The 59767-nt window shown below is 28.2% G+C and overlaps 2 protein-coding genes across 5 annotated transcripts in view; both read left to right on the forward strand.

Annotated features, from left to right (window-relative positions):
- Positions 1 to 10478: 10478 nt before the first annotated feature.
- LOC107441524 (cell division cycle 7-related protein kinase) lies at positions 10479 to 39321 on the forward strand. Of its 4 annotated transcripts, none has more exons than XM_043040856.2 (12): positions 10479 to 10633; positions 13122 to 13186; positions 15635 to 15683; positions 17880 to 17960; positions 19265 to 19400; positions 20324 to 20417; positions 23598 to 23740; positions 27332 to 27524; positions 30144 to 30268; positions 30357 to 30439; positions 32366 to 32515; positions 34776 to 39321. In XM_043040856.2, exons 3-12 carry the CDS (start codon positions 15671 to 15673, stop codon positions 35072 to 35074), a joined length of 1317 nt encoding a protein of 438 aa, XP_042896790.1. In that variant the 5' UTR covers positions 10479 to 10633; positions 13122 to 13186; positions 15635 to 15670; the 3' UTR covers positions 35075 to 39321. The 4 variants fall into 4 exon arrangements, with proteins under 4 accessions (XP_042896790.1, XP_042896791.1, XP_042896789.1 ...); XM_043040857.2 differs by lacking the exon at positions 32366 to 32515 and adding an exon at positions 31648 to 31797 and having other exon boundaries at positions 10491 to 10609; XM_043040855.2 differs by having other exon boundaries at positions 10491 to 10609.
- Positions 39322 to 45076: 5755 nt separating this feature from the next.
- Positions 45077 to 59767, forward strand: part of LOC107441523 (E3 ubiquitin-protein ligase rnf8) — a 21426-nt gene continuing 6735 nt past the window's right edge. Inside the window, exons 1-7 of the mRNA XM_016054811.3 lie at positions 45077 to 45559; positions 49212 to 49325; positions 49415 to 49546; positions 50735 to 51142; positions 54820 to 55092; positions 57624 to 57728; positions 58685 to 58898. Of these exons, the coding sequence (XP_015910297.1) occupies positions 45458 to 45559; positions 49212 to 49325; positions 49415 to 49546; positions 50735 to 51142; positions 54820 to 55092; positions 57624 to 57728; positions 58685 to 58898 (1348 nt within the window). The 5' untranslated portion in view covers positions 45077 to 45457. The remainder of the gene's footprint in view (positions 45560 to 49211; positions 49326 to 49414; positions 49547 to 50734; positions 51143 to 54819; positions 55093 to 57623; positions 57729 to 58684; positions 58899 to 59767) is intronic.

Genomic DNA, 59767 nt, shown 5'->3' on the forward strand with positions numbered 1-59767 from the left:
AAAAAAATTGAAAATAAAAAATAATATTTTTAAAAACCACGTTTTTGTAGTGTAGAATAATAATTGAAAAACGAGAAACGTGGGGCGCATGAAATACATAACAGTACATATACGCATACATATAAACATTTTCTTACTCATACACATGCACAGCCACATATACATCCACATACATATGCATATACACAAACATATTCCACATCCACATTCAGATAGAATTACAATTACAGATATACATACACATATTCTCAAGAACACACATACACACACTAATATAACATTACTGTTATGTATTTCATGCGCCCCACGTTTCTCGTTTTTCAATTATTATTCTACACTATAAAAACGTGGTTTTTAAAAATATTATTTTTTATTTTAAATTTTTTTAAACTGAAATCATGAGGTTATATTTTTAAGAATAAAGTAAAAGCTAACAACTTGCGTATGTTGATGTTGTTAAAAAAATGTTGACTGCGTCATTTTTGCTATTAAAGCAAACATAGTCATTCATAAGCATATCCTTCATTTAAACAATTTTGAGTCTAAAAGCTAACGCAACTATGCATTAATTTAGAAGTATAAGAACGTAGTAAGATAAGTTGGCCTCAAGAAATTTTGCTCTTGTCCGAAATAAAAACAAAATTTTCGTCGGTTTGACCTAAATTTTATAAATGAATGTATTAATTTAGATAAAATAGTTTTCCGTGCAACTTAAATCAACAGAAAGTCAACATTACTGGTACGTTAAAATTAGTTTCTCTTTTTTAGAAGTAACTTACTTCATTCAAGGTTGTTTTTGATTCAGAATTAGTTTTTTTCTCGACTATTAAATGTATTTTTTTTTATCTTGCCATGAACTCCCCCGTTCCCGCCACCGTTATACAAGGAAACGAGTTAGTCATTTCGTAAAAAGCCGGAAATATTGCGCTTTTGTTTCGTCGTCTGTTATTGAGCAGGTGCATTAATCGGAGAAGCTTATTATTGGATATTAAACATAAAAGGTCATGGATAGTAGCCTTGTTTGACGAATAAAAAGAAAGTGTTTAGAACTTTACAGAAGATTCCAAAATTGAATTTATTACTAGTGATAGCATTATAGTCATATCTGTAAACACTTTTATTTTATTTATTATTTATCTTCTTTCTCTTTTGTAAAGTTCATTGAAAATTTAAATGATTATGAGCAACGTGTCAAGGGATCTTCCAATTTAGAGATTGGATGCGACCTTGCAAAATATAAAATAATTATCTTTTGCAAGTAAGCTTGATGCTTAGCCAGAATATTAATCGTATTTTTTAATCACAAAATAGTTTTGTTTTAAAATAATTGAAATGTGAACATCCTTAATTTTTAAACAATTCGTTTTAAAAGATATTAATATAATACCCCATACTGTTAGGTTAAAAATAAATTTTAAAAAAATTCATATGTTTTTCCATCTAATAATCGGGGTTTCAGACACTAAACTTGGGAATTTAAATAATCTAACTATTTATGGCTACCAATTAATTATGTTAAGAAAAGGCACAAAAACATATTTGAAGAAACATTGATTTTTTTTTTATTTTTTAGTGGACTTAGTTTTCGGAATCTTTAAAATTTCGAAATACAGGAGAAGGCTAGCCATAGTTTAGATACAATTTGAAAAACATCGTTCGAGTAGCATGTAGCTGGAAATAATTGCATCAATTAGAAAATTCTGTTTTTTTTCTCTTTTTTTTTTCTTTTTTTACAAAAAGTAATACGTGTTTATTTTTAGGATATTATTTATTTAATATTATTGATTAGTAATATTTATATATTTTCATGATATTTTGTTTTAATTAATGATGAAAAAAGGTTCGAAATGTAAAGCTTACAAATGTTTACATCTTCTTAAACAAATTTTTAAAAAAAGTATTATTTATGAAATTTTATTTCTCGATAACTATTCAACCGATTTATAACACGTTTTAGGTTTCGTCATAAAAAATTACATTGTTTTATAAAAGGATGATAGATAAATTTTTAAACCTTACAATTTAATTTTTTTATTATTTGTAGGATTACTGTAATTAACAACACTTGGAACTTTTTTTTCTTTTTTGTTTTCTGTTGCTTGAGATTTTTGAGTGGATCTTTGATGTTTTCGCTTCACTGATTTAATATCTGCTTAGTTTATTAGTGAATACTAAGTGTCTTTACTCCTCTACTACTTAGGGAGTGGTAGGAAGAAGGTGATAATACATAATAATAATAATAAAATAATAATAATAAAATAGTAATAATAGTGAAATAATAATAAAATAATAATAATAACAAAGTAGTAATAATTGTGAAATAATAATAAAATAATAATAATAATGAAATAGTAATAATAGTGAAATAATAATAATAATAAAATAATAATAATTAAAATAATTAAATAATAATAATAATTAAAAATTATTGTTTTTATTAAATTGTGTTTGTGAAAATGAGTTTAATTAATAGGTGGAAAAAAACTTTTATTTCATAAAATTGATTCTAGATGTAATCCAAACACTGAAAAGAAATAACTTTATGAGGTCGACCGCTCTGCTACCTAAAAATAAAATTATTATGACCATATTTCCCAGACTGTGTGGCTGCACTTGCTATAGTTTGCTTAAAATTACAAATCTGTCGAAAAAAAGAAAGAAAGAAGAGATAGAAATTTCATTGACTGTATAATTTCCTCGAAATTTTATTGACTGTATAATTTCCGACTCACAGCCATCAAATATTTTTTAACAGTTGAGTTGCATCCAATCTGCTCTCAACCATCACAATAAGGAACAATACTCGTACTTATCATATTCAAGTATGAGTCGATAAGCTTCGGAGATATATAAATTTTGAAATGATATTTTACAAATTGTGTTTGAGTGTTTTCATTGAAAATATATATATATTATCTTACATATTATTTTCGTTTATTGGCAAATCTAGGATAAGGCAAATATGGCGAATGTCATAGGCGCATTGGAAGAAAAAGGCTTAAAATCAATCAATATCAACGCTTTTTTTTCTCTGAAGAATTTTAAAATAATTTGTTTATTTTAAGTTAGGGCAAAATAAAGAAAAAGGCATGCAACATTTAAAAGAATTTGAAGAGAAAAAACTTCAGCCACAAGATAAACAATTAGTACCTCGATCCTCTTCATATGACATTACAAGAATGTAAAGTGGCAATTATACTGGAACAAAATAACTGGAGCAAAATTGTATTTCATATGAACTTTCGAATTATATATACGTAGTTGTAGATAAAAGAAATTTTTATATCAAATTTACATAAACCAAGAATCGAACATTCAAACAGAAATTTTACTCTCCAGAAAAAAAATATCTATTAAGCAGAGCAAATTGGCTTGTCTGTAGGATATAGATCGAGAGGGACATTTGCTCTCCCCCCTTATAAGGTTACAAATTAGAATTTATACATTTTTTTTTATATTACTATTATTACTGCTTTTATTACAAAATATTTAATATGCACATTGATTTTTCAAAAACAAAAAAGGAATATTGTTTAATTAAGAGTTCGTCAATGTATTATTATTAAAATTAATCTGTTTCTTAAAAAAAAGAGCGTTAAAATTTCAAATGTTATTTGGAACATAATTTTTTATATTTCCTGAAAAATAATTCCCATTAATAAATACTTTTGTGTAATTACTTAGCATTGGTTCAGACGAATACTTTTTATCTGAAAATTTATATTTTTAAATATTTTTAATTCGAATATATTTTTCTTTCTATTCATCAAAAGTAGACTTCGAGTTTCACCGCTCATAAAAGTTCGATTTTTTTTTCTTTTCCTTTGATTTGTTAGATTAAGAAACCTGTCGTCAATTGCTGACATTGATTTTCTTATACTAATTCACAGAAATGTTATTCACTCACAATTTTTATTATATTTTAATGCTTTAAGAATAAGTTTCAATAATCTTTCTACTAACAAAATGTAAAAAATTTTTAATTCAGAAAGACATGTTTGCTTGGTATTTTTAAATTTACATTATTTCAATATTTATCAAACTTCATTCGAGTTATGGTGCACCCTTCCATGCCATCATCTCGGGAATAGAATTTTGAAATATTTCCTCTGTATCTTTTCTTTTATTGTCATTTTCTTTTTTACATTTAATTATTTTACTTTTTTAATCAGATTAAATAATATTTTTTTTTAAATTTTATTTTGTGAATATTGTTTTAAAATATATAACTTACATTGCAGTTATATCACTTACATTACAGTTATATCACTTGTATTTATATCCCTGCTATAAACCTATTTATGTAGTTATAAATTATTCATGACAAAAAATACTGTTTTTAAAAAGATCGATAATGTGTCCTTAACCGACTCTTTGATTATAAAAAGCAAATACAATATTCATATTGTATTTGTTTTTAGAATCAAAGTAAAAATGGCAACAAAATAAGATTAAGGCTATAATATGTATTTAATAACCAACAATTAAAACAGTTTAGTTTCTCAATCATTAAAATAACAATAATTTTATTTTTTTATTGAATAATTATCTTCATTTTAAGAATATGAAAAGACCGGGATAGCCTGGTTGGTAGGGCCCATGTCTGAGAGTTCGTGGGTTCGAACCCAGTTGGTCGAAGACTCCCCGTGTAGTAAAGTGACTGATGCACATTAAATCTGCCGAGACGCAAAAGTCCTCCATGTTCCCATAACAAAATCATTACCTCTGGGGGTACTGGATTGGAGATCAATCGTTCTCTGATTCAGGTCAAAATTACGATCTGTGGATGAATGAATGGACGTATGAATAGGTTCACCCTATAAACGGGTGCGACGTATGGTGTGGAAGAAGTTGAATTCTTGGCCATAGATGGCGCCACTGAAAAACAAGAACAATCGCACCCCTTCTGCCTAAACAGGCATACGTCAACAAGAATATGAAAAAAAACCTAAAAGATTCTTAAGTATAAAGAAATTAGAGATTGTTTATTTCTTATACATTCTTATAATGTATTTTCATAAAGATACAAAAAACTCTCTTTTCCCCAAATATTCAAATGATTTGTGTTTCTCTTTTTCCTTAAAAACAACTTTTAAAACAAATAAAATTTAATTAGTTTTAAAAAGTTTTTTTTCTTTAGAAAATTGCTTTGCAGTCTCCCAATTTCTACCGTTCGAAAAAGGTTCGGATTCCTGTGAAATCGAATTTTAAAATTTGATGTCGTATATTTAAAATTTGATTTCTCAGGAACTTTGATCAATTTTACTCAAATTTATTATTTTGCCTTGTTAAATTACCTTCTTTTAAAATGATGTAAAAGATTGTATGCTATTAAATACGGTGATATGATCTCTGATCTCGGGGTTTTCAATCATAACAAACGCCTTTTAACATAAAATATATTTAATAACAAGAAGGATGATGATAATGGTACAGTGTCATGGAGGAAACTGATTAGAAACTAATGATTTTACATTGCTGCGCAGAGCGCCATCTATTGAGTATTAGAAATTATAATAAANATAATATATATTTATTAACCAACCATTAAAACAGTTTAGTTTCTCAATCATTAAAATAACAATGATATTATGTTTTATTGAATAATTATATTCATTTTAAGAATATGAAAAGACCGGGAAAAGATTCCCCGTGTAGTAAAGTGACTGATGGACGTTAAATCTGCCGAAACGCGGAAAGTCCTCCTTGTTCCCATAACAAAATAATAACCTCTGGGGGTACTGGATTGGAGATCAATCGTTCTCTGATTCAGGTCAAAATTACGATCTGTGGATGAATGAATGGACGTATGAATGGGTTCGCCCTATAAACGGCTGCGACGTATGGTGTGGCAGAAGTTGAATTCTTGGCCATAGATGGCGCCACTGAAAAACAAGAACAATCGCACCCCTTCTACCTAAACAGGCATAAGTCAACAAGAATATGAAAAAAACCCAAAAAAATTCTTAAGTGTAAAGAAATTAGAGATTGTTTAGTTCTTATACATTCTTATAATGTATTTTCATAAAGATACAAAAAACTTTCTTTTCCCCAAACGTTCAAATGATTTATGTTTCTCTTTTTCCTTAAAATCAACTTTTAAAACAAATTAAATTTAATTAGTTTTAAAAAGTTTTTTTTCTTTAAAAAATTGCTGTGCAGTCTCCCAATTTATACCGTTCGAAAAAGGTTCGGATTCCTGAGAAATCGAATTTTAAAATTTGATGTCGTACATTTAAAATTTGATTTCTCAGGAACTGTGATCAATTTTACTCAAATTTTGTATTTTGCCTTGTTAAATTACCTTCTTTAAAAATGATGTAAAAGATTATGTGCCTTGCAATTCAAATTTTTTTCCCGACTATTAATAAATATAATAATAACAAATAATAAATATTTAATAAAAATCGATCATTTTTAGTGTGGAATAATTTTCGGGTAAATAACTTTTATGATTGTAAGCAAAAGTTCTTCAATTCGCTTAAAAAGTTCTCGAGATATAAGAAATATGCAAAGAGTAAAATTAGCATTAAGAGGTTCAAACTTTGGACAGTTCTCCTATCAATATTCCCAGATTGCGGAAAATAATGTTAAAAAAAAAATGATGTATAAAATATGTTTGTTATTGCATAATATAATTACGCAACTTAAAAAAATCTTGAGAAACTATCTTCGTCAAAAATAATAATCAAATTAAAAAATATATAGAAAAAAAATGAAAAATATATAAAAAAAAAAAAAAACATAAATAAAATAAAATTTTCGCTTTGCTTTTGTATCATAGTTCACCAGCAAATTGAAAATTTCACACATTCCTCTCAACTTATCTCGGTTTATAAAATTTCATTAATGGGAGAATATGTTTGCAAGTACGTAATATGATTATGCTATATGTGAAGAAATCTTGCGAAATCTTCTTCGAAAAAGTATCTACCGCATCACTTCCTTTGAAAAGGAAATTTGAGAACAGCTTCGGTTTTATAGAAATGCTGGATTTATCCTCGTTTGCAGGCAATTGAACAATTTACACATTCTCACTTTAGTTTTCAGAAAAACTCCCAGACATGCATCATCGCTATTAGCTATAATTATATTAGGTATTCGTTAAACTGTTAGATTCAGAATATTATCCAATGATAATCTGTATTTTTAAACTTACCTTTCAGAAACTCTGAAATTTTTTTAATTAAATGCTTTTCTGTTACTATGAAAACAAATCAATAAATAAATATATTTTATTATTTTTCATTTTTTAAAGTCTACGAAATTTTAAAATTAGATAAATAAAAGATGGTTAATTACAATAACCCCATTACCATAATAGCCCTTTTTTTTTTTTTTTTTAAAAAATCTTTTATCGAAATATTTTTCAAACGAAGTGCTGACGTCCAATTTTTGAAGTTTCGTACTTTTGCTAACATGCTAAACTAACATTAGAAATGAAAATTCCAAGTAAGATGGTACTACTCGAGTTATAACTCGATATGTCGAAAACTTATGTGTTTTTCTAATTAAAAAAAGAGGCATTTCAACCTTTTTTGAAAATTTCTCTATCTTTTTTCTTGTCTTCTATTTTCCTTTTAATACTTTTTTTAAACATATTGGTTTAAAAAACTTAATCAAACTTTCAGCTGTTGGGTGTCTCAGACCCATTTTTATAAGAAACTTCCTGATTGCAATTGGATAGCAAGTCGTTCAGTATGCCCCATAAAAAAATTGCCAAGTCCCAGAGGTCTATTTTATAAGCTCGTAATGAAATAAAGGTGAAAATTTCCTTAGTGAATATGAAATTCATAAAATTCGTAATTTCACTAATTCGGCGAACTGATCGCTAAGACACGGTTCTCAGCAGATCACCGAGGTCAAGCATCACTGGCTGCGGTCAGTGTGCTGGTGGGTGACCCACTTGGATCAGTCTGCGTAGAAACCGAGGGTGTGCGGTATTGGTCCTCGTTAAACTGTTCTACCGTAAAGTGCTTGACTTCCAGTGCAGGTCGTCGGGCTACCGAAGCGGGGGTGCCATCCCCTCTGCAGAGGATCAAAATTGTGATGGCATGTCTTCGGATCATCTTCAGGAATGTTTCCCAGACCGCCGCCAAAAGCCCAATATGCGGCTCTAGTGCAACTTAAATGAACTACTACAACAACAACTACACGTTGGTTTTTTGACGTTTGATTTCTTTGTAAAGACCATTCTCGCTGCATGCTATTCAAGCTCCTTTGATCTTCGTCGACAGAACCGGANTTTCAATCATAACAAACGCCTTTTAACATAAAATATATTTAATAACAAGAAGGATGATGATGATGTTACAGTGTTATGGAGGAAACTGATTAGAAACTAACTTATTTTTACATTGCTGCGCAGAGCGCCATCTATTGAGTTATAGAAATTACAATTAGTATGCAGAAATAATATTAACATATGCCTTGCAATTCAAATTTTTTCCCGACTATTAATAAATATAATAATAAAAAATAATAAATATTTAATAAAAAATATTTTTAGAGTGGAATAATTTTCGGATATATAACTTTTATAATTGTACGCAAAAGTTTTTCAATTCGCTTAAAAAGTTCTAGAGATATAAGAAATATGCAAAGAGTAAAATTAGCATTAAGAGGTTCAAACTTTGGAACTCCTATCAATATTCCCAGATTGCGGAAAAGAAATGTTTAAAAAATAAAAAAATTTTTTGTATAAAATATGTTTGTTGGTGCATAATATAATTACGCAATTTGAAAAATCTTGAGAAACTCTCTTCGCCAAAAATAATAATGATCAAATAAAAAAATATATAAAAAAATAAGAAATATATATAAAAAAAAAATTTTTTTCACATTGCTTCTATATCATAGTTCACCAGCAAATTGAGCATTTCACACATTCCTCTCAACTTATCTCGGTTTATAAAATTTCATTAAATTACTATAAACAAAATTAATGAAGCAAAAGAGAGGGAGAATATGTTTGCAAGTACGTAATATGATTATGCTATATGTGAAGAAATCTTGGGAAATCTTCTCCGAAAAAGTATCTGCCGCATCACTTCCTTTGAAAAGGAAATTTGAAAACAGCTTCGGTTTTATACAAATGCTGGATTTATCCTCGTTTCCAGGCAATTTAACAATTTACACATTCATTGCTTCTCACTTTAGTTCTCAGAAAAACTAATAGACATACATCATTTCTATTAACTATAATTATATTAGGTATTCGTTAAATTGTTAGATGCAGAACATTATCCAATGATAATCTGTATTTTTAAGCTTACCTTTCCGAAACTCTGAAAATTTTTTAATTAAATGTTCTTCTGTTACTATGAAAACAAATCAATAAATAAATATATTTCATTATTTTTCGTTTTTTAAAGTCTACGAAATTTTAGAATTCGATAAATAAAAGATGGTTAATTACAATAACGCCATTACCATAATAGCCTTTTTTAAATTTTTTTTTTAATCTTTCATCGAAATATTTTTCAAACGAAGTGCTGACGTCCAATTTTTGAAGTTTCGTACTTTTGGATATGTCGAAAACTTATATGTTTTTCTAATTAAAAAAAGAGGCATTTGTACCTTTTTCGAAAATTTCTCGAACTTTTTTCTTGTCTTCTATTTTTTTTAAATATTTTATCATATTTCCTTTCACACATATTTTTTTTAAACATATTGGTTTAAAAAACTTAATCAAATTTTCAGCTGTTGGGTGTCTCAGGCCCATATTTATACGAAACTTCCTGATTGCAGTTGGATAGAAAGTCGTTCAGTATTGTCCATAAAAAAAATTGCCAAGTCCCAGAGGTCTATTTTATAAGCTTATAACGAAATAACGGTGAAAATTTCCTTCGAATATGAAGTTCATCATTCGGTGAACTGATCGTTAAGACATGGTTATCAGCAGATCACCGAGGTCAAGCATCACTGACTGCGGTCAGTGTGCGGGTGGATAAGCTCTTGAATTAGTCTGCGTAGGGACCGAGAGTGTGCGGTATTGGTCCTCTAAACTGTTCTACCGTAAAGTGCTTGACTTCCAGTGCAGGTCGTCGGGCTACCGAAGCGGGGGTACCATCCCCTTTGCAGAGGATCAAAATTGTGAGTCATGTCGTCGAATCATCTTCAGGGATGTTTCCCAGACCGTCACCAATAGCCCATTGTGCAGCTCTAGTGCGACTTAAATGAACTACTACAACAACTACACGTTGGTTTTTTGACGTTTGATTTCTTTGCCAAGACCATTCTCGCTGCATGCTATTCAAGCTCCTTTGATCTTCGTCGACAGAACCGGAGAATGAAATTGTTGTCAGAATTGTTTGGAATGAATGAATTGTTGTTGAATGAATTGTTTGGAGGTGCGTTAATCAACTGCAGTGAGAAAAGCTCTCGGAAAAAATAAGGGGACCGCTTTTGGTGAGAATGCTCCTTTAAGAAAGATTGACAGGTTGTGGAAATTATTTAAACAAAATGCTCATAACCGTGATTTCTTTTTTAACCGCGATTTGTTTCTGCTTTTTTAGTGTTGTTAAAAACTTTTTGTTTTCATCTAATTTATTACTAGTCATTAAAAAATAACGATTTTTTTTTTAAAATTTCCCAACTTTCTTCGAACGTTAGTATTTATTGATATTCCATAGTAAGAAAAGTAGCTATTTAAAGTTATCCTTTTAAATTGAGCAATAATCATAGCTTGTTAAACAAATTGTTTTAATATTTTCCTTCATAACTTTTCCAATTTTTCGTTTGTAAAAAATCCTTTGCTTTCTAAAACAAATCTCATCTTCCAGTACTATAAAACGTACTAATTAAGATTTAAGAGAATATGAGGCTATTTATCTGTTTTATATTATGTGCAGCTTCTTTTATCACTTAATTGCTTTTTTTATCTGATAAATGATATCTGATAATTTTACATTTATAATAGATATAAAACTGATAATTAATGAAAATAATGCCATGTCGATGCTTTGTAAAATGCAATTTTTAAAGGTCAGCCGTATTCGTCCAAGTTTTTTTCCTCAGAAAGTTTTTTTATGAAATTCAAATATTTTATCTCTTGATTTATCTTACCTGAAAAATTTAAGTGCTTTCTAAACATTCAGTGGTTTCAATTTAAAAATATAATTTAAATTACAGTGGAATAAAAAATGTCCTTTTGAACCTGTGGAAGATTTATTTGTGCCAAATAAATACCAAAGGTTTGGTGATTTCCAGGTAGTGGCACCTAAGAAATTGAAAAAAAAAAAAACTATCGAAAGTAACCAACTTGAAGAGTATAACTTGTACTCCTCTGGGCGAACTTTTTTATTATTTTTTTATTTTATAAGTTTGAATTTGACTATTCTGGTTAACAAGAACAAGTACCGAAAAGAAAATATTTCATGGACCTGATAGTGTTTAAATAATTATTTTACTCTTATTATAATGCCTCTTTAGTACTTTATTATTAAAGTGTTACTAAATGTTGTAGGTTGCCAAAAAATTTAGTGGGTAGATTTTTATCTTGATACTTGTTTCAAGAAAGACATCTTTACATTTTGACAGCAACCAGGCATTGGCTTGCAAGAAAGTTAAAAAAAAATCACTAATGGGGGCCAAATGAAGGTCTATATCTTGTCCTCAACTCTGGGAAAACTAATAAAAATTTTGTGAGTACATAAACCCATTAGCACGGCAAAGGTTATTTGCATTTTAACAGGTACCACAATGGAAATAACTCCGATTGTACTTAAAATTGTAAATTTTAATTTGATTGAGTTTTATAAAAGGTGAATGTATAATATATGGGCATTATTTGTGGGTAGTGGGTGAGTATATGTCACCCTGAATAATTAGAAATCTTTAAAAGTGTTTTCGACAAAGAAATTTTTCTTAAATTTTTAGAGTTAGTAAGCAAGAAAGCTATAAAATAAAACTGGGTAACTTATTATTTGTTACATTTATACTAATGCTGAATTCATGTGTGGAGATTTCAGTCCTGTAATTAGTTTTGCTCTTAAAGCTACAGATTTTTTTTAAAATGACATTTTTAGTTTATTTTTTGCAAGTTAAACACAGGATATCCTGAAAATGCCGTGCAATCTTCTAAGAGATTTTGGGTACATCATGAGGATTAAAATATCGTAATAAACTGATGTCCAAAAATTTCATACATGGCTAAGGGCGTTTACCTACTCTGGCCCGTTCAGTACCTCATGAAGAAACAGTTCATAGTAGGGAAGTGTCCCTATGACATGTCAGGATATATTGTCAGTGGCGCATGACAACATATCAGGGTATGGGTTCCTATACAATTATAGTCCTGATGATATGCCATAACTGTCCTAGAAGTTTGTCATAATATTTTATGTGACCCGTTTTTATATATGACACTTTTAAACTGGAACATTTTGATAAATGTCAGTTTTAAAAAAAAAGCTTCAAGAGAGAAGCTCTCTTTATCTTTATGCTGGTATTTAGCACATTTTAGAATTTTTTTTAAAATTCTTATGTGAGATATTTAGTGTATTATGACTACGTAATTTTATTTTGACCTTCTCAAAAATTATATCTCTGTGATGCCCATGGTACATTATAAATTAAACTTGATCTGTTCTGTAGGTATAATAATTTGTTATTCGTATAATCGTCAATATTTTTTTTTCCATCCTTCTACTATACTTTGTCCATTTAAATATTGTGTTTAATTTTTCTAACCAGTACTTTACTTAAAACTGTATAATATTTAATGATTAAATCAGTAGTATAATAATAATATAATCAATATGTTGCTGATTGAATAAGTAATATTTATTGCTCGGATGGTAGTCATTAAAGTTGTCTAAACCCTCTTAATTTTTTGATAAATGAACAGGAATTCTAATAGTTTTATTGTCTATTTGTTAAAAATGTAAGTTATACCTTTGTAGTTTATTCAGTTTAAATTAGGTGTATCATTTCATAGGTTAGCTACTCAGAAATCCTAGTTTAGTTACTCTTGACATTTAAACTAGGTGATTGTCATACTTTGTGTAAACCTTTGTGCTTCCTGTTATTGTTAAATTGCCATATCTAATGTTAATGTTAATTTTCCATCGCAATTTTGTTACAAAAATAAAATGCATTATTTTATTTTTTTCTTTCAGAAACGTGTTAAGAATTATTCTGTTTGCTGAGAGTGGTATAGCTGAACTTATTTTAATATTGTGTGGTTAGTTTATTTTTATCTTTCTGATTATTTTGATAACCATGTATCTTATTCTTTATTTCTTGCAGTTTTTTGTTAATGTATCAAATTTATATAGTTAAGAGGATATTTATCCAAGATTAAATAAAATTTTAATTTATTTAGCCCCTAATGGCATTAAGGGCTGAAGAATGAAAACTTTTGTTTATTTTTGTAGGAAAAAAGCAACTTTTTTCAATAGCGCCGCAGCACTTTCGCCGAAAAATATGGTATTTTGTTTGAAATATTGATTCTTCGTTAGTAATGTAAAAAAATGTCATGGATTAGTCATGTTGCGTATATTCCAGAGTTCTCCCTAGGAATAAAAAATGGCACAGTGCTTCCTCACAGAATAGGACACTTTAACTTTTTAAAAAGCACTCAATTAACACCATTAAAATTTATCAAAATGTGTTATATTATGTGATAACTGAATTTGGTCCACAATTTTTAAATTACCCTCTTATACTATTTTATGTGTATATTTCACAAAGCAATTGTCACTCATTTTCAAAATGACAGAAAAATTTTAATCTTTTGAAAAATTATGGCAAGCTAAAAGACAATCTCTGTGTATGAATATTCTTGAAGAAAAAAAAAAGCAAATTAAAAAAAAAAGCTTAATTGATAAACATTGTGAAAGCTTTTTTTTTCAATATTTTAACCTGAAAATTATGATAAAACAAGCAGTTAAAGGTGAATTTTTAAATGAAAGGTATTTTTAAAATGTAAAATTTAGAATCACTAAAATACCAAGTAATATACTTCCTTTCAGCCAAATAAAAGATGTGAATATCTCTAGGGCTGAATATCATGCAAATTTTAACTGTGTAACTAAACATAAAAAATTTTGCAAGAATGAAATTAAAGTTAAGTAATTATTGATAACTAAATAAATCAAAAGTGAGCTTTTCATTTAAACTGGTTAAAAAAACATCTTCCTATCAAAAAATAAATAAGAAGACAGTGTTTTTAAAAAATAATGGCTTATCTATACAAAAAGTGTGTTTTGATGGGGATCAAAGGCCAGCAGAATAGGTCGACCTTCTTAAAATGGTTAGGGAGAACACTACGTAAGATATAAAGATATAAAATAATCTCGTTCGTTAAATGCTTTTTGTCAATTAGCAAATTTTATTGATTTTTTTATTAAAATTTAAATATTACTTTTGTATTAGATGTTTCACTAAAGTGGTACATTTGATGACGCTGAGTGGTAGCGCTTCACGCTCTCGAGCCACAGGTCCTGGGTTCGATCCTTGGTTTGGACAAGGTTAACTCGGCCTTTCATCCCTTCAGTGGATAGATAAAATGAGTAACGAGTATGCTTGGGGACTTAACACTGGGGGTTCCGCTTTCAGCTGACCACCCAATTGGAACATCTGCTCCTGCACCCCAGAGCCCATGGTCAAGAAAACTGAGATGGGCACAGTTGACCATGGCCCTTTATGGGCTGTCGCACCACTGAGTTTAGTTTAGGTACATTTGATTGTTTTGCTTTAAATTAATAGTATAAATCTGCGAAGGAATAGAAAAAAATTTGTCACTGGTTGCAAGGGCGACTGACTAAATTTTTTTAAAAACTTCAATGCCTTATTTAAAGCATTATAATTTAGAAGTAATTTTGTATTGCTGAGATTTTTAATTTTCATCAGTTAGTTTATTTAATATTTCCTGAGACCAATAAGTTGAGTTATTTTTATTTATGTTATGTTATATATGTTACTCAATAAAGTTAATTTTACGAACTTGTTTCTCATTTACTTTTCTTTGAAATATGTTTAAGATTATAAATGACAGTTATGATTCATTGTCATACATACTACAATATATTTCCTTTTCTTTGCTGAAATTTTTGTGCAAAATATATTTCCTCTGTATGAAAAATAAGTTGACAAAAGCAAAACTTAATTTTAGTGCATTTCACACTTATGTGAGTTTAGCTATTTCAAATTTATTACTGATTCTTCAGTTAGAAGTTTAATTACATGCAAATAAAACCTATCTTATAGAATAATCAATACAATGGAAACCTATCCTGCTACCTGCTATATTTTCTTATTTTATGATTAAGAATATTTATTTTTCTATATATTAAGGTTTGCTATTAAAGCATTTAGTAATAAGTACTAGGTAACATTTTTGTAAATTTGGTGTGATCAGCTTCACTGTGTATAAACTTCAGAAAACTGTTTGCAGAACATGTTTTCCTGCTCAAAACTCTCAGATTAGTAATTTATTATCTGGTTACTATAATATATTCTTATTCTAAAATTTGAAGGGAAAAAATGTCAATACTTGTTCTTCCAATGAGCTTTAATATAATAAAATGTTGCCTTAGAAATAATTGATAAGAAATTTTTTTAGTTTGCTTTTTTTCATATATAACAATTTATATGGTCTTAGTAATTTAATTCAGTATTATTTTTACAGAACTCTGATTGAATAGAATCATCTGATTAATTTTCCATGTCTAATCCAGGTAATAATTTAATTTTCTTAAATTCTTGATTCTAATTCAGTATTTTAATTGAGAATCAAATATTTATATTTCATCTGTGATTCCAATGTATGTATTTGATAAGTTCTCTCTCTCTTTTTGTTTTTCTTTGTTTCATCTTTTATTTAAAAAATTATTATTGACTGTCATTAGTTAATGTTGTAATTTTCAGATTCTGAAAATACATTAAACTAGTTTTCACTTTAGAAACGGAAAGACCACCTCTATTCATGACCACTTTTGTGAGTCGCGGTATTTTTTCCATAAACTTTGAGTTGAAGAAAACCTTTTGGAGAGACCATTAAAACCTACTCATAGCGACTGGGCAAACATCTGTAGCAAATGCAGGATGGGTCAAACAAGGAAACATGAGAAAATATCAAAACAAAACATTTAACAAAGCAAATAAGTAGCTTAAAATGTATTCATTCAAAGTATTTGTGTGAGGCTCTTATTTCGAGAACTCTTTTTGATGATACAACCTCATGTACAGTCAGAATGCATTAATGAGAATGCTTTTAATGATTTACTTTTAAAGTTGAAAGTTAAATTAGAAAAAAAAAAAGTTATTTTAGAAAAAACGAGCAACTCAGAAATCAAACCTGTTTTCCTCTTTTAAAGCTAACAAATTTTTATGATACAAAATTAAATGCAAACTTAAACAAAAAACATTATTTATTTATTTAAAATAGCTTTATTATTCGTAATTGGTAAATTTGTTTTTGCATATAATTATAGTTGGGATAATTTTTATAGACATAAAATTTTATTCTTTGATCTGACTTTTCATGACACTGACAGAAGTAACGTTTCCGCACCAAGTAAATGACACTGACTAAAGTTAATACTGAAAGAAAACACAAATAATTAAGATCAAAAAGATAAAACTTCTTTGAAAAAAACGTGCTAAGAAGCAGCAGAAATTTCAGAAAAAAGTATCAATACAAAACAAATGAAATAAAATAAAAAAAATAAAAATATGACCACCGAAGCCGACGTCTTCAGGGGGTACCGGCCCCGGTAGCCATTAAAAACAAAACCATTTCTATTTGAGGGAGAAGCAAAAGCTTAACCAATTTCTATCAACGACCATTTTACTGCAGAACGGAGAGTGGCCGCTCTCGATAGATTTCTCTGCATATATATTGAAATCTTCTTCTAACAGAAAATAAACCATATGATTCTGAGCCATAATGTATTTTTCTCCATATCCAATGTAGCGTTAAGTAATAAACAGTAACAAAAGCGTCAGGTTCTTTGATTGAAATTAGCAGAGCATATCTTATTTTGTTCTATGATGCTTTTAAATAGAGTTCAATGTAGTTTTTAAACTTAACTATAATTTATATGTAACAATCAATAACATAAACTCAACTAGTGTAATAATATAATATTTTTTAATTGTGTACTCCTAATGTTTATATCATTTTTGTAAATTTATCCCACTTATTTTTTAATGAAAATTCAAGAATACTTACAAAGACTTCGTATATTGGACTCATTTTCATTTTAGAAACAGATTTAGCAGAAACTAATTGTGCTTCTGTTACGAGTGCTTTCATTCATAATATTTTTATTTCAGATTAAATGAGTGTTCTATTAACATCTCAACAACGTGTGCGATTTAAAAGCATATGCTTCTCTGATCAGCCACTGATTCTGCCTGACTCCATATCTATTTTAGTTTAGACTGTTACACAGAGTTTTTTTTTTTTTTCCTGGTTGAATAATTACCACCTGATGGATTTCATCAGATAATTAGATTTAATAAATTCGTTTATTTACATAATATTAATTCTAAATTATATTTATTTAATAATGACTAATAGCCTGTTGATAAAGCTGATTAATAGGCTATTAGTCCGGCAAGTGTTAACTATGTGAGATGATATTTGAGAGTAGTTTGACTTTTATGCGCTCATCATACTCATATAAAATTGTATTCAATCCAGTTATAAATATAATTTTAAAACTTCCATCATAATTTTTTAACTTATAAGTTTTGTATCATTATTTTATATTCCATATATCATATTCCATATATATCCCATTATCATATTCCAAAAGATTTCATTTTTATACTTTTTCTGTAAAATTTTCTGTTATTCATCTTGTTTTTTTTTTAACATATAGATGTAATAAACATCTTTTTGTAAATTTGTCTCTTTTAACTTAAAGATGATGAGGAAATTCAGAAAATGTTGCAATTCGTGCCACAAGTTGGGGCAATGTTTGAAGTACAAGAAAAAGTTGGAGAAGGTAAATATTTAAACACATATTCAATTATATTTTATTTTGTATGCAGGGATGTGAACTGGTAACTATTTTTTGTCATAGTCAATAGTTTTCTGTGGAAATAAGAAACTCTATAATGATATTAAACAGAATTTAACATTCAATAGATGTAATATCATTCAATAATAAAAAGACAAACATCAGCATATCGAATTGTATTATAACAACAATCTCAATGCAGAAAATGAGCCTCTATCTCTGGATGTCATATAGGGAAAATAGATTTATTAAAAAAAAAGGACCATAATATAGGAACTAAAATTCATAGTATATAGTTTATAATGTATAATTAGTTTGAACCCCATATTATTTTAGATGTATATTTTCAATTAGTATATTTGTTTTTCTTTTATTTATATTTAATGAAGTGAAAACTAATAACTTTTTGCAATTAAAACTTGAAAAGCAATTTATTGTTTTTGTTTTGATGTTCTATTTTTTCAACTTAGATATTGTAGAAGTGAAAATAATTGTTTAGTTAATTTTGCATTTATTATATACTGTATTATTTTTTATTCAAAATGATTTGCACAGTGTAATATGCTTTCAGAAACATTAATTAAATAATAAAAATAAATGATAATTTAAAAATTAATTTTTTGGACTGAAATTGTGTCTGAATGAGTAAATCTTTAAATGGTACGAAATATTTTTTCCTTTATGCAATTAGTTCTAAGTATAAATAAGAATTTTTTCCCGATATTACGTACTTAGCATTTTGGCTAGTTTTAAACCATTAAACTCTTAACAAATTTTTTGTTAAAATAATTAAAAAAAAGAAAATCTTATTTTATTTGCCAATTTTTGTGTCTTACCAGTGTTCTCAGTGACTTTTGCCTTAGCAATTGGCTAGGGAGGGGGAGGGGAATGTTAACAGATAAAATTTTGTTCTCCCCCCCTTTTAAACTCGATCAGTATTCAATTCTGATCTGTATTCAACTGTCATCTATAGAAACTATCAAGTTAAGAAATACTTTAGCAATTTCAAAATGTCCAGGAAAAAAAATTCAACTTTTATGAAATACAAATGTCTGAGAAAATTGACTCTACTTTATGCTATACATTAGTGGTGGTTAGTTAAACAGAGTTTATCCTTCATTAATGTGATCAGTTTACATAATTTTATCAATTGACGGAATAACTCTTTAAACATTTGATGGACTTATTACTAAACAAATGTTTGTATTCTTATTCAGTTTTTTTTTAGCTCTGAGATTTTTGGTGCGTTTTTGCCGTTAAAATATTTTTTTATGTATATCTTTACTTAGGTACTTTTAGCAAAGTATATAGAGCATTTGTCAAGAATACAGGTGATCAAAAGTTCGAGTATGCCTTAAAGTACTTGGTGCCAACAAGTAAACCTTCTCGTATTGCAACAGAATTGCAGTGTTTAAAGGATGTTGGGTAAAAATTTAGAATTAATGTTAACTTTATGCCTTATTTAAGTGTATAATTTTTAATTGAAATTATTTATTCATGATTTTTGAGCTTGGTGTAACTTATTATTTTAAGTATACTATTTAAGTGTTCTAATAATTTGTTCTATAAGACTATCAACCACTCTCTTGTCAATAAAACCTTCATGCATTTAAAAAAACATTTTACTTTTGATCGACTTATTTTTCACAGGATAACTAAGTTGCTAAGTCATTATTAGTTTCAATTAGACTTAATCAATTGATCTTATCAATTAGATTAGACAAACAATTGTTTTTCATTTTTAGGATCATTAATTCTTTTGATGTGAAATTAAAGATTTTCATTTACAAGATTTGGTATTTTTTAAAATGAAATTTCCCTGTTAAAAACGTATTGTTAAATTTCTAACTTATTAGTAAGATCCTACATCTTAACAAATTTTGTTTTATTGATTTTTTTTGTAATTTCCTTAACAAAATCTAACTTAATCATTTATTGTGATACAGGAAATGAAATGGTTTTAGTTATAATTGATCCTCATAATTCTTTTTTTTAAAACCTATATGTACTCTTAACTGCAAATTTTCTTATTTTCTCCTTTTCTTTCGCTAAAATACTTTGAGATCCATGTTATCATGCTAATTGTTGTGATAATTGTTATGATTATGGTAAAATATTATTTTGCCTCATTGAATTTTTAAAATATTTTTGTGGTTTTTTTAACTATTAATATCCATTTTTAAGGAAATTTTGAATTTTTATGTGATTTAAAAATTGGTTGTCATTTATCATTAGCTGTAATAAAATTTTTATTTGTTTAATAAATGCATGTTAACTGGTAAGAAATTTATGCAAATATTAAATATACAAAGCTAACCATTGGTACATACTTTTTATCTTTTTTATAGGGGTACCAACAATGTTGTTGGTATAGTATCATGCTTTATGAATAATGGACATGTGGTGATTGTTATGCCATATTATCCTCATCAAAGATTTTCGGTGAGTACTTTTTCTGAAAATTTAAAGCTCTTGTTATGGGGATTTCACCCCTGAGAAAATATCAGCAAAGCGTAATAATTGTGCCATATTGTGCTAGAACAGGATATTTACTTCAATTTGTACTGATCTCAGATATAAAAATACATATTAAAAGGTATATAAATCTTTATGGCAGCAACAGTGGGATAACCAAGTGAATAATAAATTGCACGCTACTAAATCAAATTTGGAACCCTTTCCTGCTCTACGACTACGTAATGCAGATGTTAAACTTACCCGGCTGCGAATCGGACATACCAGACTGACCCATCTACATCTGTTGTTTGGTGAACAACCTCCTCAATGCATCACTTGTGATGTTTTACTTTCGATTCACCATATTTTAATCATTTGCCCGTGTTTTAACTGACATCGTCTTACTTTTTTTGGTAGTTCTATTTTATCTATGGGAGATTTGTTGGGTGACTCTCATCATCGTAACATTTTTGCATTTTTACGTGCTATTGGCATTTTAAATTGTATATAAGTTTTATTTTATTCATGATTTATTCACTTTTTACCATTTTACTTGTCTCACAAAATTTTACTGTGTTTTAACTTGGACATGATTTCAGCATTTTTACGTGTCGTTGGTAATTTTAACTGCATATAAAAATTTTAACACGTCTACTGTTTTATACACTTTTGTAAATATCTTATCACCTTCGTCCACTTTACTTACTACGTATTATACTGAACTCATACTTTATATCTGATTTTATTAATACTTTTTATCTGATTTTATTCATACTTTTTATCTGATTTTATTTAAATCGTTAATCTTGTCTTATTCACCTGCTAGTACTGTTTTATCAATTATAAATGTATTACAATTAAATTTGAATGCACTTAGAGTTATAAACTATTTTACCGTACTGTTTGGCGCAGCATGTCCTCATTTGAACCTTGTGCCACTAAACCCTACATTCAATCAATTTGTACTGAATTAAAGCAATAGCGTACTTTTGTTAGAGAAAATTATTGTGACAAACAATCTTAAAACAAGTGAAAGCAGATGTATATTCCTTTCCCATGCTCCTCATCAAGAATAAATAAAGCTCAAAGATTTAATGTAATAAGTCATGCAAATCGCCACATACAAATAAAGAATTCAGTTTGTTCTTATCCACAAAGCTGATCTATCTTTTTCTGCTTTTTTTTTAATCTTCTTTAAAATTTACTAATGAAATGAAGAATTTTGTTTACTGAAATGAAGTCAAAGTTTTGGGAATTTCTAATTCTCACCTTCCGCTCTTTCTATATATTAGTAATTTTAATGTAATTTTTAATATTATCAAATATAAAAAAGTAAAGAAATCTTGATCTGTAGCCAAAAAGGATTTTTGTGAATCTTCTGGTCAGTAAAGCAAAAGGGACTATGAAGGAGAAAGGAGGAAGCAAAATGTTCTCCTGTTTTCTCTAGATTTTCTTTCCTCACGATGTCTTTGATAACACTCTGTCTCGTATAATTTATGGAATTTCTCATACTTTTAATTCATATTTGTGTCTAGGTTTTGTTTTCGATTGCTTGAAGTTTGAATTGGTTCCGTGCGTGAATTTATTTATTTCTGCCTGTTGATTTAACTATGCTTAGTATTTATAGGGCGCATGGCTTTTTTAAAAAGTACTTATAATTGCTTATTTTTAATTTTCAATTCTTGAAAGCTTTTAAAGGTACTTTATAAATAATGTATATATATAATATGAGCTTTTAACAGTTGGAATTTTTTTTTTATTGGTGTGCACATATTGCGGCACAAAATTTTTGGTGTGCAAAATTTATTGGTGTGCATATATTGCGGCTCATTTAATCGTCACTTTTTGACTTCTATCAGTTATTGCTGGGTATCTCAATGCTTTTCTTTTTGAAATTCTGATATTTTCAAGCATTATTATTAAGAAACAAGAAATTTGAATCACACATTTGAGTAAAAAATTTTTCTCATACTCATTTGGCGGTTGATTTTCATATGATTTATTTTTAAAAATTCTGATATTATTATATGGGAAATTCAAATCGCATACCTTAGTATTCACTCACTATTTGATGAGATAACTCTTATTGTTTTTACAATCAATAATTCAGCAGATATCACTTCTAATTTTAGCATATTTTATAAAATATCAATTTTTATTTAACATGATATTTATTACAATACGTGAATCTCAAAATGTAAATCTAATTAACCCTTTTCCTTTTTTTAAAAATATTATTAGTGTGGATTCGACGGTGTTAAATTTTTAAAAATTATTTTTTAATGCTCCGATTATTCGCTAAGAATGGAAAAGGAAGAACGCGTAATTTTTTCTAATATATTTTTTTAATTCTTTACTGAGTTGACGAGAGAAAAAATTATTAAATAAAAATAATTTTTTTTCTTCTCTAATGTACAAAAAAAAAGTACTAAAAAAAAACTACCAATTGTGGTAATAAAATTTCAGATAATTTCTTCCAGCAATCACATGTCTGTCACACAGATAATTATCATAAAAATAATTATAAATTTTAATTATAAACTTTAAAAATTTTCCTAAATATCTCAATGCACAACATCAACATAAAATTTTTCTGTATTATGTCGATAGTTATATAGGTATTTTAGTTGTGCTATGTGTTAGTATTATGTAGGTCTGTATAGTATTCAACATATATTGATTCACAATTTTTGTTAGTTTGGTTAAAATTGTAAAACATCAAAATAATATATAAGCTTGAATTAAGTGAATTAAATTTAGTAAGGTAAAATTGAAATTAAGTAAGGAAATATAGTTGATTTTTTTTTTTTTTTTACTGGAATAACATTTTCATAAACGATTTTGGTAATGGAAGTAGTTCTATTTCTTTAAATCCTTTTTTGAAAAGAAATCAATTTTTTTGAAAATAATAAATAAGGGAAATTGTCCCTTGTATTCCATTTTTTTTATTTATTTATTTTTCTTCTTATATATACATAATTGCTAAACTAAATTGGCAATTTAATGTTGATATTATATATAATAAATAAGTGCATTACTTTTAATGATTATGTTCAATTGATGATTCTTGATGATATAAAAAGTTATATAAAAAATCTTTTAATTGCTTTGGAACAAATACATTCCCATGTTATTGTATATAATAAATAAGTGCATTGCTTTTAGGATTATGTTCGATTGATGATTCTTGATGATATAAAAAGTTATATGAAAAATCTTTTAATTGCTTTGGAACAAATACATTCCCATGGAATTATTCACCGAGACATCAAACCAAATAATTTTTTGTACAATCAATCTCAACAGAGGTAAAATTATTTTTTTCCATCTTGTTACTGACCATAATAACAGTTTTAATTAGTATCTGTTTTATATGTTAAATTATTATTCTAATTATTTTGAATTATTCTAATTTTGATTATATTGCCTTTTCATTTAAGGATGGCTAATACACTGGTGTTCAAAATTAAGAGAATTTGCATATTTTGTTGAATTTTCTTAAAACAACTAAGTAAAAAGTAAAACTATTGCTTCAAAACAAAATCTTGTCTGTCAAATTCATGAGCATATGTTTGTGGGGGCAAAGCTACTTGAGGAATATACTTTATAAACTAGCATAGTAAAATCTGTATTTCGTTCCCTCATACATCCTGCTGAATTTCTTGGTATTTTTTTGCAGTAATCTTAACAGATTCTTTTGATTTTATTTCAAACACTAAAACTGAGTAATCAACATTTAAGTGATAGATTGAGGTGGCAAATTGTGGGGAGACTTGAAGCAAGCTAGTCTTATACAGATTTGTTAAGAATTCGATTTAACGCCTAGAGTCTTGTCCAATTTATGGAATCGATCTCAGTAATTCAGATCTGTCGAGATGAGGCCTTGCCTAGGTCGGCTAAGAACCAGAACAGCCAATGAAGATCAGTATTTGTCGATTATTGCAAGGCGTAACAGATATGCTTCAGTATTAGAATTTTTATATCAAAATTTAGCAAAATTGTTTTTGGTTTCTTTCTTTTTATTTCTACTAGCCATAAAAATATATTAAACATGCAGAAATTGCCTAATTGAAAGCAAGTACTTAATTTGCTATTTTATGTATGATTATTTGTTAATTTAGTCTTAATTTTTTTTCTTTTAATTAGTTAGTAAGTTTATTTATCTTTTAATAGAAGAAAGTTTCTTTAAAAATGATTGTCTTGGCTGTTTAAGAAAAGAACAGAGGCTATACAAGCATTAAAATATTCCATCAGCCAGCTATTTTTTTTCTCTCCCAAAATGAATATTTGGTTTCAATAGCCTGACAAAATATAATCTGATTATATTATATTTTGTTTTACTGCAATTATCTGATTAAGGATAATTGCAATTGAAAAGCTTTTGTAAATAGTATGTAGCAAGAGATTTCTATATTATAAAAAAGAAAATAAAAATTTCTTATCATAATTACAGAGCTTTGAAGTAGTTACCTATCTACCATTGCTGAATTTTTATTTTTAATAGACCATCTAATCAAGGTACATACTGTTTAAGCNCTTTCAACAGTTTTTGCTTAAGAATTATTTTCGAAGTTTTATTGCTTTCAAAATCTAAGTTCTAATTTTTATTTACTAAATTGATATTTGAGGTAACCTCTCAATTTTTTCCAAAGGTCTAAACCAAAGATAAAATACCTAATTTTACATATTTAGTGAACCATTTATTTTGTTGAAATCTACCCCTCCTGGGGGGCAGTTTTCAACGGGTGGTGGGGCACATTTCAACAATTGAAGAGAACATAATAAGATCATGCATTTTGGAAAATTAACTTTATTCATAAAATAATAATAATGAATGAACATATTGGATTGATTTAGGTTTTTTCTACATTATTTTGTCTTTAATAAAATCAAAGTTTACGGAGAATGTCATGAAAAGTACAGCTCGAGCTGTTACGCAGCTTAAACTTGGTTGAGGCAGTTTCATTTTAATGTCATTTCTTTCCATACTACTAATATCCTCTTTTTCTGAAAAATAAAGCATTGATTATCATGATTCCTCGCTCTCCAGAAACTACCTGCCCACCAGACGAGCTCCTAGCTTGGCAGCAACATTTGGAGCTGGAACAACTGTTAAAACTCCAGTTTCATCCAAGTTATATTTTGATCCACTGTAAAATGACAAGAATTAAGAGCTCTCTCATAATTGTTGAAAAATTCCTGAACATTTTCTTTATTAAAAGCTATAGCTCTTGCAAAGCTGGTGTTTTCCAGTTTACTTAAAGTAAGCTGTGGGTGACGCTTCGTAAAACCTTTAACCTAGTCAAATCCAGACGTTTTATTTTTGTCCCAGCTACTTGGAATTTTGGAGTTCAAACACTTTGCGTTATCATAGGAAAGTTTTCTAACTTGTCTGTAAGTTAGACTATAATTGAGAACTGAACATGTAATTATGTATTCACAAAGCAGGGTTTTTTGCTGGACATCAAAAACTTGTTGGCTTAAGTATTTAGAACTGTAGCATTTTGTGTTATTTGTACATTGTTTGGTTTCACCAACCAAACAATTATTTGACTTTCTTTTTTTTAATTTATAAAATAAAGCTAAAAAGTCTATTCCAAATAAGTCTGCTGCTGCTTTTAAACATGCACCATTTCTGACAGCTTCCATTGCTTTTTCAATGTTTTCTTCACTAACTTCCGGCTTAGTGTGCTTTTTTTTTATATGTTCGCAACATTTTTATAAATTGTAAGAAGGTAAGGATTGAGAATTTTAATGTTACACCGTAAACTTTTCAATTTTCTTAAAATTAAATTCTTTTTATTCTAAATTAAATTTTCGTGAATATTTTTATAAAATTTTAAAATAATTATTTTATTGACACTTTTAATGAATTCTTTGTAAATAAATTCGATTTTCAACAACATAGCAACAAACTGAATCTTGGTTTTAAGCTTTTAAAAAAATTTCATATAATTGAAATTGAGCAAACCTGCTTCCTTGAACACATTCACATGTTTTTCAAAAAATTTAGAATAATGCCTTGCAGAAAAAGTTAAGTATTTTAAATGTAACAACCGTAATTAATGGGCTTTTTGCAGACTAATGACTTCTGCAAGATTACTTAACAAAAAAGTAATAAGCCTGTGGCACCTTTCAACACTGTTGAAATGTGCCCCTTAAGCTCTGTTGAAATCTGCCCCTGGTACAGACATTTTGGTTAAAGTATTATCAACCACTTTAGAAAAAGACTTTTTACTAATAAATAATACAGTTAGAAACTGAATTAAATAAACTAGCAGATGAATAAATATCACTTACCTTATTAAAAGATTACTAGTAGATAAACAGTTTTAAAATCAAAACTGCCTTTTTACTTTTGGAATGTTAAAACATGTTCCACAGAGTAACACAACAGTCGTAAAAAGAAAGTGCTTAAAACTAAATGTCAACAGTTATATATAGTTAAAGCTTATTGTCTGGCATATTGGTGAATCATTAAGCAATGTTAGAAGGCAGAAATTCTAGTTGTTGAAAGGTGCCCCATGTTGAAATGTACCCCCCTCTCCCCTACTGTTTAATCCTCTATTGATTAAGTGTAATTGTATGTCTTACCCCTCCTTTCTTAGTGGAAAAAGGAAATTTTTTAATTATTTCCCCTATTTCTAAACATGCAGTAGTAGTTGTTTAAAGTTCAAACTGTTAGAGCACTTTACCGTTGCCCAAAATATCATTACTTATCTTTAAAGTGTTTTAAAAGATATAAAATTTTGATTTGTTATTTTTATTGAATATGTTATTTGTAATTTTAAAAAAAATTGCTGCAATTAAATACGCATGAAAACTACATTAAAATTATATATATATATTAAGGGATGATTAGTTCCTCATCCAGTTATTTTTATTATTTTCGTTTTTAGCTACACTCTTGTTGATTTTGGGCTATCTCAAAAATGCAGTGAGCTACATGCTAGGTATTCCAATCGCCAGCCTTTGTCAGACTCCAGTGGTAGACTAAATAAAAATATTAAAAAGTTAGCTGAAGATTCAGAGAAGAAAGTAAATGAAACAGCTGCATCAGCGGGAACATCAAAACTTCAAACTATTATTAAAGTAATATTAATTTTTATATCTTGTCATATATGTATAAATATTTGTATACCTTCCAGAGTACAGTGACAATATATTCAAGTCCGATTAAATAGCCACAGTCATGATTGCTTTTCTGTGTATTTTCTTAGGTTTCATTCGTTATAGTAACTGTTATATCAATCAATGAAAACCTATAATTTTCTAGCTAATAGTTCGGCAGGAAAAAAAACGCACTTTTTTCCCCTTTGAGCCTAATATTTCTCATAACATTAATTTATATGCATGAATGTTACTGTATACTTTTCTTAGTATTTTTTTAATACTTTTCTTCTCAAGCATAATGATATGTGCTAAATTAATCCATTAGATTTCTGTGGGCAATATTCATAAATACATATATGTAAGTTTACGGCTTCCTGTTTCACCTTTCTTTTTTACAATTGCAGGAATTTATTTCCATGACAAAGAATAATATAAAAAAGGAATTTGATGTTGAACCTAAAGAGTTTTTTCCAAGACTAAAAATTATACAAGTGGATACTAGTAACATACTATTTATTTGTGGAGTAGCTTTTGAAGGTCTCGACAGTGGCGTAGCGAGGGGGGCATCATGCCCCGGGCGCTACTCACAAAGGGGCGCCAAATGGTCAGCAAAACAAAAAAAATTTTGGATAATTTTTTTTTTATTATAATTTATTTCTGCAAAATATATTTTAAATTTAGTGCCAGTGAAATATAATAAATGTTAATTCGTAAATAAAAAGGAACACTAATCAAACTGTAATAATATATTCATAATAGAAATGACACGTCTTTTCTAATGGCTGGCTGACTCGACCTGTGTCTGTCAGCTTTTCCTTATGGCATCTACGCTGTGTGGTTACATATATTATTTCCAAATATTTGCAGTTTATTTTTAATCTGAACTAAGAGNTTTTTAATTATTTCCCCTATTTCTAAACATGCAGTAGTAGTTGTTTAAAGTTCAAACTGTTAGAGCACTTTACCGTTGCCCAAAATATCATTACTTATCTTTAAAGTGTTTTAAAAGATATAAAATTTTGATTTGTTATTTTTATTGAATATGTTATTTGTAATTTTAAAAAAAATTGCTGCAATTAAATACGCATGAAAACTACATTAAAATTATATATATATATTAAGGGATGATTAGTTCCTCATCCAGTTATTTTTATTATTTTCGTTTTTAGCTACACTCTTGTTGATTTTGGGCTATCTCAAAAATGCAGTGAGCTACATGCTAGGTATTCCAATCGCCAGCCTTTGTCAGACTCCAGTGGTAGACTAAATAAAAATATTAAAAAGTTAGCTGAAGATTCAGAGAAGAAAGTAAATGAAACAGCTGCATCAGCTGGAACATCAAAACTTCAAACTATTATTAAAGTAATATTAATTTTTATATCTTGTCATATATGTATAATAATTTGTATTTCTTCCAGAGTACAGTGACAATATATTCAAGACCGATTAAATAGCCACAATCATATGATTGCTTTTCTGTGTATTTTCTTATGTTTCATTCATTATAGTAACTGTTATAGCAATAAAAGAAAGCCTGTAATTTTCTTGCCAATAGTTCGACAGGAAAAAAAAAACTCACTTCCCCCCTCCTTTAAGCCTAATATTGCTCATAATATTCATTTATATGCATTATTACTGTATACTTTTCTTAGTATTTTTTTTAATGCTTTTCTTTTTAAGCATAATAATCTGTGCCAAATTAATCCATTAGATTTTTGTGGGCAACATTCATAAATACATGTATGTGAGTTTATGGCTTCCTGTTTCCCCTTCCTTTTTTACAAATGCAGGAATTTATTTCCATGAAAAAGGAATAATATTAAAAAGGAATTTGATATTGAACCTAAAGAGCTTTTTCCAAGACCGAAAATTATACAAGTGGATACTAGTAGCATACTATTTATTAGTGGAGGAGCTTTTGAAAGTCTCGATAAGATCATTGAAGCGAGAAAAAGAGGGAATGTCAGTTGGCTTATACCTTGTTTTAGGAGAACAAGCTTGAACTAACATCTCACAATAGCATGAATTGAAAAACGATCTTTTGCAAAATTGTTCAATTATTTCTAATTGGTTTTTGCCAATACTGATAACCATAAGAATGTCAAGTCTCTAAACAGTAGAAAAATATTAGAACTTTGTTATTGGAAAATGATCAGTGAATTAAATTTTTTTTTTCTTCTCTCTCTGTGGTAATAATTTGTGAGAAAAATTCTTTTCACCACAATTATGTTCTAAGAAAAATATTTAATCTTGAAATTACTTTCTTTAATATATAAATGTATAATTACTTAAACTTCTTAATACTGTATTATTCTTTTTTATTTTACTTTTAATCTCAAATTAGCAAAAATAAAACTTTTTAAAAAAATCTTTAAAGATAAAATTATCTTTCCAATTCTTAGTTTTTTTTTTATAACGTTTTTTATTTCCTGATCTAAAAATATTGAAAATTATCTCCCTTTAGATGCTTAGTCATGTCTGAAAATTATTAAAAGGGGTGATGGTTTTTTATTTATTAATGAATTAGCTGCTCTAACATAACTACACAATATTTTACAAAGCAAATGTTCTAACATGCCTGTTTTATTTAAAATCCAGGAGCAAGCTAGGGGAGGATGGAGATCACAAAGTAAAGCAAAAGATACTGCTAAGCATGGAAAGGGTAAAACTAAAGAATGTAACTGTTTTAAGAGGCCAACTGTTTGCAAAATATGTCTTGGAAGGTAAATTTTGTTTAATTATAATTTTTGCATTGCGCTTTACCGATTATTTCAACTCAGTCTCTAAATTCCTAATTCAACTTTTTTAAAGGGATCAAGAAGAAGCTCCGAGGGGTGGTACTCCAGGTTTCAGAGCACCAGAAGTTCTACTGAAACATAGCCAACAAACAACAGGTAGTGTTTTTTGCAAACCTGATAAAGAAATCTTTTCTAATAAAAATCAGTAGTCATTAGATTATAAATAATATAGTAGTTATTAGATATAAAATGAAATAAAATAAATTAGCTTGTTACTTCGAAATTATTATTTTATTTAAAAATTTTGGAATCAATTAACAAAAATTTTTGGGTTTTGTTATCATGGAATTTTAAAAATAATAATTGGAATAACCTTTTATTCTACTCAAATTTTTAATTTCTTAAGTATAGTAAAAAATTAATAAGAAATTTTTGTAGTCAGATATCTATTTTTGAAAATATTTGCTATAATAAATAAATATATGTAACCTAAACTTCTTAACTTTGTGTTATACAATATACATTTGGAAAATTTTGCAGTGATTTAATTTTGTACATCTTAGATGATATACTTTTATTTTAATTCTCTTCATTTGTTATACAAATCCCAAAAATTCACTATTTTATGCAGTAGTTTGCATTAAATATTTATTTTACTTGCATCAAATATTTATTTTACTTGCATTAAATATTTATTTTACTTCATTAAATATTTATTTTACTTATTTTATTCTACATAATATCTACTTTACTATTTTTTTCCTACCATGTTACAGCTATGACAATAATTATAACCTACCATAAAAGTTTTTTTAAATATATATATTAAAAATATAATATATTAAATAATGTAGTATAATTCCAACTTTGCGTTTTTAATTTTATCTGATGCTTAGAACCGAATTGAATATTATCAGTGTTTTCAGTTTGTTTTTCACCTGTTATTAAGGTAAATATGGCTATTCTTATAATTCAATGTTTGTGGTTGGGCTTATATGATACACAATGAATTAAATCTAATTTCTTTAGGGGAACTGTATTGTTTCAATTATTTATTTTTCCTACATCAGTTACTTATATAATTTTCAAACCTGTCACTATTTTTTTTTCTATTTGAATTAATTGTTTTAAATTAATTATTAAAAACCCATAAACACTATAATTATTTTGTTTGAAAACTTCTAATGTAAATATTATAATCCTTTAAAATAATTGGAGTTTGATATTTTAATTGAAGCTTTTGCAAATAATAATTTGATATTACTTGAATTATAAATTTTCTTGACAAAAAATTGTTTGTGTGTAGCACTTATTTTATTTTTATTGAAAGTTATTTGTTAATGTTCGAATTGTTTACATTTTAGCTATTGATATGTGGTCTGCTGGTGTAATAATGCTATCCATTTTAAGTAAAAAGTATCCTTTTTTTCGAGCTGATGATGATCTTACAGCACTAGCTGAAATTACCTTTTTAGTTGGAACAAAAGAAATTAAAGAAGCTGCTGCTTCTATAGGTAATTAGTTTAACTCTGAAANTAATCTTGTATGTCTTTACAATTTAAAAACTCCTTGAAAAAGTTTTTTTGCAATAACGGACCCTATTTGCACAAATTCACAAAAGCGGGCCCTGGTTGAAAGAAAGTGACGTAACGTTTATTATATATTAACAAGTTACGAGTAATTTTTTCACAATTTTACAAAAACGGACCTTTCACAAAATGTCTGGACAGACCCCTGATGTATATATACCCTGCCACTTAAAGTAATCAGTCTTATCTTTTTTAAAACTACTGATTTTTTTTTAAATTAAAAAATTTTTTTTGGTTTTTGTTATCTTGGAATTTTAAAAAAAATAATTGAAATAAACTTTTCTTACTACTCAAATTTTTAATTTTTAAAATATAATCAAAAGTTAATAAGAAATTTTTATAGTCAGATGTCTATTTTTGAAAATACTTGCTATAATAAATAAATATATGTAACCTGAACTTCTTAACTTTGTGTTATACAATATACATTTGTAGCACATATTTTATTTTTATTGAAAGTAATTTGTTAATATTCGAATTATTTACATTTTAGCTATTGACATGTGGTCTGCTGGTGTAATAATGCTATCCATTTTAAGTAAAAAGTATCCTTTTTTTCGAGCTGATGATGATCTTACAGCACTAGCTGAAATTACCTTTTTAGTTGGAACAAAAGAAATAAAAGAAGCAGCTGCTTCTATAGGTAATTAGTTTGAAACTAAAAGTGTTTTTTTTCTCTTCATTTTATCTTGTAGTCTATGTGTTTTAAATTTTACTTTATTTTGAAGCAAACTTACGAATTTTACCAGCAGTTTTTTTCCTCAATATTAAAAGTGGTCGCAAAATATGTTATCATTTGTTTTAAGAGATGTATATAGAATCCGAAAGGCATTTTTTTTTTCTGTTTTTAATTGATGTCGCAATATTAAAAATGTTGGCCCACTTACCTAATTGTTACTTTACTGCCACTCTTAATTTAGCAGACAGTTTACAATTTAGATTGCCAGCTCTGTAGAATAATTTAAAAAATATATAAAAATACTCAAAACTGAGAAGTATTTTTTTTTTATTTATTTTTTATTTAAACTTTCAAAATACAAGGGAACTTTGTTATTGCAATAACTAATTTACTTAGTTTTTTAAAACGAAATATTCTAATTATTAACTATTTTTGTTAAGTTACAAAAGCATAGTTGTGTTAAAGTACATTAATTCTTCATCACTTAACAATCATGTTCTTTACTTCGTTTGTAGTTTAATTGTCCATTGCTTTTTACCACATTTTACCTAATTTGTTTTTGTATGTTAGTGAGGGAGCATAATTGAAATTTAATCTAATTCCAAACTAGCTAGAGAGCTCAAATTGAAACCAGAACTCTGTAGTGAGTGATAGTGCAAATTTCAATTGTTTTCTGACTGCAACAAACAGAATTCATGACCAATCAAAATTTTAACAATTTTCTGACATTAACAGATACAAAAGTAGAATGGAGAAAATATAATAAAAATAAAATAAAATGTTTCTTAAGAACCTTGTTTTTTAAATTGACTGAAAAATATGAATTTTATTTTGGTTACACAACCAAACAATATATTACTTTACTTTTGCGAAAACCTCACCTAAAATCTCCTTGCATTTTTCAAAATATTTGCCCCACGTTTATCATTAGTGGTCGAAAACTGAACCGTTTTCTCCTTTTTATCATGTTAGAATAAAAGTGATTTTTAAAAACTTGATTTTAATTTTATCCGATTACCTAAAAATTGAATATGATGTCTATTATTATTATATTGTAATTTGCATTATACCCCCGTTTTCATTTTGCTAATTATGGGTCCCACAGCTCATTAAAATTTTTATCCTATTTGCCTAAAAATTCAACAGAGTGTCTATTATTATTGTAGTTTACTTTGCACACATTATTTGGGAGTTATTTTCAACAAATCACTGAATTATTGAATGAAAAATACACTTGGAAATGCTTATCAATTAGTGAAAAACAATCATGATATAAAAAAACATCTATGTGTATTAGAAAGTATGTAAATATCATGCACTGTTAAATTTTGAAAGAAAAAATTAAATAGAAGTTTATGAAGTTATTGATTTACATTATTATAAGAAAATTAAAAATTTCAAAACCTCGTTCAATGTTAGGTTTATGATCTGATGCCAAGTGCAGTGGACTTAGAATGATTCCTTAAGTCTGAGATCATATTGTAATGAGAGGCAAATGCTGAGTTTGCACCTAGGTGCATGAAACCTTAGCTACACCTCTGTATATAGAGTGCTTTTGTAGAATATTTATTGCATAGAATTTGAAATTTTAGAAATATTTGTTTCAGTATTTGAGGTTCATTATCATTTAAATTTCGTGGAATAAATTTTACTTTATCTCTACATCTAATTTAAAATTTATAATTCCATGTCCCATGCTTATTTCTTTTTGGTTTGAATTTGTGGCTAGGAGAGTTCTTAACTACATTTTGTTCTTAATGATGCTTTTGATCTTGAAGAATTCAATAGACCAGTGGCGACACGGTGACATTGTCGCAGAACGTTGCCGAGTTCTTGCAGAAAGATCTGCAGTTCTTTTGTTACTTTAAATTAGTAATATTTAACTTCCGAAATGGATAGTTAAAAACACAAATTTAATTGCTGTATCATGTTATCCTGCAAGGATATTTAAAAATGTATATATTTCTGATTAAAATTTACATGGTATGTAAAGAAATACTTCAAATTACAATATTTAAAAATTTTTACTGCTATGAATGTATTTTTTATTGTTTAAAAATGTTTTTAAACTTCAGTTTGCTTTATTTGGTCATCAAAATTATTTTTTAAGTAAATGATTTAGTTTTCATGATTAAATTATTTAATAAATATTTTCTGTATTTTAAGTAGTTTGAATACTAGTAATTAAGTTATCAAATTGATGTTTAATATTTAAAAATTTCAGGTAAAATTTTGACTATGAACTTGCCAGAAACTACAGAGTCAATTTCGGATATTCGTAAACAATTGGGACCAGATCGCTACCTGCAGTCATTATGCTTTATGATTCAACGGGATCAACCTTGTTTTGTGCATACTCCAAAGCCTAATGAATCCATTACTGACTGTTTAATGTGTCATAACATTAGTAAAACAATCCCAGAAAGTGCTTATGATTTATTGGACAAATTACTTGATCCAAATCCGCATACCAGAATAACTGCTACTGAAGCACTTGATCACCCATTTCTAACAAGTAGTTAACCATAAAATGTTATGATAAATAATTAGTTGTATTTATGTATTTGTAGAAGCTACTTGTCAGACCTTATAACAGCAGTAGAATATTGTTTACTGCTGTTAATTCTTTTAAAGGCTCAAAAAATGTATTTCCAATTTCTGAATTAAATTTAAATATACTGGGTCTATTGCTGCAAAATATTGGTTAGCATGATGTTTTTTATAATGGGCTCTTTTCAGGCAAAAAAATTCTTTTTTCGTGTTTACATAAAGAGAATCATCTAACGTATGTTTATTAATGTCTTTAAATTATTTTTTGTTTAATTGATATTTGTTTGATTGAACTTAGTTACCAAAAATTAAAACAAATTATTTTTAAACTTTTTCCAAGCTATTATAATAGTTTTGAAACAGAAGAAAATTAATTAAATAATGCAAAAAATATTTCAAAATACTGTATAGATACGTCTTAGTTTCTTAATAGGTAGGAAAATTGTGTTTGTATAATTCTCTATAGGATGTAAGTAATATTTTTTTTTTAAATTTTTTGTCTGAAAAAGACTTAGCTATCCTAAACTGTAGCAATTTTTCTATTAACATCTTTAGAAAAAATAATCCATGTTTTTGTTTAATGGTTTTATTGGAGTACAGATTTTTTAATTCAAGTATTAAAAGAATTAAGAAATTTTATTAAAGGGTATCTTATTTCCAAATTCATGAAAATGTGATTTATATCTTTTTTATTGCGGAACTGAACAATATTTCCATACATGGTGAAAAAAGTTGTTCAGTTATTTGATTTTGGAACATAATGTGCTATCTTTTCATGGTATTTATTTTTATTTATATTAATTTTATAAGTCTTAATGTTTTTAATTCTTATAAATGCATTAGTATGAAACCTGTAAATTAAAATCCTTATAATTGTTTTTAGGAAAGTTTCTTTGTTTTGTAATTGTACCTGCTACAGAAATTGTTAAATTCCTTGCATATATGTTTTAATAATGTTTTGACAGTAATTGTTTATATTTTATAGTTTATTCTCAGGTAATATCTAGTTTTGTTTAATAACCACAACCGGGTAATCTGTTATTGTCTGTATTCTTTTAATTAAGTACAAATGTCTTTTAAAGTCAGAACTGTTCTATTTTGTGTGTTTTAAATGTAGTGTTCTTAATTAACTAGTTTGTTGTGAATTTTGACTAAAAGGCCACTTTGATTATGTAAAATAATTCATGTGATTAAAATAATAATAAATCAGTACAGTTGTTTCTGATTTATACAAAATAAATGGGTTCTAGTTTTAAATTGATTGATTGTTTTATATGATTTGAAAGCTTGTAATGCAAATACATGTTGACATGCGTACTCTAGTTCATGCTGTAATATTTACTGTAAGTAAAAATTGTATCACATGATTAAAAAATATGACTCTATTAACAAAAGTATTTACAAATAGTCGGTTTTTTATTGGCAGTAATTGTTTATATTGCAGCCAAAAAAGTGCCCTTTCGAAACTATTTAGAGCAGGGCTGATATGTTTGAAATTACTTGACATTTTAAGTTCTTTCACAGTATTTTAACAACTGATTAAATAAATATAATGTGACACTAAGACAACAAAAAAAAATTTTTTTTTAAATTTAAAGTCTTTTTTTTTGTGACTGATTTATTCTGGTACTTATTTATCTTTTAAAAAGAAAAGAATTGGACCTTGATAGGATTGTATAAGTTTGTTTTTCTATGTCTGAATTTTTTTTTTAGAAACATGACTTATGAGCAATTTTTATTTTTTTTATTTTTGAATTTAACCTTAATGTCCTGGCCTTTTTTGCAATAGTTTTTCTCACATAGATCAATATTTTTATATATTAACTTAATGAAACTTATTTGCTTTTTAGGAAAGTACCCACAGATAGAAATGCTGCTTTCTTTGTGTGGAACTTTCAATATAATAAACACAACAATTCCTCTTTTATTAATTTTTTTAAAATTTAAATGTATATTTTTTTTTTAAATTATAAAATTTTAATATTAAATGTTTTTAAGAAGTTAGTCAATATGCTCTACTTTACGTGTTTATGAAAGTTAACTGTACTATAATGAATCCAATATGAGATGTGTTTGGTATGTCTTTTTTTGTCCAAAAATAATTCAAAATAGTTATGATATTTTTTATTGAGTAAAAAAACAAATTCTAACTTTATAAGCTTTATAATTAAGTCTTGAAATGAAATTGTTTTTTCTTGTATTCTTTTGCATTCTATTAGAAGCATTATTTGTTTAACTTGTCTTATGCTGAGTGAGTGTTAATAAAAATGATCTACAAAACTGTATTTATTAGTTGGCTAAATCATATTAAATTGCTTATTTATGTATAATTTCTTTAAATGATCATTTTTAAAGACAAGATAAATGACTCATATTTTTTTTGCTTACGCAAATAATATAATCTCTAAAATTAAAAAATAATGATGTAAGAGTATATATTTAAAAACATATGGTAATTCACTTAAAGCAAAGCCAGCCTTCAGGTAAAGTTTATTTGAATCTTTGGACATTGGTAAAATATTCAGTACTTGTTAGGTGATAAAAGGACTCTAGTCAGCATCTTTTAAGTTTGAAAAGTTTGTCTTAAATTGTTGGATATAGAATGCAGTTGGAGACAAAATGTAAAATATACATTACTTGTGTGAGCTAAAAGCAATGGATAAATTTTAACTGTAGTAAAAATTTATAGACTATAGTCAGGCAGAAAATTTTCTTTGTATAACTTTTGTACTAGGGTATAAACCAGGTGCATTAGTTACTTTTCATTCGAAAGAGAGAATTGCATAAAAATTGACCCATCTCTTTATTTTTTAATTAATCTGTAGGTAAGTCTTATCGTAATTTTCTAAAGTTTTCATTTTAAAATACTATAGAATTCCAAAAAATAGAGCTCTCAAAAATCTGTACAAAATCTATTTTCCCTACCATAAATACCTACATTGTTATACCTGTACTTGTAATACCTGCATATTATCTTTAATTGTAAATTTTCTCTTCGTATTGAATATTCTGTTATTGGCACATTTCAAAGAATGTCAGTGTTATCATTTTTTTAAAATGTAGTTATACTTAATAATTTTACCCCACATCGAAGTGTTGTCTTCCAAATAACAATATTGTATAACAAATCCTGGCCTTATAATAAATGCTCATTTAAATAAATAAAATATAATATAAACTGTTTAAATGTATTTTACGTCTTCATCTTTCAGCTGTATTTCTGATTGACTTTTATCAAGACAATTTTTTAATTCTATATTTGTAAATTTCTCTGTACTCTAAATTTTAAAGATTGTACTTTTTTCAGCTTATGTTGTTTTTATTAAACTAAAATACATATCTGTACAATTTTTAGAGCTTTTTCCTCATGGCCTTTCATAATTTACTTTCTTTTTGAAATTAAAATGTTAGAATGTAAATATTTCAATTAAGATTACTGTGTGTAAATTTCTGAATGATTTGATCATTCTAAAACAAATTTTTATTATTCTAATTTTTATTGTAAAGTGAAAAGAAATTTATTGTTTCTGTAATTTATTTTTTATAAATTTGCATTATAATTTTGCTAGTTTATGTTTTATTTGCTTCTAATTTTTACCAGTATCAGCATTCTTGCATTATAATTTTGCTAGTACTTATGTTTTATTTACTTCTAATTTTTACCAGTTTCAGCATATCTTAATTTTTTTATCTAACACAAAAAGTTTATTTCTTTATGCCACAAATAAGTGCAATTTTTTTAATTTTAATATTTTCTAATTAAATTATTTTAAAGAACAGTCAGGTGATTAAAATATTTAGCTTGTTTGACCACTGTTCAGATCATTTGCTGTTTCTAAGTATTTGAGGAAAATTTTATTATTAAAGTAGATAATTTTTATTTTATTTTTAGATAATTTTAACCATTTTATTTGTGCAAATAAATTGATTTAAGAAAATTACAGAAGTTTTTGACAAAGTGGAAAGCCTCTAGTTCTTAGATGTATTGTGTGTATGTTACATATTATGAATATAAGGTATTTAGATTATGTGCATTTAAGTGGAATTTTTATGACATACATGTGTAATGACAGAGCTTCTCTTTGTAACTGTGTTACAGCGATTAGAGTTTTGTCCTATTGATATAAAAAAAAGTGCTCACATTTTCCAGTAACTGTTTATTTATTTTGATGTTTTGTAACAAGTATTGCTGGAATATTTTATTAAATATTTGCTAAATATGTTGCGTTGTTATTATTTATCTTGTAATATTTATTTCTCTATTCTATTTTTGCCAGAATTTTGAGATTACTCAAGCTTATAAAAAAAAAATTATTAGTTAAAGAGATTTAAAAAGCTATTCTGATTTATTCATGTAATAATTTGATTTACGCTTTCTTTTCAATTTAAAATAATCTTAAAAAAATTATAAAAGTCAAATATTCGTACTGTATTGTTTTCTGAAACTGTTCAATGCCTAATTAATTCACTGTCATTTTTTAAATATTAAAATTATCACGTATTCTTATCTAATATATTGAACTATACATTTATTATAAGTCAGAATTTCCAATACAAATAACATTTTAATGCAAAATTCTTAAAACTACTAATAATAAAACTTTATGGTATTAAAAATTTATAGGATTTTTTAAAAGTTAGGAAATTTGTAACTATCACCACCAAAAAAAGTAATCTAAAAACTATATTCATTTAGATTCGGATCGCAAAAAATTTAAATGAGCAATTCAAAATTTCCTTTTTTTATTTTTACGGAAAAAAAAAGTTTTTTATTATTATGTGCAGGTGCTGCCACGAACTGAAGGTTGTGCAGTAAATGTACCCTACTGGCCATGTACAATTGCTACGCCACGAACGTGAAATTTGTAGAATAGATAAAGCATGTTGGGGTATGCAAATGATTAGCTTCTCAGCTCATTCATGCAAAGCAGGCGACGGTTGCGACACCTACAATGTGTAAAAAAGAAGAGATTTTGCAGAAAGTTTCTCATACAGAAATTGAATTTGAGCGTTCTTGGGTGAAAAAGTTTTTGTTATGCCTCGTGTAGGAAGGAGAAATGCCTAACAGCANAAACAAATTTATCACCGACAGCACCACGGAAAAGACGAACATGAGGAAGTAGAACTTCATCAAAGTATCGTTGGCCCGTCATAGTCCCATTCGCAACCACATGTAGGCGCGTGCGGCCATTGATCATGATGCCAACCCACACCATGACACTGCATGTCGGATATCGGTCCCTTTCCTGAATATTTTCTGGACGATAACCAGTAGCACTCTCGCGCCAGATCAGTTGGCGTCTACAATCCGATGACAGACTGAACCTACTCTCATCTGAGAAGAGTACGCATGACCAGTCCTGTTCAGTCCAATTGTGATGCTCACGACACCATTACAAACGTGTAGTACGGTGCTGTCTGGTCAATGGGACGCACACAACAGGTCTGCGGGCGTATAGTCCTCCTCCCCTCAAACGTCTGGCAACAGTTTTTCGGGATATCTGCTTTCCTGTGGTAGCAAGAAACTGATTTGCCACCTGCTGAGCTGTGATGCGCCTGTTCCTTTTTACTGATAGGACGATGTATCTGTCTTCAGCAGGCGTCTTACTTCTAACACGACCTCCCCCATGCCGCTTGCTACACATTCCAGTAGTTTTAAAAGATTTCCACAGCCGTTAAACAACACCGTCAGCGATATCGAGCTCCCTGGCAACGTCTCTTATTTTTCGCCCTTCTTCGATCTTTCCAATAATTCGGCCACGCTTAAAATCATCAAAGTAATATCGGGAAGACATGCCGAAAATTTCAAGTTCGTCAACTAAATCTTTCCTGTAAAAATTTGACTTGAAACAACAACTCTCCACAACGCGTCAAAACCTTTAAAGCTCTTATCAGCGCTATCACGTGATGAACAAACGTGGAAAAAAAAATTTACATACGCATACCCCTTCTTACTATATCCCGCACTTATTCTAATTTTCCACATTTTGCTTCCCTTCATTTCGTGGTTGCTATGGATGATAGTGTTATCCGTCCTTAGCAATTGTCCAGCAGTGTATTTATTTCTCTATTCTACTTTTGCCAGAATTTTGAGATTACTCAAGCTTAAAAAAAAAAATTATTAGTTAAAGAGATTTAAAAAGCTATTGAATGATTCTGATTTATTCATGTAATAATTTGATTTACGCTTTCTTTTTAATTTAAAATAATCTTTAAAAAATTATAAAAGTCAAATATCCGTACTGTATTGTTTTCTGAAACTGTTCAATGCCTAATTAATTCACTGTCATTTTTTAAATAGTAAAATTATCAAGTATTCTTATCTAATATATTGAACTATACATTTATTATAAGTCAGAATTTCCAATACAAATAACATTTTAACTCCCATTAGTTCAAGATCCATTGTGTTCGGGAAAATATTGGTAAAAAATAAATACCATCCTGTTTGAAGTGATTTGTTGAGGTAATAGAAACTCAATATTTTTAACAATGAATTTTTTTATCACCTTTTAACAAATTACAATATTCTACATATTTCATGCATATAGAATTTAAAAAAAAAAAAATATATATATATACTGAACTTTCTCATATATGATGACAGTCATGCTTGGACATTTCACATGGAAAATTTTACAAAATCCTATGGAAAAACTAGTATCTACTCCCTTCCTAAGATGTGCACCTGCATGTGTTAAGACTGGGACATAAAAGGCTCTTTTGTACTGTTTACATTTAAAAGGTTTTTTTTTTTTTCAAATCTATATGGTGGGCACTCCAGATTCCTTAAATTATATTTTATAATTTATTTTTTTTATCATGAATCTTTCATAGGTTTGAATGTTCTTTTATTGACAAAATGATGGAAGGGCAAAATTCTTTTGTGGGTGATAGGAGGAGCAAAATTAACATTACTTTATGGCAATTTTTTTTTTTTTTTAATAAATGATGAGAACAGAGTTAAAATGTTAAACAAATTGAGAATGTATCACAAAGATCTTAAGACAACCGTTGATAATTGAAAAAAAAATTTGATTTGCTTTTTCTCTTTGTTGTATCAGCGTAAAACATATGTGATTTATGTAAAGAGCACATAATTATGTATTTGTAAAGTTTTTATAAAATTTAACTAGTGATTCTTATGAATTCATTTAATAATGTCTATACTTATTTCTAGTTATGTATTTAGTTAAAATAGTTTGAGTATCAGGCTTTTCGATTATGTTTTCTGAGCAGACCCGGACTCCTGGTGAACGATTTTCTCAGTCCTGTCCACTTTAACAAATTTATTTTTTCCTTGTTTAAGGCATTGGTGCAAAATTTTGTTCACTGAAAAGTGTCCCATTTATCTATATTTTTTAAAAATTATTCAATAAATGCAATATTAGGAGGCATTTTCACTGCAACTGATTTGCACATGCGTGAGCAGTCCATCTAACATTCAGACATTTGTATGCGCATGGGTAGGTAGTTAACGTTTTTGAATTATACTATATTAGGTTTTAGACCGGGGAGAGCTTAGGGTTTTAGCTGCAGTGGGTAAAACATCCAAGCATTTTATCATTTTGGTAAAAATCATGTTTTTTTCAGCAAAATATAGATTGCTTTTATAATTGTTTTCATGTTTAATGATTAAAAACTCTTGACAAAATGAATAAATAATAATTTATCAATAATAGTGCAAAATTCTTAAAACCACTAATAATACATCTTTATGGTATTAAAAATTTATAGGATTTTTTTAAAGCTTGGAAATTTGTAACTATCACCACCAAAAAAAGTAATCTAAAAACTACATTAATTTAGATTCGGATCGCAAAAAATTTAAATGAGCAATTCAAAATTTCCTTTTTTTATTTTTACGGAAAAAAAAGTTTTTTATTATTATGTGCAGGTGCTGCCACGAACTGAAGGTTGTGCATTAAATATACCCTACTGGCCATGTACAATTGCTACGCCACGAACGTGAAATTTGTAGAATAGATAAAGCATGTTGGGGTATGCAAATGATTAGCTTCTCAGCTCATTCATGCAAAGCAGGCGACGGTTGCGACACCTACAATGTGTAAAAAAGAAGAGATTTTGCAGAAAGTTTCTCATACAGAAATTGAATTTGAGCGTTCTTGGGTGAAAAAGTTTTTGTTATGCCTCGTGTAGGAAGGAGAAATGCCTAACAGCACGTATCCGAGTTTGATCGAGATCGAATTGTGGCCTACCGGGATTGCGGTTTATCATACCGAAGTATTGTAGCTTGCATTGGTCGAAATCCCATTCCCATGACATTTAGCAGAATATGGAATCGATGAGTCCATGGCGGTCACATGGAACGTCGGGCAGTATCTCAACGGCCTCCCATCACTAACAGCCGAAAAGACAGACACATATCCACATGGCCTTAAGGGATCGTACAGCTACGTCACAAACCCTGAGTCAACAAATGGGGGTCACTTGTAAGACAACAAGTGTCTGAACGAACAGTTCGACGACGTTTGCAGCAGCATGGACTATTAGCACGGCGATCATAGCTTTGGCTACCCTTGACGCTGCATCACAGGCAGAAGCGCCTCCATTGGTGTGATCAACGACGAACCTGGATACAGGAATGGCATGACGTCGTCTTTTCAAACGAATCCAGGTTCAGCATACAGATGGCCGCATCCGTGCTTGGCGACATTGTGGAGAACGTCCATTGGCAGCTTGCATTCGACATCGTCATACTGGCCCATCACCTGGAGTAATGGTATGGGGTGCTATTGGATACACGGCTCGATCACCTCCCATTCGTATTGCTGGCACTTTGAACAGCAGCCGTTACATTTCTGATGTGTTAGGGCCAGATGCTCTGACTTATCTTCGAGGCCTCCATAACGCTGCGTTTCAGCGGGGCTATACGCGACCGCATGTTGCCCGCACTGTCCTGACTTTCCTTGACACAGAACATGTTCGCCTGTTGCCCTGGCCATCACGTTCTCCTGATCTCTCACCAATTGAAAACGTTTGGTCAATGCTCGATGTTCAGGAGAATAACTGCTGTTATTGCTGCCAGGGGAGGCTGCTCTGGGTACTGATTCCTCCGAATCTATAGATCCAAATATCCTGAAAATTTAATCACTTGTTCTTCCAACTGTAATGGATGTGCCTAATAAATATCATTCTGTTNCTTCACTTCCTCTTACGGGTTCCTTATATCTATGAAACTCGTAATGTGTGTGCCCAATGAATATCATTCTGTTACTTGCATTCCTTCTTGGTGTAGTAATTTTAATGGCCAGCAGTGCATATTACTTCTAGATCTAGTGCCCTCAAATATCGTGCGCCCTCTCGTACTGCAGGGTTTGTTATTTACGCCGGCATTCAAGATGGCATTAAGACAATACCGGCATTCTACCTCTATTTTACTTTTAGTTCGGGGAGAAGGGGGGTTGTAGTAAATTCTCCTCCAAACTGCATCATATTACCCTAGACGCGTGAGGATGTTCCCTAATCATGTTTGAAATTTTAGAACTCTGAAGTGGCCGACGATACTACATTAGAGTGTATTCTGAACCATTAACTCATGATTGGGGAACGTTTAGTTACATCAGACATCCAGCTTTCATTAGCATGGGGGCAGTTACACTCGTCCAAACCATTCTCTTTGTCATGATTAGAGATTTTTCGCAGCGTTCTGTGAGGTAGGAAGGTACTTTATTTACGCCACACTAGAACTGCAAATGGGCTATTGGCGACAGTCTGAGAGATATCACTGATGATAGTCCGAAGACATTCCATGATAATTTTGATCTTATGCAGAAGGGGATTGCTCCTCTGCTTTGGTAGCCCAACAATCTATGTATGAAGTCGAGCACCAATACCGCACACCTTTGGTTTCTATGCACGCTGATCAGAGGGGTCACCCACCCATTTTCTGACAGCAGTGAGTGATGCTCGACTTCGGTGTTCTTCTGGGAACCATGTCCTTACTATCAGTACATTGCGGATCCAGCATTCCATAAGAATGGCCTCATTCAAAATTGCATACGCGAATTTCTTAAAAGCAGCGAGAACCATTCACTAATATTACGAATACAGCAAGAATAGCCTCTATATTTTATTTCCTTCGCACTATTGGCTGCTTCACATCGATAACGAAAGCTAGAATGTAGTAGCAAAGATTTATTTTACAAGTGAAAGTTGTACTTCAACTTTCATTGTTATTTTTAAAAGTTGATGATGGTGTTGTGTAGATTTTGAGAATTTTTATTTATGTATGAAAATAAATTTTAAAACACAGAACTTGTATCTATAATGCTAATTCATAATTAATTTTTACCATTTTATAAGCTGGTAAAATTTTTAAAGTTCTAATTAGATATGGCGAGACGGAATGTGTCTCAAAACAAAATTACTACTGGTTCTTTAGAAAAAATAGTTGGTGTAAATTCTGGGAAAAAAACTCCGTTATATGATTATGATGTAAGTATATAGGATAAATAATGAAGTAACGTAAACCATCTGCGGATTAATATTATGCTATGAAAAAAGGAAATTGCTTTGTGCTCTTGTTTGCTATGTCAACAATGCAAGCGAATATATTTTATTTTGTGCTAAAATTACTATGATAAAGTTTAAGTTTTGCTCAAACTAGGGAAATTTCACATTTGTCTTAAATATCTCAGTTAGATTTGGAAAGATTTTGTCTGAGTAGGGACAGATATAACTGCCAATTATAAGTACCATATGCAAACAATTTTTGTCGCAGTGGTAATGGAATTAACAGCGTTGCAAACTTTTTGGGAAAATTATCTGTATCTTCTTTAGCATTAATATATTGCTTTGTAATTTATTGAAAATGAGAGTATTTTCTTTTATCCAAATATACAGAATACATGGCATAGTTAAAATTTGTTGAGTTAATCTAGAAAGACTGAAAGATATTTTAAAAAATATGATGAGACACAATTAAATGTCAGCATATTACTGGAAACTATAAAGATTTTTAATCTATCACAAATTATTGGAAAGATTACTGTAGGGGTGCACAACCTTTTTGAGTGAAGTGCAAAGTATTTAGACAGACATGTTGACAGCAATTGTAGGCCGTCATTGTTATAAAAACATCATTGTTCTTGGCAATAAATTCTTCTAAAAAGTTAACTTTGTAATATATTTCAAAAAAATTAAATTCTTTAAATGTTTAAAATTAGAAACTGCAATATTGATTACTCAGAAAAAATCAGAACCAATTTCTTAGAAAAGAAAATTAGATAAATTGAAATAATTAAAAACTATGGGAAAATTCATACTTTTTTTATTATGTTACATAATACAAAAATCTATTTAAAAAGTTTGTCCATAGAATCAAATTTAAAAAAAAAAAGTTCTAGTTATTAAAATAAATGCAAGTTAAATACTTTGATTTAAAGAAAGTTTATAAGGAGCAAAATGATTAAAATTTAAACGGAAAATAAGATTCTACATTTAGTAGGTAATATATTTTAATTTAAATTTTTTTTTTTTTTTAAATTAATTGTAATAGGCAGGACCTAAGAGAGGGAAGAAAAGGAAAGAAAGAAAACTTTAATTTTGAAGGAACTGTTTTTCTTAATAATAAAGAACTAGTATTAAGATACCTATTTACAATTTTTTATGGCCAATACTTTTCGACATGGCACTTACTATTTACAATTAATACACATATATATTAACAATTAATTAAAACTTACATTACTTTACGAAACTTATCTTTATTATATTTTTTCAGAGTTAAAATTTATTGCCATACAAATCATTTCCCAGCATATAATCATAAATGATATAAAATGGTCTAAGAAGGTAGAAAATGGTTTAAAAAATTTCTTTATGGTTATCCTGCAATTTGCAAAATTTTTAAATATTGTGATAATTTTATCTTTTTGATCATGTGATACTTTTTTGCCCCATTAAATGAAAACCTAAAGATTTTGTTTTAAGACTGTTGTGTAATTTTGAACATGCCAAATTCATTCTGGAAAACAGTCTTTTGACAGAAGCTGTTGTTGTGGGTAGTATTAAACATAGGGAAAATAACTTAATCAGTTTTTGGAACCAGTCCCTGATGGTGTTCTTCCTTTCCTGATTTTTAAATTGCGTGAATACAAATAGTGATGTGTTATTTTTAAATTGCTTGAATACAAATTGCTATATGTGATTTTTAAACTGCGTTAATAAAAACGTAATGCATGGTTTTGAAATCGTGTGAATATGAATTGAGATGTATGTTTTTAAATTATGAAAAGAAAACTCACAATGTATGATTTTTAAAACTTGTGAATATTAATCACGCTGTGTGGTATTGAAATCTCGTGAAGATGAATTGTGATGGAGGATTTTTAAATCTCGTTAAAGTTAATATGAAATGCGCTGTGTAATTTTAATATCATGTAAATACGAATTACGATGTGTGACTTTTAAATTGCGAGAAGAATAAAAAATAATGATTCTTAAAATGCGTAAATATGAAGCGTGGTAAGTGACAACCAAAAATTAGGTTGGGTGTGTGTTGTTAAATTTGCATGTGTTCATGGGACTAACTAATATGCACGTGTTTTGAATTATTTTTTGCAAAAGAGATTGCGTTTAATATAAATTTCACACAGCTCGTTTTGTGTTAAAAAAATTTCTTGCACGTGTTTTGAATGTGTGTATGCACGTGTTTTGAATTATATTTTGCAAAAGAGATTGCGTTTAATATAAATTTCACACATATCGTTTTTTTTTTGTAAAAAAATTTTCTTCGGTAAAGGTGTTGATTTTGCTAAGATACGTAATTCCTTTTTAAGTTACAAAAATAATTTCAAACAGAATCGAATTTCACAAGTTGTAATATTGTGTTAAAATATCAGGATATTCAAAATCCCAACTAAAAATGCAGCAATAATGGGAAAGAAAAAAACACTTCCAAAAAAAATTATATTCATGTTAGAATCAGCACAAATAGAGCTCGTGAAAAGCAATTATTTTGATGCGCGATTCAAAATTTGTGTGCTGTCAAACTATAGTATTAAAAATATCAGATTTTTTTTAAAACACTGGGACGATCGTAGTAATGCCTATCAAAAAACTATCTAAATCCGTTTAGATTTCTGATGAAATTGGCGGAAATAAAGCGCGTCAAAAAGTGGTGTATTTAAATGGGGGTTTTAAAATTAAAATGTTGCAATAGAGTATAAAAAATATCGGGACTTTCTATATCCTGCAGAAATATGTAACAATAATTACTAAAATAACGATTGAAAAATAATTTAATTTGTGATTAAAATCGGCACAATTAAACCACGTCAAAAAATGGTTATTTAAATGATTGATTCTTTACTTGCGATTTGTAATAATATCATGCTAAAATATCGAAATTTAAAAATCCACAGCCAAATGGGTAGCAATAACTGCTGAAAAAACGATAAACAATCATTTAGATTTGCTAGGAGGTTTGCGTAAATAAAGCTTCTCATAACTTTATAATATCACAATTTCAGAAACTATGTGAAATTGGGTAGCAATAACCACCGAAAAGTCAATGGATTTATGATGAATTCGGGAGACAGAGCGTCAAAAGTGATAACTAAAATTCGAGATTTGCACGTCATAATAATGACGTATTAAAAATATTGGAATTTCCGAAACTGTGTAAATCTGTAGCCATCAAGAAAAAGTGATAAAAAAACTGAATTGATTGAAATTAGGTGGGTCAAAAACTAAAATGCGTAAATTTCAAATTTCCAAGTTTTTTATTTTTCAAAAAAAAAACTGGAATTATTTAGAAAATTTTTTGTTCAGATTGCTGCTGTGGGCCATACAACGAGGGTTGGCAAGCCGCAGGTTGTGCACCCCTAGTATACTGTGACATATTTTCGAAAGAGTAAAAAGACTTATGTGCTTTGTTATATCAGCTTGCATTTACAGATTTTTAAGATAGTGCTAATAAGCAAAACGTGTTGATATTTTACACCTGATTGAAAATTTTATTATGATAAAATGTTAAAGTCTGTTTTTACGATGCTAAAAGTTTATAAATAAATTTTAATCCTCTTTTGTAATTTAAATGACCTTTATTTTATAGATGATTGTTGAATTGTATGTTATGTTTTAGGTAATACTTGGACGTTCTAAAACTGCTTATATAAGTAGCCAAGACCCAAATGTGTCAAGAAACCACTGTTCTCTGAAATATACTCCAAATGGATGGTTAATAAAAGATTTAGGAGTAAGTGTTTTGTGTAATATTGTTTGTTTTGATTTAGTATTTTAATTCAGTCCCTAAAGATTAAAACTTTTTTCCCTTTCCTATTGCAGAGTGTCAACGGGACTTACATTGACAATGTTCGAATTCCTTCTAATGAACATGTTCCACTCACTTCTGGCTGTTCAATATATTTTGGACCAAAGGAAGATGCACCAGAAGGATATAAATTTGAAGGTGCCAAAGTAAGAAAAATTGCTAATTACCAGTTTGTCTCTTTGAAACTTTTGTTTTGAATTGAGACATTGTTTAACTGAAAACCACTATACAAGTTCAGTTTTTAATAAGATTTGTTTGTATCTATATAAAGATAGTAGAACACTCTTTTTGCTGGTAAAAATGTTGAAACAAAGTAATAGGTGCTAAGAAGCAAGTTTGAGGCTGATTTTTTTTTTTTTTTTGTATTATGTGCAATTATCACCAGATTGATACTCGTCATTGATATGAGGTAGATTTCTAATTTATTTTTAGACATTTTTGCATTCTTGTGCTGGAAACCAACTTTTCTTCATATTCAATGGAGACAATTTGTTGTGCAAGGAAATTTTTATCTGATTTTGTTCAATTATCAATATCATTATATTTCAGTTGTTAAACCAGATTTAATTTATATGTTTTTGTGTAAATGACCAGCTGCGTTTTGAGGATTTATTGCTCTATTTAGTTTACAGGTTTAGCTATTAATTGATTTAAATTTTTTTTTTTTTTTTTGAACTTGCTATGCAAGTTTAATTAATTGATTTCAGTTTCAATATGTGTTAAGGGTGTTTTGCAGGCTTTTAATAATTATGAGTTTTCTTTTTGGAAACTCAATTTGTTATTTAAAACATTTTATTGCTTTTCACGATCAGTGTATAATGTTTAAGCTGTTTTTTTCTTCTTCATATACCTTCATCAAATTGTAACTTTATTATTTCCATGAAAAATTAAAATGTTTCTAAATAAATAAACATAACTATAGTTTTAATATCTTTTTAACATTCAGATTTATTATGTACGAAAAATTAAGAAGAAACTAAAGAACAAATTTAAAAGAAAGATTTGTCCTTTATTATTCTATAAAATTCTGTATTATGAATCTGAGAGCAAATGTCTGCACTTAAAGTTATAAGATGTAATTTGCAAAAAGGTCATGCAAAATGGTATTGGTCAAATTGCAAAGTGGTAAGTTAATGAAAGCGGAAGTGCAGTGTGAAACTCTGAAGCTGTGAGCTTTTGTTGGAACACTAACTGTTTTTTTTCTCCTTCTATATAAAGTTTGTATTGAAGCAAGATATTTTTTGACACCTCTCTTATTTTAATTGTTTTAGGACTTAATTTTGATACTGTTAATTAAGCAGAATAATAATGTTTACATTCTCTTTATTTTACAGCTCTCAAATGGTGAAAATGAGCTGGGGAAAAGAGCTTCCCGTAAAAATTACTGTTCTCAGAAATCCTCTGACACTAAAGCTGTTAAAAGAAAAGCTTCTCCTACTGGCATGCCTCCCCAGAACAGCTCAGAAAAAAGGACTGTGATTGATGTGATTGGTGTTCCAGCTGTTGGAAACTCGAATCTCTTAGTAAAATCAAATAATCACAGCTGTGAAGAGGACGGTTATCACACTGATTCTTCTATATCAAGTTTAGACAGTTTAAAAACTAGAATACGTAAAGCCAATTCATCTCAAAAGAAGAAGGAAAAGCGAGCAAGATTCTGTCGGGAGGACAATTTAATTGGTCCATCCACTTCAACTGGTCTCTTTCGGCCAGTACCTGGTCTTGAAAGATTGCCTTTCCAAGTAAGGAATTTAATATTACTAGTACAGTAGACATTCTTTATAATACAAACCTTGAAATCTGGTACTAGCATTTTATTGAATTTTATGTTTTATAGATCAGTTCACTCATCTTTAAACTTACCTACTAAATATGGCAGTATTAGTGTGTAAAAGATCAATCTTAAAATGCTTTAAAATAATATTTGGTTACAAATAATTAAAAATATAAACTATGCATTTAAGTATTTAAAATTTACAGTAATTAATTCAATGAGAAAAAAAATTGCATTTGCAATTTTCTGCATCATTAGAATTAGTAACAAACAAATTAATCAATTTTGGTTTGTTTAGCTTTTGAAATTTAAACCTCTTAGCAAATTGTGTAATAAATTAATAGTTCTTAGTTATAGAAATTACTTAATTGCAAGTTTTATTGCTTTTAACTTCAAAACTAGTGTGGCTTTTGCAGAATTGCAGCTTATAGGGAATTGCAGTTTATGGAATTATGTTATATAGATGTTCTATTGTATAATAAATGCTTTTTGTTTGTCAGTAATGATTGTCAAACCTTATATTTTGAATGATTCTAAAACTAAATATTTTTTAATACGCTTTTTTCTTCTTCGAACTACTTTATGACAGGCCATTGAGAAATAATATTAAATAAATAATTTTAAGTACTAAACAAAATATGAAGTAAGCATGTAAATAATTAGAAATTGAAAGTGTAACTTGTATAGTTGTATCCTATTGAGAAAACATAAATATATGATAAAATTTTATGGAAGTATTGCAATCAAAATTAGTTTTATGTAATTTATTATGAATCTTTATCTGTCTGAAAATTATAAGTTTCTACACAAAGTTTGCAATAATTTTATAATTAGATCATTTGATAATTGTGCTTGAAGTTAAAATTTACAAATAGGTGTTGATCACAAAATTGCTACAGTATTGTTAATACATTTATTATACTTTATTAAATTATAAATTTCGAAATATATTATTATTTATATTTGTGATACCATTATAGGCATTACATATTTCCTGGGTTTTAAATTTTATAAATTTAATTTTTTTTAATCATTCTTAAAAATGTTATGATTAAATTAAATCAGTTATTTAATTTTTTTCTCATTTTATGAAGAGCGAATATAAATAGTACCTTTATTTATTTTTTTTAACAGTCAATGTAACAACTAACTCTTTATTCAATTGAGAAAAAAAAACTTATAGTATATAACTTATTGAGTATCATGCAAAATGAATATCAATTTTTAAACAAAATCTTATCTTCTCTAAGCTGCTTTATTCTTTTACGACAAAAATGTTTCTGTTACAGGGTTATATTAAATTCCCCTGTGGCAGAATTCTTTCTGGCTTTCTGCGGCAAATCTCCTGTACCCCTGGGGGTGCGCGTGCCACACTTTGGAAAACACTGCATTAGTCCAACCATTGGATGTTTTTAAAAAGGTTTTTAAAAAAGAAGAAAAGAAAAAAAATTGTCATTACATTTATGCTAAAAAATTTTTCCGCCTAAAATGTTGAACTCCTGAAGAGTATCTTTGAGAAAGACACCATTGTTAAGAACTTTAAAAGTAACTTGCTAAATAAAAGAATGTGTTGGATTTTTGCTCATTTTTTCAATCTAAAATAAAGACTTGATAATGGCCCACGATTGTTATGGCTTAACATTATTATGTATATTTTGAAACACAATACTTACTATATTTTATTTTGTATTCACATTTTGTATTCTTCATTTATATTGATCGATTCATATTTATTTTATATTTCTTTTCATTATTATTATTTCATTATAAATTTATCTATGATATTATAATATTTCTTTTATTTTATGATTATGACCTTCAATTTTTAAAACATTTTGATTTTTTTTCTTCTCTTCAACTGTTAAAGATTCGTCATTATTTTAAGTTATTCTGACCCTGTGTAAAGATAAATTTTGACTATTTTTGAAAGACCAATTCTAAAGACTTGTAATTCAGATCAGTGGGATTTGCTTCTGAGTGTAAGCCTGCAAGAAATAATTATTTTATGTGAGAGTTATATGTGAAAGTTATGTAGAGTTGAATGTATAGTTTTTAATTATCCATTAAGTAAGCTATTAAATGAAGATTAAAACATGTAGGACACAATATTAAAGAAAATGATATTTTAACTACTGAATCTAGTGAATTTCAGGCTTTTTAAATATTTTTGCTATGTAACTTTTTTTTGAATCTTTAACTCCATTTTTAATATAAGTGGAGTGATACCCCATGACAATTTAAAAAAAGAAAAAATGAATATGTTTTGCTATTTTAATAGAAGCAGTTCAATTACTTTTAATTTACATAATTTTTTTATCATCAGTGTTATCCTTTAATCAACTTCCATAAAATAAAAATACTTACTGCGAGCGACGAACAATTATAACTAACTCTTAAATATCCTAATTTGAATTAACTTTTGAAACTAGTTTCAACCCTTTTGTTACCATTTGTTTTGGCAAAATTTGTTTCAAAAGCACTAATTTTTTAAAAAATATTTTAATTTTTAAGAACTCTAAATTAACTATTGTAAATATCAGCATGCTTGAAAGTCAAATGCTATGACATAGCGGGAAAAGTGCGGCTGTGCAAAGCAAAAAAAAAAAAAATTCTCATATCAATCTCTGCAAGATTAAGATTGAGAATGTTTGACTATACGCCGAAGAGCCATTACATTTTGACCACCCTGCTAATAACATGTAGGACCACCTTTAGCCCTCAAAACTGTTAGCACCTGCCATGGCATTGATTCCACAAGGTGCTGATAGGTAGTCTGAGGTATCTGGTATCAAGCGCTCACCAACTGGTCCTGCAATTCCCTCACATTGTGAGGGGGTAGTGGGACAGCCGGAATTTGGTTATCCAAGTAGAACCACAAATGCTCTATTGGATTAAGGTCAGGTGAATTTGGGGGCCAAGACTTGACTTGAAAGTCACTGGAATGTTCCTCGACAATTCGACCCTTATGACATGGTGCATTATCCTGTTGGTAAACTCCATCCCCCGCAGGAAAAACTGTTGCCATGAATGGGTGAACCTGGTCTGTAACTATGTTCAAGTAGCTTACAGACGTCAGGGATTTTCCTATGAGGATTATGGGTCCTAATGTGCCCCATGAAAACATTGTTCCTGGGTGAGAAACTGTGAAAACCTAGGCGAGCCCATTGTTATAGATGGAGGGTGGTCATAATGTAATGGCTCTTCGGTGTATATATATTTTTTTAAATGAGTAATACTAAAAAATTTTCTTTGATGTTTACAAATATTGACTGTGGAACAAACTGGAAGATATTTGAGAATTTTGACTGTTTTTTGTTTATAATGAGAGATATTAAAAATATTTTCCCTGGTGGTGATAAATTTCCCCCGAACAGTGTTTGCACGTTCGTGTAATACAAATCTGCTTTTAATACAGAATTATTTTGCTCAGTAGCTCTTTCCCTTCATATTAATTATAATTTTAATAATAGAAAATTAGCAGTTACAAGGTGCTGGGTATGTATTCTACTTTGATTCCTATTGATACTGATGCATTATATTATTGGAGTCAATAAGTGTGGCTTATGCCAAAAATGTGTTTCTTCTTTGTGGTATAATTAATTTTTAATAAGCTTCAAATAAACATACTTTGATCACTCACTTTAGGAGAATTCTGACAGCGAAAATTCACAGAGCCTTTTGAATGATGATATTGCTGATTGGAATCCAGACAGTCAGACTTATAAGAATCAAGATTTGAAGAATGTTAGTCCTGTGAAGAAATTCTTGTGTTCCACTGATTTAAATTCAAGTAGTGTGGCTGTACATTCTAATCTTCTTAAAGTCTTACAAAAGAAAGTGAATGACTTGCAGAAGACTATCAAAACTTTAAATTTAAAATTTTCTGATACTATGAATGAAAATGCAAGACTAGTTGAAGTAAGTTATTATTAGTGTTTTTTGCTTGTTTGGTTTTTAATGTGTGTTATATTTATTGTTTATCAAATAATTTTTATAATATACTTTTTAAATATACTCATTTTTTTTTGAAAAATGTTTGCTGCTGGTGGTTTTGACATTTTCATTTTTAATGCTTCAAAATGTTCATACTTTTTTTAATGTAACTGTATTTAGAGCTATTTCTTCCCTTTCCAATCAAAAAGCAGTGGTATGAAGGGTCATTATTCTGGTATTCAATTCTTGATTGGTAAACGTTTTTTGTATTAAAAAATTAGAAGTCTTTTGTTGTTTGCTAGACCATTTGTAGGTGTAAAATGGAAGTGAGGTTTTATATACATGACCAGAATGGAATATTGAGTATTGTCCTGTAATAGAGTTTATGGCGTATTGATTAGGGGAATATCTTTAAGGAAAAAATTTTTTTCTGTTGATCTAACTAAAAAAAACTAAAACTAATGGCTTTTTATCCTTCTTTCTTATTTTTTTAAGTATTTCAAAAGTAAAAATCCTTAAAATCACTGGTTAAAAGAAAAAAAAGATAAATTAAAATTACAATTAAAGTAAAATTTTATTACTTTGTATTTTGCTAGTAAATAGTGTCAAAAATATTGTAATGCTAAAAATTGCTTATAAGTAAACTATAAATAAAGTAGATAAAATTTAATTTTTATGTGTTATCTAGGAATTGTTACTGTTATTTATACAGGTGCAATGAAAGTGTTTTTTTTAAAGAATATGCTGAGAGGCTTTTCTTCCTGCTCATAAAGCTGTAGTTACTTCATGTTCGTCATTGTTTTTTTTTTTTTGTCATTTTGCTTATAAAATATATAGTATTTATAATTTTATGTAATAACGCTTTGTTAATGTGCTATTCTTACCAAAATGAACGATTGCTTGGATTTGAAAAATTATTAAATATACTTGTAAAAAAAATAAAATAATAAACTTAGGAATACAGTTTGTGGGACTCAACGTAAAGAAATAAATGAGAAGTGATTTGATTTTGCTAGTTAATGATATAAAACAATGACCTGATATCATTATAGTTAGGTTTCATGGCAGTATGATGACATAGGGACAATTGTCACCAAATGTTCTATAAATGTCGCTAAAATGATATGCATGGGCAACAAAATTTTCGCCATGAACTTTGTTTGAAAATTGCAAAATAATAACGAAAAATAGTTACTTACTTTTTTTTTTGCATCAAAATCCATGCATTTGAAAAAAAATTTTGTACTAATTTTATTCTAAGCGTAGGTTAGGTTTCAGTTTTAAACTTTTTCAAATGAGTAATGGAAAGTGCCTGGTTCAAAAAATTTTCAGTGTTGAAATTTCAAATTTACTTGTTTTGCTACACTCTGCAGTCGTGTACTGATAGTGTAATTGTTCATCAATAAAACATAATTTTTTCCTCTTTTTGCAATCTTTTATTAAAAATTTTTAGTATAATATTTTGTTAATTTTTACTTTCTGTTTTCCTCATTTTTTTTATTTGGTCTCAGCATTTTAATCTATGTTGAATCTGTTTACTAATATTATGTAAACTTTCTTTGCACTTAATTTTAATAAATTCTAATCTTTAATCATTATGGGGTAATGATACTAATTAGTTTTAGAGTGTTATAGATAGTAATTAATTACTTTTGATGAGTACCTTAACATGAATTATACAATTGTGAAGTTTAATATTTTTTTCTTCTCAAGTTTGTCTACCATATTAATTTTTTGGACCAGTAAATGAATTTCCATTGTTAGTGTGAACCCTAATTATTACTGCAGTGATATCATTATTGAAATTTATCTCTTTAGTCTTTTATATTTTTAAAAATTTCAATAAAAATATTTAAGTGTGTTATAAACCTAGCAACAATCTCCCTCTCATTTTTTATATTTTATTTTAAATCATGACTGGCCCGTTTGGCATGGCATAGATCGGCCTGTATGGTATTTTTTACTTACTAGTTCATCAGTTGATATTTCTCAAATGAATATTCGTGCCAAGAATTTTTTTAAAATTCCATTGTACTTGTACATTTTTGTACACACTTTCTTAATTTCAAAGTCTTAAGGTTTGGTGTAAAGTTAAACACACAAAACAGCAGCAGCTTAAATTTTTTTTATACATTGAGCTTACTTTTACCTAACTTAAAATATTTTACAAGACTTCTTTCTATTCAACTATGTGTCATTATTATTAATAAACTAGTTAGAAATTAAGATTTATTCTTGTTATAAGTTCTAATATGGGATAATCTTAGAAATTAAGATTTATTCTTGTTATAAGTTCTAATATGGGATAATCTTACTTGATTTAAAACTTCATTTTCTTCAAAGATATGCAAATTGGAAATAACAATTGACATGATTCAAGCATTCAAAAACAGAAGACTAAATTCAAAATTTGCCGATTGTTATTTCCAAATTGTATATTTTTGAAGCGAATGAAGTAATATCTTATTGTTTCAGTTTTTTGGGAATATGTATTTAATGGAATGTTCTTGTTAAAGGTTTTGAAATCTAAAGAAGAAGCTGAAATAAATGTGAAGGAAGATTTCAAAAAACTCTTAGAAGATGAACTGATTTGTAATATTTGTACAGAGCTGTATATAAAAGTAATTGTTTAAGATTTTTTTTTTTTTAAAAAAAGAAAAGATTTTGTTTAAAAGATAAGTTTGAATATCAACAAAGTAACAGCACTTAGCAAAGTAATAAGTTAAATGAATGACGAAACCAAGTTGGAGAAATAGCATATTTAAATTTGATAAAAAATTATGTTTTCATAATTTGATTTTTTATCAGATAAGCATTCCAATTTGTCTGTAAAACATGTTATATTAGTCTATATTATGTTATATTAGTCTGTTTAAACATGTTTTTGTCATTTTTTGTTGTATCGATATCGATAAGAATACTAACTATTTTAGTTTTTAACATCTATGAATTTTAGCTCTAATTATAAAAATATTAATTAATTGAAAAGCACTTAAAAGCAATCTTATTTTTCCCTGTGGTGGTTTATGAATGATTTTTTATTTTTTAAGTATGAAGGTTGTATTATACGTTACGAAGAAATCTGAATGATGATGCTTGTAGTATTGAATGAGATTTTTTTTTTAAGACTCTTTTGTTTAATTTTTTTAAAATAAGTTTCTGCTTATCAAGTGGTTTCATAAAATAAGTCTCGTGTGGTTATTAACTACTTCTATTTTAAAGTTTAACTTCAAAAGAGATCAAAGTAGAGTTGTTTTAAGTTCATTGCACATCTGCTCTCACGTTTGCATGTGTTACTGTCCCGTGTTCTTTATTGTTATCATGCATTAATGTGTTAACTATTTTTTTATATTTTAGAACGGTGGTTTCAAAGTTTAGAACTTTTTTTTTCTGATATTGAGTATGAAACCTGAAATCAAATGTTAAAAAAAGAGCTTTTATAAAATTTTCGAAGGAATTTAATTTCTTTTTCTGATTTTGTTGATCCAATTACCTAAATTAATATATGAATTTAATGAAATAGGTTATGAAATTTAATTTTTTATTGTGACTTACCATATTTTTTGAATTGTTTTAGCCAATAACCTTGGGATGTTCTCACACATTTTGTCAACATTGTATTTTTGAGTGGAAGAAAAAGAAAAAGCAATGTCCTATGTGTCGAGAAAGAATTGAAACAGAAACTACTTGCCTGTTTTTGGACAACTTTATAAACAAAGCAGTAGAGAAATTGGATCCACCTAGTTTAGAGAAACGTCTGGAACTATTGAAAAAAAGAGAAGAATCACAAAGTAAATTTAAAATTATTTTAAAATTTAAAATGTATTGTTTTCATTCTTGATTTTTTTGTATTAATTATCTATATCTGTAATCACGAAGAAAAATAAAAGCTGACATAATTACTAATGCCTGTAACTTTAAGTTGATTTTCTTTTTAGCATTTCCATTGCCTTAAATTTCATTACCATAATTATGCTTTTCATGGAACCTAGGAGAAGAAATTTTAATAGTTCTTAAAAATGCCACGGCATAAAACAATTTACAATTGTTGTAAGTCTATTTTTACTAGCCATAATATCATGAGATATAATCTAATTCTTCATTTTTAATAAACTAAGTATCTTTGGCAGTCATCTGCTTGAAATTAAAAGTTATAAAGGTATTATTTACTTTTAAATATTTCTTTATCTTTTTTTATAGGAACTTACATTATTTATTAATTATCCTTTCTTAGCATTCTAATTAATTTTGAATTCTTAGCTCTGCTATTATTTTGATTATTATTCCAAACTAAAAGATCTGGCTCATAAAAATATTGCAAACCTTAAAAAATTCTTTAATTATTACTACATTCTTCTTATATTCTGTCTGGCATTTACTCATTTGGTTATTAATTCTCAGTTGCTTCTTCTATTTATTCATATATTTTTGCGGGTAAATAGTTGTAATGAGGATTATTGCTTTTGAAATACATCCAATAATGTAACAGCAACAAAAATTTATTTATTAATATTTAAAACAATAAACAAAACAATTATGAAAATATTAAGGGCCCTCAGCGGCCAAAATACAGAAATGTAAAAAGATACTCTAATAGAGGAAAGACCCAGGGCTAAAGAGAATAGAAGGGCTAGTTCACTCCTTTGAGGTAAAGCGCTTA

The sequence above is a fragment of the Parasteatoda tepidariorum genome, chromosome 8, assembly GCF_043381705.1.
Source record: "Parasteatoda tepidariorum isolate YZ-2023 chromosome 8, CAS_Ptep_4.0, whole genome shotgun sequence".
Taxonomy (NCBI): Eukaryota; Metazoa; Arthropoda; class Arachnida; order Araneae; family Theridiidae; genus Parasteatoda; species Parasteatoda tepidariorum.

What these genes read in the sequence shown, in the direction of transcription:
- LOC107441524 (XM_043040856.2), top strand. An exon ending in ACAAGAAAAAGTTGGAGAAG is followed by an intron (nt 17,961 to 19,264) that starts GTAAATATTTAA and finishes ATCTTTACTTAG; the next exon opens with GTACTTTTAGCAAAGTATAT. An exon ending in AACTTCAAACTATTATTAAA is followed by an intron (nt 27,525 to 30,143) that starts GTAATATTAATT and finishes TTTAAAATCCAG; the next exon opens with GAGCAAGCTAGGGGAGGATG.